The 72,089-nt window shown below is 39.5% G+C and overlaps 3 protein-coding genes across 3 annotated transcripts; 2 read left to right on the top strand and 1 right to left on the bottom strand.

Annotated features, from left to right (window-relative positions):
- Positions 1 to 36,186: 36,186 nt before the first annotated feature.
- Positions 36,187 to 59,205, top strand: LOC115965136. Its single transcript, XM_031084327.1, has 7 exons — positions 36,187 to 36,542; positions 36,747 to 36,987; positions 37,099 to 39,263; positions 39,410 to 39,782; positions 39,830 to 40,273; positions 57,207 to 57,464; positions 58,897 to 59,205. The coding sequence occupies exons 1-7, from the start codon at positions 36,187 to 36,189 to the stop codon at positions 59,203 to 59,205; spliced, it is 4,146 nt and encodes a 1,381-aa protein (XP_030940187.1).
- A 4,507-nt stretch (positions 59,206 to 63,712) lies between these two features.
- On the bottom strand, positions 63,713 to 64,048 carry LOC115965135. Its single transcript, XM_031084326.1, has one exon. It carries the CDS (start codon positions 64,046 to 64,048, stop codon positions 63,713 to 63,715), a length of 336 nt encoding a protein of 111 aa, XP_030940186.1.
- A 4,261-nt stretch (positions 64,049 to 68,309) lies between these two features.
- LOC115965134 lies at positions 68,310 to 69,383 on the top strand. The gene has a single exon (XM_031084325.1). It carries the CDS (start codon positions 68,310 to 68,312, stop codon positions 69,381 to 69,383), a length of 1,074 nt encoding a protein of 357 aa, XP_030940185.1.
- Positions 69,384 to 72,089: the final 2,706 nt, after the last annotated feature.

Raw genomic sequence — 72,089 nt, 5'->3', positions numbered from 1 at the left:
TTAGTTCCTTCATAGGTTGTCTGAAGGATGGTCCATGCTTCCTTCATAGTTTCAGTAGAGGATATCTTCTTGAACTCCTCATTCGTGATTGCACTGAATAAAGCATTCAATGCCTTGCTGGTGAAGTTAGCTGCTTTGATCTTAGCATCATTCCAATTAGCCAGCGCTTCTTTCGGCTTAGTCCAACCTATCTCCATAACTTGCCACACTTTTTCATCTAATGACTACAAGAAAGTTCTCATGCGTACTTTCCAATATGCATAGTTAGTGCCATCAAATAAAGGAGGTATAATTAGCAATTGTCCTCTATCCATGACAACAAGGGTCAATGGATCACACAGCAAAGATTAACCCTAATTAGAGTGTGCCTACTCTGATACCACTTGATAGGCCAAGAATGTATTGACCCCTTATGATAAATTAACCAATTAATTAGCCAAGTTAATTTATTAATTCAATTAACATGCAATGGGCGTGGTAAATCCCCAACTAAGTTAAATGCAGTGGAAAATAAAGTTGATACGGTGATTTGTTTATAAATAGGGAAAACCTTTAAGGCAAAAACCCCACCAGGTGATTTTAAGGTCATCACTCCCAATAATCCACTATTATCACAACAAGTGGTTACAAGTAAAGGAATCCCAGTACCTTATACCAACCTACAGTTGAACCCTTATCCCAATACACAATTAGACTTGTTCAGTAGTGACAATCTCTCATATTCAATGCACAGCTTCCAGTACGTGACTAACCAATCGATGCACGGATCCAAGTATGTGACTAACACACCAACTTGAGAAGGATGTTGGCTACAAAGTTCTTCAGTTCATCAACACAATGAAGATCATGAAACTCCTTTTTTACAAAACCCTATGGCATACAAACACAGTAACTTATCAAGAGAAAGATGAATTAGGGCATATGTCTCTGGTCACAATATGCTTGAACAAAACCTTTGCATTAAGTTTCATCATCTGAGAAGGCCCTTAAAATAATTCTTATATATGTTTAGGGTTGTGAGAAAAGAAAGCCTAAACATATACACATGGATATTAGTAAAATCAGGTCTGAAAAACTAATTTTTGCAAATCTCGATAGATAAGGTATCTGTCAAGCAGCTGTCAAGCATCGAGCTAAAACTGCCTTTTAAACCTCGATAGATGCAATCTGTCAAACTAGTTGTGGAGCTAGCTGTCGAGCTTTAAAATACAACACTTCTTCACTTGTTTCTTGGACAGATTTGCATGGCTTCAATACTTGGACTTGAACTCATGTTCCTTGAAGTATTAAACATATCCTAGATCTACCCAATTACAAGTAAAGTGTATTTTGTCAAAGGATTAGCCAATTCTAAATGACATATGTTCTTAACATGATCCACATATGTCCTAACACAATAAATAATAATTTTTCTTTTATGACAAGGAGAATCTTTGTCTTCCATACCAAGGAAAAATATTTCCTTCTATGCCATGGAAACCCAAACCAAAACTAATTAGGAATTTGAGGCAATATTCAACATATTCAATTCAGGCATTTTTTTTTCCATTTTTGTTAACACATTATCATTAAGTATGTAATTTACTAATGAAAAAAGCTTTTTTGAAAAAACCTTTCTCACATAAAAAATATATAAAATATGTTTATTGATTTTACAAATTTTTAGGTGAGAAAATTATTTTTTAACAATAATGGACGAAAAGACCTGAATTGAATAAATTTGAAACTTAGAGTACTCTATTGAACGAAAGTAAGGTTAGAAGACTGAAATGAATTTCAACCAAACTTATAAGGTGCTGTACGTGCAAGTTAGATTTGTAAAACTCATGTGGAAAGTGTGTGAGTTATCTAACAGTACATTTCGATGAAAAAGCTTAGAACAATAAAAATGGAAGCTTTAACACTGTGATTTCAAGAGAAAAAGAAAGTAAAGAAAGGAAAGTAAAGATGACAATGTGATGCATGTGGAAAAACCCTTTGGAAGGGAGAAAAAACCATGGGTGAGCAAGATCAATATCCCTTGCTCTGTCAAGCTTTGTATTATGTAAAAATGGAGGTTTCCCTTTGTAAGGTTTAATTTATTCAATCATTTGTTGGCTTTATTTTGTGCCAAATTTGCTTGTAATTTAGCAAATAGATACCCTATATTTAGGTGGGAATTATGTAAGGGTAGTGTGTGAGAGAGTGTAAAGAAATCTCAAGAGTGTGCAATTCAAGGGAGTCTCACAACTGGATCTCGTGACTGGCAAGTTGCCAGAATGGCATACGTGTGAAGCATGCAAGGGGAGCTAAAGGGTCACATCAGCTGGAGCACTACAGGACAAAACTTCCAGTCTAGCTAGGCAGTTAGCTCGCTACTCATTCTAGTTGTGAGCCTAAGTCGTCAGAATGCCCTGTTTGATGAAAACTGTCTTTTCGCATTCCTTACACACCCTACAATAAGTACCCTCATACCTATGAAATGTAGAGAACTTCCAGAGAGAATTTTGAGGGAGAAACCCTAGAGAAAAACAAGATTGACTCATCCACAATCCTCATTCTTTGATTCTCCAAATTCCTCTGCTCTCACCCTCTCCATTGACATATCCTTGAGAGGTATATTAGCCAAATCCTTATCTCACCATACCCATATCTGTGAGGAGGTATTTTGGTACTTAGGAAGCAGTTTAGAAGGAACCAATTCATTTTGGTTGATACAATAGGTGATTGTGGGATCCAGTAAGCTAGAGAAGACAAGGTTCGGCGTAACCCTGTTGGAACAAAAAGCTTGGAGGGCTTAGGTGCACTGGATAGATTAGGCTTGAAGGGTCTTCTGCTATTCATGTATCCCAACTTTATTCTCTAGTGGATTATTAACCGCTTGGAGGGCGACGAAGAGGTTTTTCGCCGAGTACTTTAGTTTCCTTTTCAATAACACATCGTCGTGTTATCTTTGTGTTTGCTTCTCTCTTCCCTTAATCTTTACCTTTTAATTACTGTCGTGGTTGTGATTAATTTTAGTTTAGATTGTTTTACCAATTCTGTTTTAGCTTATATTCATATTTCACACATATATTGTTTGATTATAAGCTTGTGTTGGTAATTTGTAAATTCGGGCTCTAAACATTCATTAGTGTTTTACAAACTGTTTGAACATTCACCCTTGTACAGTGGTGATGTTCTCACTAAAGGAAGAACCTTTTCTCTACCTCCCTTCCTTACAAACTCTCTACCATTTTCTATATATGTTCTCCCCTGGTTCTTACCCTAATGTTCTAGCAACATGTTCCTCTTATAGTCCAAAGAATGTTATAGAGTACAAGACAGGTGTCACATTATGATTCCCCCATTTGAACCCTAATATAGCTATTGTACAATGTAGTGGCGGGAGGAGAGAATAAGGGCACGTCGAGGTTAGTATAGCAGCGTGGAAGGTGACCCTACCACTATGTGGGGAGCAAACTTTGGACAAGGAAAGGGACATCAGGGGATTTGAGAGCAATGAACATGTCCCCAACAATGGTCCAGCACAAGCACAGCAAATGGGAGGGAAGGATTTCAAACCTCTGACCAAAGGGGATCACTATCTTCCTTTTGTGAGTACTAGGTGTCCATGTTAGGTGCAAATCTCACTTCCCCCAAGGTGATCACGCCATTGGCACGGACTAGAAACCCCCTTATCCCATCCGACTTTCCTTTTCCTTGCTCACAGCCATTCCATGTGTAGGGTCCGGATCCAACGATGTCAACATTCCCTCATGCCTTGGATGGTGTACTGTACAGGTGCAATTTGCATTTTATCATAATTTTTACAAGTTTTCACATTAAGAGGGATGGAAGTGTGGATGCCTAAAAATATAAAAAAAAATATTTCCAGGTATGGTTGCACATTGGGTCCTTAGCGACGTGAATCTTGTGTGCTTGTGTCTCTAAAGTGGGGTGTGTGTATATGAGTACCTTTTTCTTATTTTTATTTTACGAGTCGCCTTCAACTATTGGTTTTGTATTAGGTGTGATTGGTCATGTAGAGGTCTAATTCATTTTAGGTTACCTAACTAACTAAACCAAATTTTAAGGGTTTATTAATTAAGGAAAACCAAAAAGTCTCAAACCAAAGATCATGGACTCGAAAGTTTGGTTGCATGTGGGGAAGGTGTTAGGCACCCCACAACGCCTATTTGAAAATAGTACCTCGTTTTAATTTATTTCAAATATTATATTTTTGTAAATAAATAGTATACTTGGCATTTTGATTTTTTGAAAAGATTTTTGCAAACAATACACACACACATATACATGTGAGTGAATGTTTACCATATAGCTAACATGTGAACATTAACTCTAATGAATATTTACAATCAAAACATGTGAGGTATATACATAGGTAGCATGTGAGGGAACATTCAAAAATAATCATGTGAGTAGAATATTTAATTTATAGACAGCATGCGAATAGTAATTACTTTAAGTAAACAAACTACAACATGAAAAAAATAAAAAATAAAAAAAGGAGGGAGTTGGACGAGTAGGACCTTGGTGTCATTTACAATTTTCTCATTTTTATCAGGCAAAAAAGATGACAAATAAAATGCATTAGTGCCATAGAAAATGGTAGGGATAATGTAAGCTTGATGGGAGTTCAAGGACTCAAGGGAATGAGCCATGAACACAAATCATTAGCTACAACTATTCTAAGAAAAGCATAAAATTAGAATGCATGAAGAAATATTTACAACGCTTATTTTTATTGCTTTGAAGAAGCACATTTTTAAAGAAAAGTTTTTATTGAGAAGTTTTGAGGAAAATATAAATAAATAAAACCTTTTTTTTTAAAAGGAATTCCAACGTGATAAAAAGAAATTAAAAATTTTCTTTTTTATATAGACAAAAAAAAAAAAAAGTTATGAAACATTCTTTTTGAAAACATTTTTCCAATGTGGTAAAAACACATTTCCCTTTTTTTCTTGGCAAAAATATGGATTTCTTTGGGAAAGAAGAGAAAGAAAAACATTTTTTTGTTTGAACACATCAATTTCAGATTTAAAAAAAAAAAAAAAAAAAAACACTCTTTGCAAAAAGGGGTTTTTTAGGAAAGCATTTAAAAAAGAGGGAAAAATGCCCATACACCCCCTAAACTTTCAACTACTAGTCAAAAGACCCCCTTAACTTTTTTATTGGCTAATTTACTCCTTAAACTATTCAAAACTGCCAAATCAATACTTCAGTTAGTCTCATGTTAAAACACTAATGGAATAAGCATGTGCGACTCACGTGACTTTTAATTCTCAAACTTTAATCACCCAAAAGTCCAAAACCCAGCAGAAAGAGGAGGGAAGAGAAACAGGTTCGGCAGTGAAAGAGCTCAGGCAGTCAGTTCAGAGCCACTGTGATCTTTCCCTTGCCGTCTCGCCGCCCTTGTCCCGGCGGTGCCTTGGTGGTTCCGCCGCACCGTTCTACGTTGGTATGTCTTTTTTTTTTTTTTTCCTTTCATTCGTTCCCTGAGTTTAAATCCACAGTGAACTTCTTTTTTTTTTTTAATCTACATGTACAAATTTCTATAATAGAAATTATTGGTTTGGTTTAATTTTTGGGTTGGGTCTCTGTGAGTTTGGTTTGGTGTTGTACCACCTGGTATGTTTGTTTTTCACCTCTTACGTATTGCTATTTAAATCCACAAAGAACTTGTTTTCTATTTCCATGTGAGAATTTCTATAGTAAGAATTATTTGTTTGTTTTAATTTTTGGGTTGGGTCTCTGTGAAATTCTTGTTTTTTTTATTATTATTTTTTTTTTTATCTCCATGTGTTGTTCACTGGATGTTTGATTAAATGCCTGAGAGACATATAGCTACTGCTCTAATGGTTTAAACAATGAATCCTGAAATTGACTGCATGCATCAATGAAGATACAAATTGCAGATATCTTTTTTATGTTTTCAAAAAAAGATATACGTGGATTTCCAAGATCTCCAATGCACACAAACTTTGTATTACATATAATTCAGGTTGAAACCTTACCTATCAAAAAAAAAAAGAAAAATGCTTGTTGAAGTCTTGAAATAGTCGTCAACCACTTTATGCAACTATACATTAGCATGGTGGATGGAGGACTTCAAAATTAGTGTCATAATGTCATTAGCAAAGCTTGTGTTGACCTGTATTAACTGTTTGGAACTGCGGTGAACTAAAGTTTATTATAAATTCTGTGATTTTTTTTTTCCACTTTTCATCAAGTTAAGTGGATGGTGGAGGATTAGGAGATTTTTATATATGATATTTAATGTGGAAAACATAAATAGACATATAGCATTTGAAAAAGATATACAAAGTTTGTCTCTGAAATTGGCTGCCCTGTTTGTGGCTTTTCTGAGTGCAGTAATGCAGATTCCACTGCTAGCTTTCTTAACTTCAGCAATTGAGCCATTGACATGCCCATCTTATGTTCATTGCCTTTTCATTGCCTCTGCTAGTAAACATTCCCCACTCTTGCTGAGCCTAGGACAATTCTTTTTGGGCTAGTTGCCTTTAAGAGTGGATTTTAAAGCGATTCATTGTCATTTAGTGGAGAGTGCATACATAACCAAGCAATGACATTAAGAGGACAATTCATTTTGGGGCAGCTGTCTTTTTTGTATTTTAGAAACTTTGGGGCAGCAGCTGTCTTTAATTCAGCATTTTGTGGGTCATGCTAAGCCACCACCATGGAAACTAGTATCATCGATCATGTGCATAATCCATTTATAAATGGTGAACAATGATATTGATTAGCAGCAACCATGCATATTGTAATATTTTGAATTATGTGAATTGAATTAGCAGCAATCATGCACATGTGCATGTGCAAATTGTTATATTTTTTTTCCCACTATTCTCTCTCTCTCTCTATATATATAAATATATATATATATATATATATTTTTTTTTTTAAATTTTGTTTTCTCTAGCTCTTCTATTAACGTTCTTGTTAACTTTGTATTGTAGCCATGGATGAATGTCCACTGTCACTCCCTGGAAATTCACATTCTATGCCAAATGTACAAGCCCCTCAATCCCAATATGATTCTATTGAGGCTGATGGCCAATCTGAAATTGTTAATGTTCCAATTGATGTGGAGGATGACGAAGATTACAACTTGAGTGATTTTTCTGAATCTGATGATGATATAAATGAAGATTTTGGTATGGAGGATGATGAAATCAATAGAGCAATTGGGGGCAAGCAGCTTGAGGGAGTTTGGAATGGTGAAGGAGACTCAGATCATGGGGATAGTGATGAGTTAAGGAGTGCAGAAGGGTCATCTGATGATGAAGGGAATTCAAGGCCTAGGTTCCCTGAGTTTAACCAGCGCATTGGCATGGAGAATGTACAACTAATGAAGGATCAACAATTTGCATCACATGTAGTCTTCAAGGAGGCACTAAAGGAGTGGTGTATTAAAGAAAAACATGATTTTGAGTATAAGCACAATGATAAGTGGAGAGTGACAGCTGTATGTAAAAAAAAATGTGGTTGGAAGATACATGCATCCCAAACACAAATGGGAGATGCCTTTCAAATCAAAAGTTTTAAGAGCATACATACGTGTGGCAAGGATCATAAGAATAGTAAGATTTCTTCAAGGTGGCTAGCCAATAAATATTTGCCATTCTTTAGAGATGATCATACTTGGACAGCAAATGCATTGAAGGGTGCAGTGTTTAGGGACCATGAAGTTGATGTGACTTTGGACCAATGTTACAAGGCTAAGAGAATGGCCTTCAAGATGATACATGGTGCTGAGGAGAAGCAGTATGAGAGACTTTGGGACTATGCAGCTGCTATTAGGAAGTGGAATGTGGGTATTGATTCTATTGAATATCAATAACAAAATCAACATGTTCAATCGTGCGTGAAGAGAAGATTAAAAGGGCGTTTGTGGGCATGACGAGGGAGCAAAGGTTGCAATATACATTTTTGTAATAGCATAATAGTGTTTAATGTAAACGATGCAGATCAATATTTGATCACACCAGTTATTTGTATTTATATGAACTATAAAATCAAAGGATATTTGGCTCCAAAAAGTTCCAAAAGCTCTTTTTTAAAGGAAAATACAAATTTGAGCATGGCAACAGATAATTACTAAACTTGAGAAAATATACTACCATTAATTTCATAAGTTGAACATTACATAGTTGTGAACATTTTTATATTACATTACATCTAATTTTCACATATAGATACATTACATTACAAATCCTTTTTTTTAGTATTCCTACATATTTAGTCACTGCAAATAAAGATGACTTTAAACGTTAACACTTGGACCCCATACAAAAGGCTATCGCAATCCCACTATTGATTTAAGAAACCACTAATAATCACCAAAGCCACTTAGGGATTCTCTTATGCATTGCAGCTTCATTCTTCAGCCTTCCATTAGTGTCCAATAGTCTAGTAATTACACTTTTTTCTCATTGGTGCAAATTCAATGTCATGCCTCTCAAAGTAGTTACATACATTACATTCTTCAATCTTCAATCTGATCACCTAAGACAACTGCGTTCCCTGCAACAAACAGTTTTTAAAATCATAAGAACCCCAAGATACATAAACCAATCATTTTTTATATTACATTCTACTACAAGTATATACTACCAAATGTCAAGTTTGAATGAAATTTTAACGCAACTCATTTATAAGCTATGTGCACCTAAACTGACCGTTACCCTTCATCAGAAAATGATTAATAAAACTAGACAGGAAAAGGTTATAGATAAGAGGTGTGTCACTGGCCACTTTCCCTGTAGGTTTGTATCATGAGAATTTAACCAAACCAACACAATTCTAATGTAAAGAACGCTGATTCAAACAGTATCAAAAACACAAAATGCAATTAAGGTAGACAAAGCTTTTTGTACCATAGAAGGAGTTAGACCCGTGAAAAAATATCAAATACTAAGGCCCATCGATTGGAAATTAATTTATAATATATAATCCTATATATATATAGAAAAATAAAAATAAAAAGTCAGTTTAATAGTAAACCTTCTCATTATGTCAGCTGCTGCGATCATATCTTATGATGGGGAGATAACTAGTCCAAAACTAACTTGGCTCTTTCAAAATTAACTGTGATACTGCACATCTAGATTAACACTTCTGTGCTGCTATGGTGATAAGAGATGGGAGGGACATGTAGGTGTCAATGTTTACTAGCAGAGACAATGAACATAAGATGGGCATGTCAATGACTCAATTGCTGAAGTTAAGAAAGCTAGCAGTGGAATCTGCATTGCTGCACTCAGCAAAGCCACAAACAGAGCAGCCAATTTCAGAGACAAACTTTGTATATCTTTTTCAAATGCTATATGTCTATTTATGTTTTCCTCATTAAATATCATATATAAAAATCTCCTAATCCTCCACCATCCACTTAACTTGATGAAAAGTGGAAAAAAAAAATCACAGAATTTATAAAGAAAACTCAATTTTTTATTTGAAAGACTTTATTGTTTAAAGAAAGAGGATGGAAAGGATTTTGAAAAGCATTTCCTTATAGTAGTGTATAAAGAAGTTGTTTTACCTAAGCAATTTTATTTTATGGCAACATTATAAATGAAAAAAGTAAAGAGACAACAATAATAAAGTGCAGAAAAATAAATTGCATGTAAAGTGCAGAAATTTAAATGGTATTAAAAGTAAAGTGCTAAAATTTAAATGGCATAAAAGTAAAGAGCTGAAATATTGTAAAGGTTGATTAAGAAAGTTTTTATGCCTCTCTTAAATAGATTTTAATCTCTTTCAAGCCTTATGGGTGCTTCATCATAAAGAAATGGGAGTTCTAAGCCATCAATCATTCTTTTGAGACATACCCATATTGTGCTTTGTTTGAGGGATGACATAAAAGTAAAGGGGGAAGGGATTTATTGAAAATAAAATGGATGACATAAATGTAAAGGGGAATGGATTACTTGAAAATAAAGTGGATGACATAAATGTAAAGTAAGGAAAATAAAAACCCTAGATGCCTAGGTGGGATGGGATTTCTTCCCCCTAAGGGTACTTCTCATACAAATCCTAGGAGATGGTCCAATACCCATCTAGGGAAACAACACAATATCACAAACAAGCAATAGTAATATGAATATAAAGATAAAGAGAGATATATACATAACAACATAGGAATTTAAAGCAAATATGAATAATAGACAAGATATAGAAAATTATTTTATATATGGAAAGATGATGTTTACATGAGAGAAAGAAATAAATGGGATGGGTGTAGTTGTGGAAAAATTACCCCATCCCTACAAGCTTACACACAAAATTACAAGTAAAAACGGAAGAGGCTTTTTTGTGGTGGATTTCCTAGAGAGAGTGAGAGGAGAGAGAAAGTTTTTCAAAATTTCTAAGGCTTTTTACCAGAATTTTCTCACTCTTTTTCTATTTTTCTCCCTATTTTTCTTCACTTTTCTTTATATTTTTTTACAAAAGTGAGGGGGTATTTATAAGGGATGAGGCCAAAAAATGGGAGGCTAGTAGCTAGCAAGGTGTAACATGTTACACCTATCTAGCCTCTCACCTTTGCCACCTCATCGGCCCATTTTTTTCTTTTTCCCATTTTATGGCCTGATCTTTGCGCAGCTATTTAGAGGCTTTTTTAAGCTTTTTTTTCTTCAAACTTTTTATGCCTGAAAGCTCGGGATGTCTAGTTTCCAATGTCCTAATCTTGCCTGATTTGAAGCTACAGTTGTCAAGATATTGTGCTCGGAAGGAAGGTAGAGTAGTGCTGAAAAATTCTGTGACGATTTTCCTTAAAAAAGTTGTATCTTCCAATCCGGGGTAGATATCATCAAGCCATGTTTATTAGAAGTATCCAAGACCTTTTCCTTCAAGATGGTCCAACCAGATTACTTCAGTTCTTGCCCAATCGGTACAATTTATTGCATGAAGTCAGGAAAAAAACTACATGTTTTTCCTATAAAAAAATGAGGATTTTATTAGGGTTTTTTCCAGAATTTTCTCACTCGTTTTCTATTTTTCTCCCTATATTTCTTCACTTTTCTTTATATTTTTTACAAAAATGAGGGGTTATTTATAAGGGATGAAGCAAAAAAATGGGAGGCTAGCTAGGTTAACATGTTAGACCTAGCTAGCCTTTCACTTTTGCCACCTCATAGGCCTTTTCTTTTCTTTTCTTTTTTTGTCTTTTTCTCATTTTCTGGTCTGATCTTTGTGCAGCTGTTTAGAGGCATTTTTGGACAGCTCTAGATATCTAGTTTCCAATAGTCCTAACCTTGCTTGATTTGGAGCTATGGTCATCAAGATATTGCAGTAGGAAGGAAGGTGATGCAATGCTGAAAAATTCTGTGACGATTTTCCTTAAAAAATTTGTTTCTTCCAATCCGGGGTAGATATCTTCGAGCCCTTTTTATGAGAAGTGTCCAAGACCTTGTTCTTCAAGATGGTCTAGCTAGATTGCTTCAGTTCTTGACCAATCAGTATAATTTATTGCACAAAGTCGGGCAAAAAAATACTTGTTTTTCTTGGAAAAAAAAAGAAAAGAAAAAGGAAAAAAGTGAGGATTTAATTAGGGTTTTTGGTATTTTGGTGATATCTCATCCGTTTTAACTTTGATTTTGACCTGTAAACTATCATTTCGAAAGGAAAAATATGCCCTACGAGACAGTCCAAAATTCAACGTGATCGGATGGTTGAATCTAAAAGTCAACTTTTCAACCATACCTAATTAGGATTTTGGCCTTAATTGCTATAAAAAGAGTTTTTTAAATGTTGTCACCATTTGATCCAACATCCAATCATGTTATATTTATTTTTTACCCTTTTTGGCTTTGAAATTTGTAATTTTGCACCCTTTTTGAATTTTTTTATTATTTTTTGTTTTTGTTTTGATGCATGAATCAAGACCGAACAAAATACAGTATCGACAAAAAGCCTTGAATGTGCTTGGGTTGCCAATGTGTTATTATTTAACGGTTGTGTAGCCAATTTCACTAATAGAGAAGCTGTCGGTGCAAATGACATTTAGCTTTTAGGGATAAAATCCAAAGAGAATAAATTCAACAAAGACATGGTGCAACCATAGGTGTTTACACCCTCTAATAAAGTGATGCCACATCAAATTTTTTTAAATGATTTCACATAAAAGTGTATTGACTAACACACATTATCATAGTCCCCTATAATGTATTCAAATATTAATAAATAAATAAATAAATAAATAAAAAAAAAAAAAACAAACAAACAAAAATAACTCCGTGCGTAAATGGGCAGCCGGTTCTACAAGACTAAAAGACAAGTGGGATCATTATCGTTGATGGTAGCAAAGTTGAATCAAATCTCAGAATCAAAAAAACATAAATAAATTCTCACACTTACACATGAAAGAAATGGAATTTACACAGTTGAACTTTAGCATAAAAAAATGTCAATACCCAGCTAAAATATCAGCTTCTAAAGGAAAGTCTTGAAGTCGGTGGTGGCACGACTAGAATCTAGCACTATATCTCATTCTTCAATGTCAAATAAGAACATAAATTTCGTGGACTTCTTTTCTTTATGGTGAATCAATGGGCGTGCAATATTTCTATTGACTTACTTAGCAGATCTAGTAGTCACTACTCACAATCTCCTAATTTGAAAGCCTCCCCGATGGAAATTCTACATTCCGGCAACGTCATTGTGGACACAAGGAGGGAGTCGGCACCTAGTTTTTACAATGGTTTAGGAACCATATATATAGCGTCCACTTGAGGAATGATCTTTTGATCTTACTACTAGAGATATGGGTTTGGAGTTAAGATACGGCCTTAGGAAGGTGTTAGGCACCCAAAACCGTCAAACCCTAAGGTTGGCTTCCCATTATTGTGTCTTATGTCTTAGCCCTATTAAAGGCACACTCAATATTGTTATTCTAACTCTCACACACACTATCATTCATCTAACAATCAACATGGCATCAAACATCCCTAACCATACATCTATCATGGCATACCCTAGCATTCATCTATCATGACATCTCACATCATCCTAACATTCATCTATCATACTTCATCACATCACAAATCCTATCATCATACATCTAAACATGCTTCATCATAAACTCTATCATCATATCACATCACATCTATCCAAGGCAGAAACATGTGAGTATTAAGATCAAAGGTAGAAGCAAAGTCAATCAAAACATGTCATCTTCCAAGGCAACAAGATCACAATTATATCATTAAACCTAACCATGCATGCACATTGTGAATGCATGACTTATCTTTTACTTACTTTGCAGCAACTCAGCACCTATGACATCATGCATGAGCATGTGAATGCATGTTCATAGCGTTAAAACAATAAAACCCTAATTCTAACATGTGAAAGCAAACAAGCAATTAAACATGTGAAACAGAAACTTTGAAAGAATAAAAATATGGAAAAGGGGCTAAACAGAAGTATACATGTAAAAGAAGAAGCAAAAACAGATAAATAAAAATGAGGGTATTTGAGTAAGTTCATACGCACACATGAACAACCTTGCATGTGCATAATCAACCCTACCTGCATAGGCAAGATTATGCGCACATGGGTTTTTGCCCAAAAACCCTAGAAAAACAACAGATACAATAGAATTTCAAAATGAGAAATCTAACATCCTAACATGTTTTTAAAACATACCACTATCTAAACCTAAGCTAGATAAACATATTAAAGCATATTATCACAAGAAACTAAGGCAAACAAAAAGATTAAAGAGTAGAAAGGAAAGGAAAAGAAAAAGAAAAGTTTGAAACTAATACCTCAAACAAAAGCTCTCCAAACTTGATTTTTGACCGTTCCCCTTAGTCAAATCTATTCACAATTCAATAAAGGAGTGATTAGTAATCTTAAAGTCGAAGATCAAGGCTAGAAAAGGCCCTAATCAAAAAGAAAATTGACTTGAGGATGTTTTGTGAAAAAATCCCTCTTTGATTCACTATTTCTAGTGAATATTAATGTTTTCCCGAGGGATTTTTTGTGTGTTTTTGAAAGTATACCATGTAAGGCTACTTATAGTGTGAAAATAAGGGGTTGGAACAACTTCTAGACGATGTGGGATTCATTCCAAACCTCAAAATTAATGCAGAAAACTTGTCTTGTGCAGTTTCTAAAATTCGCTATTCATGTGCATGCAAAAAGTTGCGTGCACAAGATCTGAACTGTGTGCTCAGGCCAATTCTTGCGTGTGCATAACGAGGGTTTCCTTGGCCTTATTTTTCCAAAAATAGATTTATTTGCTTATTAAAAGTTATATTTTTAATTTTAACATTTCTCAACAACATTGGGGAATAGGGGCCCGAGTTGTAAGGGGTACAAAATGCAGTATCTATAGTCGAAGATGCTTTTAGGTACAGCGGATTCATGGCAGCCCAACAGCTTCTGGCTACAAGAAGGATATAGGGTTTTATTTTTTTATTTACTGGTTATTTAATTAGATCAAAGTGTTTGAGAATTTGATTGTGTGTGGTTGTATTTAGATTCTCATTTTTAAAAGTCTAATGTGGCAAACTAGTATTGGAGTGGGAAAATAAGGGTTTTACACCATGACCTTATCAAATTTGAACTCAAATCCAAAACCTAAAACTTCAATGTAAAATGTAAGGACTCCCAAACTTTATGGATGTATTTTGCACTTGAACCAAAATTTAATTTGAATTTCAAAAAATTGGTTTGTTACTTGTCAATAGTAACATTTACGCACTCCATTTAAATTTCAAACGCTTTTCCAGTTAAAAAACACAGCTATCGAGCCCTTAACAACGTTTATTTGTTTTTTCATACTTGTGTTTGAAAAGACGAAAGAAGTTTCATTTGAAAAGAAGAAGAAGAATTAGAAGTGAAAAGCTTTACACAATTGAAGGCTTTGCATAGCCTCATGCTATTGTGTTTAAAGTATAGGAACCAAAGGAACTTAAGGTGCACGAAGGCAGGTTTTGACGGCGCTAGAGAAATTTTAACGACTAAGATGGTGGATTGGAGATCTTTGATTCAAGAGCAAAGAGCTCATTTTATATCGATTTTTTTCACCTTCTCTTTCCTTCCGACCCTTCCATGGTACTTGTTGTGATTTTTAGAAAAGAAGAAGAAGAGGAGATTGAAGAGAAAGAAGAAGAAGACGTAATTGGAGAGGAATTAGCTTTGCCGTCATTGGTAAAGTAAGTGAGGCCATGGAATGGAAGGATGAGAATTGAGAAGAATTGCATGTAAGACTCCGATTGTACATAATTATAAGGAATTAAGAATAAAGGCCTGTTTGGTTGGAGAGGTGGAAAAGTGGAAGGAAAAAAAAAGTGAAGATGGTGGAAAAGTGGGAGGATAGAAAATATTTGAGTTTTCTCTCGTGGTGTTTGGTTGGAATGATGGAAACAGGGATGAAGGCATATATTGACTAGGGGGGCAATGCCCCCGCCCCCACCCCCCCCTCCCCCCCGCCCCCTCCAATTTTTTATTAATATATAGACACACACACACACACACACACACACACACACACACACTAATTTTAGTAATTTTGTTCAATAAAATTACATTTTTCCCCCCTTAACAATATTTTAGACACTCGATTTTGCACCCATGATTTTGTTGGGGTTTATGCCCTAAAATCCAATTTGTTGGCATGTCATTAATAATTCAATTGTTTGATTATATGAGACTATTTATAAATGAACTAATGGGACATTATCATAGTCCATGAGATGCATTGTATGTGAAAATAAATCACAAGTTCCTTGTAAACTCAAAATATAGTTCGTAGTCGGTGATGAAATTGGGCGTTTCATCTGCGAAGACTATAACACATCAACTAAGATGGTTTGTCTTGATCATGGAAGTGGAGACTTCTAGTTGATGTGTTGATGTGTCTTAAGGGTTAAGGCATATTGAACTGGACCGCTATGAGATTAATTATTCAATCAACAACTGTCACCTGAATAATTAATCTCACCACTTCTAATTTCATAGATTCTTAATCCTAAGAGGGTAGTGAACCCGATCATGAAATGTAGGTTACTTTGATATATCAGGAGCGAGATCTAATACTCACGGTCAAAACCCCAGTATGTTGAGTTTTGTGTTGAGGGAACACATATTCTCAAGATGGAATCCATAATCTCTTTCCATAGAGACACGAAGTATCCCTTTGAGATAAGTTTAATGGGAATTGGTTATTCAGGGCGCCCACTTTAGTAAGGAGTTACTAAAGCTTATATTTATTGAAATTGGATTTCAATAAATGTGAATAACTAAAAGATTAAACCAAGTACTCAAGGATAAAATAGTTGTTTACAAAGTGATAGTTCTTTATGACTTTGTTCACTATGGATATTTCATGGAGGGGTCATATGATATCATTAGAGTCTTGGGATATAATTTATTAATAAGGCCTAGAATGCAATTATATTTATATAATGGTATTAAATATAATTAATGGTAACTTTGGACTTGTCAAGAGTTGACAGAAAAGCCCAAGGCCCATTGGAGCTAGAGTCTTATTTGTTCCCTTAGGTCCCATCTTAAGCCATAAACTAAAGTCCAATTAGGTAGGCCCAAAATGCTAACCCAATTAGATAATCAGTTTTTATTTAATAAGAGTTATTAAATAAAGTAACTACCAAGGTAGTTAGAATTTACGTATGATGAAAAGAAAAGAAAACAGTTTTTCTCTACAATGAGAAGAAAAAATTTCTTTTAGAATCAACATACAAAAAGACTGATTGAGAGACCACACTTCTTGGGCATCATGTGGAATTGAGATGAAGATTAACGGTATTCTCAAGTCTTGGTTTTGAATTTCACTGCATCAAGGTACGCTTTCTATTCTTTGTTCTAGAATTCAAGGTTACATGTTATCTCTCATGAAAGAAGTAGATTTGTGTTTGTTTCTTCCGCTATGTGTTTTGTATGAGATGCAAAACTAGATTTTCCAACAGATTTAATCAAGGAGAATGACTGGAATGATCATTCATGTACCCTAAAAATCATGATTGCATTACATACATCGATTTATTCTTGCATTACATGCATCAATTCATTCATTGCATCTCATAAAAATGATCTTGAGGTTCTAACGGTCGCAACGGTGTGTCCGTTTTCCAAATCGGACAATTGGATCGAAAGATATTGCATGATCAAGTTTGCGCGATTAACATGCATTGTGTCTATGTAGAGTCGACCACACACAATTAACTTAAATTAATTCTGATTGGTTAAACAATTAAAATTAATTAAATAATTTTGAGATTGGTTGACAATTAAGTCTAAAGTAGGATTGCTTGCATAGGAATAAAAGGGATGATTGGATAACAATAAAATTGTGGATAATCTGAACTTTATCAAGATTTATTTTAGGGTATTTATCTACAAGATAATTGTTCCTAAAAAAGCCTGAATTATCCAGAAAAGAGATAAAAATCTTAGAATACGGATGGGAAACACGTCTAGGTGGAAGGACCGGATCAAAAAAACCTAAAAAGGGAGTCCAAAATGCATACTAACACAAAAGTACGTTCGGCACCCAAGAGTACCATTTGGCACTTTTGGAGTGCCGAAAGGCACTTTAAAAGTGCCAAATGGCACCCTTTTGGGCTTTGGCCCTAGTCTCTTTGGGTGCCGATAAGGCACATCCTTTTCGACCTTTTCGCAAAAGCACAAGTCTCGATTCGCATTCTAAATGTCTGAGCTATTTTTTAGATTTTTCCAGCCTCTATAAATAAAGACTGGGTCTCATAATTCAACACACTTTTTGACGCTCTAAAAGGCACACTCTTTTAGGCTCTCAAATTGCTCATATTTGCTATCCCCTCTCTAATATTTTCTATTGAAAATTAGGGTCTTTAGGTTTCAAATATAATTGAATAAATTTATTTGAACCCTAAAACATCCTCTCAAGAACAAGAAGTGCTCCATGCAAGAGGTTGTTTTCAATCACCCTTTCCTTTTCTCCATGTATTTCTCTTATAATGATGTATGCATTTTCTTTTTAGTATCTACAATATAAATTGTCAATTATTGTCTTGTTAAAGCATGATCTTGATTTTTTTTTACAATTGTTGTGGTCTCTTTCTTAATTTCAATAATCTGCATATAACCAATTCTTTTTCTTAAAATAAAAACAGATCTACATCTTCCTTAGATGTAGATCTGAATTTTTCTTCAAATAAAACGGATTTGCATCTTCCTTAGATGTAGATTGAAATTTTTTTCAAATCAAAAACTGATTTGTATCTTCCTCAGATACAGATCTGATTTTTTTAACAAATGCAGATTTTGAAACAAAGAAAAAGATTATGCATGATTGTGTTTATGGTTGTTTGTTTTGTTTGGTTCATATAGTGTAAATTTATGTTATGAGTGAAATTCTCTTCATAAAAAGTCTTTTCCATATTTTTTTGAACATATAGAAACAGATTTGATTTTTCTGTATCAAAAACTATTTTTTTTATCATTACAAAACAGATCTGATCTTTTACAAAGTTAAAACCATTTTTTTAAAATTCTCGAAAACAAATCTGATTTTTTTTACAAACCAAAATCTTTTTTTTTTTTTTTTTTATCACCAAAACATATCTGAATTCTTCTCCAAAAACCATTTTTTTTTTTTATTATTACAAAACAAATCTGGTATTTTTAATGAATCAAATCAAATTTTTTTTCATCACTAAAACAGATCTAATTCTTTTTAAAAGAAGAGGATGAATTCATAAATAAACTTATGTGATTTAATTTTTGTTTCAGATGTTCAACATATCATTCATAGCATGCATAAAAAGGGTACATAGGTCATAAGAGTCTAGAAAACCAGACTCTGTCTGGGCGGAATGGGTGCCTAACACCTTCCCATTCCGTAACCTAGCCTCCAAATTTAGGTTTCTGGATAAGTAGATCTAAGCCTAGTCTTTATTTTATTTTTGGTACAATGTACCTATGACAAAAAGCCATGTATTTTTGGTAGATTGTAACTAGGACCCAAAGCCATGTAATTTTTTGCTTTTCAAACATGTATTTTATTTTATTCAATCAATGAGATGAAACAATTTAGGCATGTAAAGTTTTATTTAGTTTTTCTTTTCTTTTTATATAAAAAATAAGCGGTGACTCCACATCACTTACCCAAAAAGAGAGATGCCCTAAAAAGTACCCAAATCTCTTTTTTGAGAGGCACCACTGATTTTGGCGGTCTCTCACAGTGGTGACTCCGCTAGGGATGTTGAGGGCTAAGCTTTGTATTAGACTTAAGTGACCAAATGTGTACCCCTAATTTGCATGGTCTTGCCTGACATTGTTGTTTGTTTGTTAGTTTATGTTTGATAAGATGTATATGATATTTTGTTATGTGTATTGTTTGTTAAAAGATTTCCCTAACTGTCATAGTGTGTGCCATCCAAACAAAATGTATGCACCCCTTTCAACAATTTGTGGTGGTAGTAACCATGGATCACTGGTCTTCATTAGATTCGGGTACCCAGCGAGGAACTCACCAACTCATAGCCTAAAGTCATTGGATCATTTCCTGTTGACTGTAAAGGAAAAACCATGCCATTCAAACCAACACAATGTTCATTACATTACAAGTTGGGAGGTGTAACGTCCTAGCTATGGGAAACAATGAAACAACAAACCCACCCTACAACATAATGACTTAGAACCTACCCTTAGGTCAGCCCCAGTTAAAATTGCATTGCATGTTATGTGTGTTTGTTTTGGTTGATCGATTGATGTGTATGGGGTCTTAGTTTTGATTAACCTGACCAGGCCTGTCATTAGGGGAGAATTTGGTCAAGAAGGAAGGCTGCAAAAAGAACCTAAGTCTGACATTCAAGCCAATAGCTCTAGTTCCAAGCTCGTCACTCCCATTACAATATTGAATCCTTCAAGCATAGAAGAGACTTCGTTGCTGCAACATCACAACCCCATCTTCAACCTACAAGACAATTCAAGCTATAAGAAGTCTGAAGCTCCCAACACTATGGTAGAAGAAGGAAAACACCCATAGAGCTACTCAACACCATGGTAGCTAGTCAGATCCAGCTGAGGGAAGACATGAACTGTAAGGTGTAACAATTTCAGAATCTGAAGAGTAATCAAGAGGAGGACAAGACAGATCATGATCTGCCAGCCATAGAAAGTGAGAAGAAGATCAACGAGAGAATGAATGAAATGGAGGAGATGATTAGAAGATCCCGTAAGATGGAGGACCTTATGGACTATGATTCCCTCTCACTTTTCCATAATATGAGACTACCACCCAAGTTCAAGATGCCAACCTTGGACAAGTTTGACGGGATAGGTTGCCCAAAGTCCCATCTGACAATGCATATGAAGCCTATGTAGCCCTTAGGCACGACTGAAGAAGTATTGGCTCAGATGTTCCAAAATACATTGACTAGAGCCGCTCTTAGGTGGTTCCTCAATCTGGATGATGCAAGAGCAAGAAGTTGGGAGGACATCTATCGAGAGTTTCACAAGCAATACAAGTACAATATAGAAGTGGACATTACAAGGAGAGGTCTCGAGACCACCAAGCAAGAGCTGAAAGAATCCTTCTCTACTTTCATTACCAAGTGGAGAGCCAAGGCAACTCAGATGATGAATAGGCTGAGTGAGGAAGAACAGTTAGCCATGGTTGTAAAGAATTTATTACCTGTATACCACAAGTACATGTTTGCACAATATTTTCCTAATTTTAAAGCTTTGATTGCTGCTGGAACCCAAATTGAGGATGTAATAAACAATGGCACTATAAAGAATGATGACCCACCAAGGTTTAAAAGGAATGTAGGACCTAATTCTAAGGCTGCAAAAATTTCCAACATCCATTAAAATGATCCTTATCAATTGATTGCGCCCATTACACCTGTGCAAGTACCACAAGGGCCTAGACCTATGAGGGAATTTCATGAATTGTATATGCCTATATGCCGATTGTTTGACAAACTAAAAGCAAAAGGGTTATTGAAACCCTTAGACCCAAGACCAATTCCAAACCCCTTGCCCTCAAGGTTTAATATGAATAAGAGATATGCTTATCACCAAGGCTCTGGCCATGATACTGACTATTGTTTTTGCCTTTGTCATGCAATTCAAGACCTAATGGATAACAAGGTGATTGCATCGCCTACAAGGCCTAGCATCACCAACAATCCCTTGCCCAATCATAATTCTGGGAAAGGACTAAGGATTAATTGCTTGATGACTGAAGGGGAAAGTAAGGAAGACCCGTCCAACCTGATCTATGACCTACCTGAATGCTTTATGATGACATGGGAAGAATTAATGGATAAAACATCTACTACCAACACAGGAAATGACATATGGAATGAGGAAGTACCAAAACCCGAGAGCTATCCAATATCCACAAACGGGGGGAGACACTTCAAACCCCAAGGAAACGTCCAAACACCCACACATGGGGGGAGACATTTCGAACCCCGATCAAATTATCCAATAGCCACAAATGGGGGGAGACACTTCGAACCCCAATCAAATTATCTAACATCTACAAATGGGGGGAGACACTTCAAACCCCAAGACACCAATCCCAATGACCCAACAAAAATCGCCCACATCACAAGGGAGGAGACACTTCAAACCCCCACATTTGTAGACTGACAACTTGGTAGAAGCCCTGAATAGATCTACCCAACAAACACCTACCGAAGAAGATGAGGTCCTCAAGCAACTATAGAAGACACAAGCCAACATATCCTTATGGGGTTTACTCATGGCCTTATACAAACACCGCCAAAATCTAGTAGACCTTCTCAACCAAATCCAAGTCCCTACAACCACAACCTCCCAGGATCTGAATGTTATGATTGGGTCCATAAATAGGGAACTTACAATTTCCTATTCTGATTAGGATCTGACCAAGAAAAGGAAGCACCACAACGGCCTATTGCATATTACTGTAGTTGCCATGGGGAAGAGGATATCGATGGTTTTGATAGATGATGGAAGTGCTCTGAATATGTGTCCTTTAAAGACTACTAGCTGCTTGGGTCTAAATATTGAAGACTTCGTGCCTACTAATCAACATGTAAGGGCATACAACAACAGTAGAAGAGAGGTTTTAGGAACCGTGACAATAGAGCTCACCATCGGACCGATGGTCAAAAAGGTGGATTTTCAAGTCCCTAATATAGCCTCATGCTTTAATATGCTCCTTGGGCAACCATGGATCCATTACACAGAGGCCGTACCTTCTTCTCTATATCAAAAGGTTCAGTTTCCACATGAAGGAGCTATTGTGACCATATATACGGATACTCTGACTGTGCCTAAGCCTATTTACAGTATTGATTCTAAGAAAGAGCCATTGACCTTAGATGGCTTTGAGATTGAGAGGCCTAGCTTTGAAAAGAGAGAAGAAGAAGTTGAGATGATCCCAATGGACTTTGCTCCTTATGGTAACAATAATGTGTTAGCAATGATGAGGAGAATGAACTACCTTCCGAGGATGAATTTGAGGAGAATTGTGAGAAAGCCAACTGTTCAGGTCCTAATGATTCCTACTGCCACACCACCTTTTGGGCTAAGCTACAAGCCCACTGATGATGATTTGTTAAAGATGGAAGTGAGAAAGATGGCTCAAGCCAAAGCCAAAGCAAAAGGACTTCCTCGTCCTCCAGAACCTCTGAAACCCAATTGATGTAAATAACACCCCCTTTCCTCCTTTTACCAGTGCCTTAGGTCGTTTTTGTCCTGAGGGTATGTCTTTCTTCCTTTCTTTTATTTAATTTATTCAACTCTTTCTCATCTAACCGTCTTTTATATTGGTGCAGCTATTACTTGTCCACACTTTGACAACTTTTACTTGGAGCGCATTGATAGAGCTCGTGCTTACCCTGAGAGGTCCTTCCATCGTTTGGTAACCCTCAGTCATCTAGCTTTTTGGGGACTTGGTCCTGAGCCTACTACAAAAAACCTTGCCCACAAGGAAACCACTCGTCGAAGTAAGCATCGTCCAACCTTCTTTTCTTTTTATTTTTTTTATTATTTTTTTTATTTTTTTATTTTTTATGTTACTAACTCTATCTTCTTCATTATAGGGTTAGCCACTATGAAGAAAAACAAGGGGAAAGCTGTTACCAGTGGCACCGAGGGTGAAGAGGACATCCAGGTCCAAGACAATGCAACTCCCTTGGTCGTCCAGAAGCCTATCGTCTAGGCTGGGAAAAGGAAGGGCATTTCTAGCTCTGTTGACCTTTGTGACCTTCCAAGTCATCGAGGTTCAAAGAAGCAAAAGTCTGGCAAGACTCCTCTTCCCAAGTTTTAGAAATTCCCTTCCACGACAGTAGACTAAGATGACTCAGTAGTGAACTTGGTGCCCGCCTAGACTATCCCATTCGTCCAGCCTAAGAACCTTCCTCCTCCTGCATCCAAAGCTCCTCAGAGGACTCATCCTTCAGAACAAACCAAGAGTCCTCCCAACTTGGTACTAGATGAGGGTTATGCTTGGAGGATGTTCAAGGGACTCATCACTAACAATGAGGTGAATGCATGCTATAATATGTCAGTGAAGGACTTTAAGCATTCTGCCATCCATGAACTACTCAAGGTATGTAGTTTTTACTATCCCTATTTTATTTTATAGGAAATTTAAGGAAAATTTCTAACTCTCCTTCGTCCATCTATTTTTCAGGCCATGTCAAAGTTTTATACTATGTCCACCCAAGCCAAGGAGCTATGTGATGAGGCTAAGGCTGCCAACGAGAAGAGTAAAAAGCTGAACAACAAAGTTATTTTGAAGAAGGGGGAAGTGATCAGGCTGACTAAGGAGCTTACTTATCTACAAGGGATTGAGAGAAAGTTAAAGGATGAGGTGGAAGAACTCAAGGCAAACTCCATTAAGAAGGATACCCGTATCAGTCACCTTGTGGTGAAGGTTCAAGGGTTCACCTCATCTATGGAAAAGGCTTAGAAGGAAGCCATTGCAACCTTCATGAAGTCAAACGAGTTCAAGATACGTCTGGATCGTCATTATTCTGCTAGCTATAAGGACTTCCGTTCTGATGCCAAGGAGGCCTACCCTGAAATGGACTTTTACTCCTTCAAGACTCCCAATGCATTAGAGAGTTTTCTACCTCAGACAAGCATAAAGTATGTTAACATCATGGACGATGCTTCTATTAAACCTACTCAGGACGCCACTGATGCCAACAAGAACGACCCAAAGTCTAGGGGCAATGCCCCCATCCCAATAAATTTATTTCTCTTTTTAAGAAAATTTATTTTATTTTATAGCTTGTTGGAAGTGCCCGTTGTTTTAGCCTTCATTGGCTTTGAATGACTCAAGGGTTTTTCGATGACAGTCGTCTACCCCTTTTTTATGTTTTATGAATGAATATTTACTTTCATTTTCATTCTTCATTTAGTGTTGAACATGCTATATGCTTTTTGTACGAACGAGTTTTTCCTATTTATATTGTCCATGTTATTTCTATGGTTTTAAGTGTGGTCCGTCCACTTATGAAGACCTTTTATCTTGTCCTGACTGTATGAACGAATTTCCTTTGTTTACATCATCCATGTTAGGATAAATTTTTCATGCTCAACACTTCTACCATTCTTTATGTTCTACAAGTATAACTCATCTATGAATGGTATTTCTTTTGCTAGCTTTATTGTCTATAAATTTGACTTATAGCTTGCATTATCCCTCGTCCATAGGTTGCACGGTCCTTTATTTGTCTTTGGGGAAGACATTTCCAGCATTTACTCGTCCAAGGATTGGACTGTTTAGCTTGTCAAATTCATAAATGGATTTTAAGTAGGCACTTCTAGGTCCATGGGTGGACAGGAGTAGCTGAAAAGGCCCCCTCGATCCTTCCTACCCCGTAACTTCCATGAAATGAGGGGTATAGCGATTAAGTACCCTAGGACAGGAACCACCTACCAGTTAAGCCTTTGCATACAGTTGGCCTAGTTATGTCAAACCCGTGAGGACTAGATCAAGCCAAAGCCCATCAAGACTAGGAAAAGCCTAAAAAGTGAACATCCAAACCTAGGAAAGGATACCCTTCTAGGGCTAGAGGTCAGGGGAAAGTTTCTTGTAACAGGTGCACCCTTTCTACTTGCGCTAAAGAAATTGTGCTCTACTCCAGGTTCCTTCTATCCTGCATACACAGTATCCATGATTAAACCCCTAGGAGAAGCAACCCCGTTGCTTATACATATTAGATCATACCCTATCCCTAAGGGTTTACAAACCTACAAGGGCACTCATGCATACACTAATTGGTTCCGTCACCTAATTGTGAAAAGATAAAATTTGTGGCAAGTAACCAAAACTCCATCCAAGGGGGAGGTGCTACCAGAAAACTGTCAAGATATCATGAGTCCAAGAATTTTCACAAGGAAGATCCAAAAAAGGGTTGCTAGGAGACCAAGCTCCTCCAAGAGATACAAAGGTCCAAGAGATCTATGCTGTCCAAATTGTGAAGATGTCAAGATTGCCAAAGGTCCTAGATGTCCAGAACCCAAGAGCTCCTTCAAGAGATCCAAAGGTCTAAGAGATCCACGCTATCCAAGAGCTTCCTCGAGAAGTTCACGTTGTCAGAGGCCGAGTTTTTTCCCTCACAGTCACATTTCTTGTATTGTAAAAGGCCCATTATTGGAGCCACTGAACCAAGCATTGTAAAAGAAAAGTTTGTACAAACATGTAATCAAAGGAAGGGTCCTTCCCGCATTGTTGAACATATCATGAAAGTTTCGGTTACTTGCTAGTCTTGTGCATTAATCTTGCATCATAGTAGAAATTCACCATGATAAATACCTGATCAAGGGTGCAAAGCCAATTTTTTCTGAAAATGGTAGGTGCATGTTAAATACCAAGAGCATAAACTAACTTGATTTTGGTGTTGTGTTTCCATTTTGTTAAATGCACCCCATTTCTTTCACTTCTCACTTTCTCAGGATCAAAAGATTGCTAAAAAGAAACAGTCTATGCTATCGCCACACCGTGATCCCATTATCACTAGGTCTCACAAGAGAGAGATATCTACTAGTGGTACTTCTCCCCATGAGGAAACTGTTCAGGAGGTTGCTCTTCTAAAAGAGCAAGTGTTAGAATTGATGCGCATGGTGCAACAACTAGTTGTAGGAGGAGGACTAAAGTCTTCTGGTCATAATCAAGGGGGTCCCTAAACTAATAATGAAAATCAGTCTTCACCAGTATAGGAACGAGGTCACTATGTACCGCCCCAGCGCAATGACCAGGAAATAAATCTTTCTAAGGATAAGAACCCCGAATCTGGGATTGGCCAAGTCAAGAGACAAGTGGAAACTCTAGCCGAGAAGCTTCGCATCATTGAAGGCTCCAGCATCCATGAAAGCGTTGATCTAGACAGTCTGACCAACTTCCCTTAGGTCATTATGCCTCCCAAGTTCAAGGCACCAGAGTTTGTCAAGTACGATGGTACTGGAGATCCATGCGCCCACTTGCGCATGTTCTGTAGGAAGATGGCTCCTTATGGGGATAATCACCTTCTACTCTGCCAGATTTTCCCTGATAGCTTGACCAGCCCCGCAGTAATATGGTACATGAGACTGCAAAAAGACCACCGACTGGAGGGAGATGGCCAATTACTTTTTGGAATACTACAAGTTCAACACCGAGATAGCTCTTAACCGCATAGTTCTTATGAGGATAGAAAAGAAGAATGGGGAATCTTTCCGAGAGTATGCCCAAAGGCGGCGTGAGCTAGCCGCACAAGTGCAACCTCCCATGATGGAAAATGAGATGATCAAATGGTTCATTGACAACCTCAAGCCTCCTTACTATAAGAAGATGATCAACGCCCAAGTCACTCATTTTGCTAGCCAGATTCTTATTGGGGTGCGTATCGATGAGGGTATTAAGACCAAGAAGATCGTTGACCTGACTATCCTCTATTCTCTGATGGAACAACAACTCAAGGGAAGTGACACCAAGGTCGAAGAAGGAGATGTTCATATGGTGGCTGAGGATAGGGGGTACAATTGGCTAAGTCGTTACCCATCCGAAAGGCCAAAGGAAATTCACATCTCATGGGGAATCTAGGGAAGAAGCCAAAGAAGTCCCACCACTTCCCCATGTCAGTTACCGAGTTATATTCCTCTCCTTTAAATGCCGGCTTAATCACTCTAGTCGTCCCTAAGCCGGTCACCAATCTTCCATAAGGTTACGACCCCTCAAAGACTTGTAAGTTTCACTATGATGCTCCAAGGCATTCAACATAAGAATGTCGCCTATTAAGGCATAAGATCCAAAGCCTGATTCATAGCGGTGCCTTATTATTCAAGGATGCTATGTAGCCCAAAGTTGCCACCACCACGACCTTTGATGCTCATGGCGAGGAGTGAATGCAATAATAAGAAAGGAGGATGATTGTCCTGATCTAGAAGATCTACATAGGTACCTGGATGACCTTTTTGTGGCTCTAGTGGATCTAGGGTACATACGCCCAAAGGAATTGAAAAAGCAAGTAAATATGGGTGAGACTTGTAAATACCATTCAGGAGCACGGGGACACTCGTTAGGAGATTATGACAAGTTCAACAAGGAGCTCCAATGCCTAATTGATGTAGGAATTATTTAGTGGGGAAAATTAGAAGAAGTTGAGTCTTGTATGGCCTCTGACGGGTAGCTTACACTTGCTGGGTTGAATTCAAGGATTGAGCATTTGGAAAATCAGCAGGATAGACTTCTTCACCTTGTGCATCGACTGATTGACCTTTGCATTGACACCTCAATGAGTGACTTGACCTGTGGAGTTGATGTTGTGGATGCCCTAGCATCTATAGGACATGCCAATGAAAGATCATATGTTGGAAAGAGATCTAAGGGGTCTTAAAGGCAAAAGAGTCACATGGCTCCCACAATCTGAACCCCTCAAGGAATGAGCCAACCAAGGCAAAGTCAATCCAAGCAAAATGATGTCGCTCCTACAAGGCAAATGGTACCAGCCCGACAAGTCCAAGAGGCACTAGAAAAGTTTCCTCCCCTTGCTATGCCGATTTCACAATTATATCATATATTGTTGAAAGAACACCTAGTGGCCCTAATTTTGCTGAGACGTATAATCAATTCCCCTCCAGGTGAGTTTGGCTCGTTCAAGACATGTGAGCACCACTTTGGTTGCCCAGGACATAGCCTAGAAGAGCGTAAGCCCCTTAGAGGACGATTCAAGGCCTGATCGACAATAACATCATTCAATTTGAAAATGGCACACTCACCGATTCATCTCCAACGAGTTGTAAGGGTCTGGTTAATGTGTTGATCAAGAACAGAGGACAAGAGGGCTCATTCATTACAGGCCTCCCTACGGCTCCATATCCTCATGGAGTATCATATCCTTCTCTATTACTGAACAAAGGCAATCCAGGGAGCGACATTTCCCAATCAAGTGGTACAACTGCCTTCGACCTTTTGTCAGTCCCGTTATCCATGCTATTACCAATACTGTTAGGTAGAATTGGTGGCATCTGAGATCTAACCAAAACTTTCATCAGAGACTTACAATTCTGAAAATCATTGCGACTATCATAGAGCGATGGTTGGCCACTGCACTGACATGTGCGAGCCACTCAAACAGAAGGTTCAAGGTCTTATCAAAGGTAGGTTGTTAGAGCCTGAAGTGCATATGTCCACATCAACTGGAGAACTAGATATTGAGACGGTCCTTACAAGGAAATCAAGGTCTAGAATTGATCCTTAAAAGCTTGAGCTTATACACTCGAGCAGTTGGACAATCGAGCCACATTTCATAAGAGCACACCCAACTTAAGGCAACGCCAAGTTGGCCATATGCTGTGGAAGAAGTCCCCAACACCAAACATCATCTCACTATCTTTATGTTTTTGTTATTCTTGTATTTCCTGTTTCCTTTATGTCATTACGTTTGAGCATGAGACAATTTTAATTCAGTTTGTAATTAAGCTTTGAGACTCTTCCTGAGCCCTAAGCACACTACCTGAGTGCCATGCGCGATGATGATCCTTTTTATTAGTATAATATTTTGTTCTATTAGGGCTTGTTTTTCTTGGACGGTTTCTAACCTCCCCTCTTTGTTTCCATGGTTGACTCAATAGGGTAAAATATGGAAAGTCCCAACATTTCTACACGAGCGTTACCAAAATCTTAAGGACATGATCCAAATTTAATCCCAAGCACAAAATAATGAACGAACGACAGCTTCAAGATTCCAATCTTGGTGGGAGACTCATGGATTTAGCTATTCTCATTATGATACTGAGGCAGATTTTTAGTGGTCACATTCCTATAAGACCACTAAAAATCCAACTTGTGCAACCTCCACATTATCCATGAAGGCTAGCTACCACAAGCCTAGAAGCAGAATTTTGCCAAAAATCAGAGTTGATCCGTATAGTTGGCAAGATCCTTTGTCAAAGTATCTCAAAAGGGTGAAGAGAACCCCACATCTCTCAAGCAAGATCAATTGGCTCAAGTTTCATTAGCATCAGCTTGCCTCAGTAGGCTTTTCCTTTGAGTCTTCCCCTCAGAAAAGTCTTCTTTTTACCTTCGGGTTGTCTAGGTCTTTCCTTCGGGTATTCCCCTAAGACAAAATCTTCAAGTTCCCTTCAAGAAAAAAGTCATCTTGCCTTCGGGTAGTCTAGGTGTTTCCCTTGGGTATCCCCTATGACAAAATCTTCTTTCCCCTTTTTTGGGTAGATTAGGGAGTTCCATCAGATTCCCCTCAGAAAAAGATCTTCCTTTCTCTGGGTCTTTCTAAACAAAATCCTCTATTTCTCCAAATATTCTAAGATGTCTTTAGGTATATTGATATGTTAATCCTTACACCCTTCAACTGAAAATCTCACCAAGTTGTTAAATCGATTAAGAGACCATGGAAAACGTCACACTGAGGCAAACTTTTTAGCACGGTCTCCCCTTTTCCACCTTACAGAATGGACTTCTTTTCAATAGCCTCAACAGCATCTTGAATTTTAGCGAGGACCACAGTCGCAATTTCTTTGCAAGGCCATCAGAAGATCCTTTTGCTTGCTCAAAGTATTCCTTGGAAGCCCGACTTCCGCGTTGACAATACAGAAAGACGAACCAAGCCTACATTCAAGGGGAATCATGAACTATCTCCAATTTTATCAAATCTTGCCATGAGCAAAGCATTCATTTAACTCGGACCATTTCCTTCTTAGGATCATTCCAACGGTATCAGGACTACCTCAGTCATGGTTATTCACTTGACAAATCTCAAATCCATGAGAAATCAGCTCTAACTACTTCAGCAGTACAACGTCAGAACTTGCTTATAGTAAGTGCCCACATGTGAGCCATGGAGGAAGAGTAAAGGGATTAAATTTGGTCGAATAAGAGCCAAAATGCTTCCAATTTTATCGGGTTTGTCATAGCCTGGACATGTCACTAGCTCCCTTCAATCAATTTCCTTTTCAGGGACATGCTTTAATCAAGCCAAAGAGACGTCATTCACATCTCATTCTTCAAAGAATATTGACGACCAGACATCTGAGTATTTGTGATAGAACCATTCACCTGTTCAACATCTAGGCGACAGTGCCCCATCAAAATTTTAGGGAATTGCATTAACATCCCTCTTGTCATTCTCATGTTGCCCTTCTTAGATCCTTAATGTGACGTGTTTGCCTTGACATGTCATTTCACCGATTGACATGAAAATGAAGTTTGTTACTTGTGCCTTACAAGAATCTAGAAAATCTTCATCCCAAGAAGTATACCAAGCGTGGAATCAATCACCTAAGGTTTCTTTACGAAGGGAAGAGCTCCATCTCCTAAGTGGATCTTTTCGAAAGCCTTTGGATATTGGGAATGCCATCCATTTGAAACACTGGAACCCAAGTTTGGCCTTGTCACTACATCCCAAACACTGTCTCAACAAAACCTTATCTCATTCTACTTGGCTTAGGTTTGTTGCAATCTTGTACACATTTTTCAAAAAGAAAAGAGAGATTTTTCAAAATAAGATCAAAGCATAAATGTTCAAATCAAAACATCAAATCATGAAAATCTGTGTTTTAAAGCACATGCATCTTCTAAGAGTGGAAAGTCAATGCCAAAACCCCTTTTGTGGGAAAAGAGTTGTGGTTGTCGCTTAACAAGAATAAGGGGCATGTGATCCCCAAACACTCACCTCATGATATCCCATCTCAACAACTCCACATTCTTGAAACATTAACCACTTTTGCAAAATGCACATTCAATTCTAAATAATCAACCCCCCCTGGGGAGGTCCTACCCAAGATTGGTGTGGACCCTGAATCAGCGAATGACCTTATGTTCAAGTTCCATTGACCAATTGATTAGATTTGAAATAATGGAGGCATTTGTTTCAGCTATCCAAATAGTTATATCACTTGATAGCCCTTTTGAGCCAAAAAGAAAATGTTTTTTAAAACTCACCCGAATTTATAATTTGGTACATAAGCTCCTAAGGCTAAGAAGTAAGTGTTCAAGATGATGGAGAAAGGCATTCATTTCACTACCGTCCCACTTACAGAGAAATATCCCCTGCTTGCCCAGTTGAGTCTGTTGAATTCTCTTCTTGATTTAACCCAACCAAGGATTACCCCTCACACTAGGGTAGGTTAGATGGTTAGAAGGACCTTATGCTAGGTAACTTCCAATATTTGAGTCCATCAAATGAGTCTCTAATTGAAAAAAAAAAAAAAATTGAGAAAAGAGCCCAAATCGAATGATAAAAGTCATGGGCCAGTCAAGTCTAATGAAGTCCCAAGCAAAGAAAGGGCAAAAGAAAAATTCAGCCTGAAACAATCAAGAAATGCAGGCCAAAGAAAATCAAAATAAAAGCCCAAAAAAATGAAATGGGAAAAATTCAAGAGATGGACTCAAATTGAGGATATAGCTGAGCATGGAAGGCAACCAAAATGCTTTTGATGAAGTGTAATCCTTGACTTTAGAAAATATCCTCCCGTAAGCTGAGGAAACCCATATCCTTACATTACTGTCCTGAGAAAGTCCTTCCTGATTGAGAGCGACTACTTAGCCTATGGAGCTTATGCCAAATAATCACCCACATGTGAAAATTTTGAGCCTGATATCCTTCATTTCAAGCACTCAATTAACCTCAAGGCCATGTTACAACCAAATGAAAGACCTCACTGATCACTGAGGATCGGTTGGTCATGGCACATTGAACATTTGGCCAATCATCGATGATGGAATCATCCGCATATGCCAAGGCGTCATGCCTCAAAAAGGGTAGGGTCCTCTCCCAACCCACCTGAAGAGCTCAAAAAAAAAAAAAAAACAAAAAAAAAAAAAAAAAAAACAAACAAACAAACAAACAAACACATCATTCATGTTTTCCCTACATAGCTTAAAAAGGGACACCCACTCATTTGGTAAGCACAAGCACTTTGCTAAAAATCCTCGCTTGCAAGCATGTTCCCTATGCAGGGTAAATGATAGCCATCAAGCACATACACTCACAAACCATATAGGAAACATGGCCTTAATGAGCCCCTCTTATGGTACATGCATTTAAACAGATTTTCATGATCATGAATGAATTTCCAAAATTTGTGAACCTGGTTTTTAAAACCAATCGAAATAGAAGGGAAAAATGATAACCCTCAAAGATTTCAAATGAAAGGATTTCGGATCCTCCAAAATTTTCAAGTCCAAAAACAAATCCTTGAGGGTTATTCGTTTCTTCCCAAGGAATTTCCAGAAATAATGAGGTGAAGGAACTTCTCCACGCTTCGCTTCCACAGTGAAGGAACTTCTCCACGCTTCCATGGCGTAGGAATCATTATGGTGCTTGATACCCAACAGCGGATCAGTACAATCATACATGCTTCTATAGCATAGGACCCTTTCTACACTTCCACGGTGTAGGAACTTCTCCACGCTTCCACGGTGTAGGAATCATTATGGTGCTCGACACCTAACAATGGATCAGCACAATCATCCATGCTTCCACCATATAGGACCCTTTACGCACTTCCACGGTGTAGGAACTTCTCCACACTTCCACGGCGTAGGAATCATTATGGTGCTTGATACATAACAACGTATCAGCACAATCGTCCATGTTTCCACAGTATAGGACCCTTTCCACACTTTCATGGTGTAGGAACTTCTCCTTTCTTGTTCCAGGAGTCTATTATGGTGCTTGATACCCAACAATGGATTAGCACAATCATCCATGCTTCTGTGATATAAGACCCTTTCCATACTTCCACGGTGTAGGAACTTCCCCACGCTTCCATGATGCAATAATCATTATGGTGCTCAATGCTCAACAACGAATCAGCACAATCGTCCATGCTTCCATGGTATAGGACCCTTTTTGCACTTCCACGATGTAGGAACTTCTCCACGCTTCCACGGCGTAGGAATCATTATGGTGCTCGATACCCAACAACAGATCAACACAATCATCCATGCTTCCACGGTATAGGACCCTTTCCGCACTTCCACGATGTAGGAACTTCTCCACGCTTCCACAACGTAGGAATCATTATGGTGCTTGAAACCCAAAAATGAATTAGCACAATTGTCCATGCTTCCCCGGTGTAGGACCCTTTCCATGCTTCAATGGTGTAGGAACTTCTCTTCTTTTGTTCTAGGAGTCATCATGGTACTCAATACCCAACAACGAATCAACATAATCGTCCATGCATCCACGGTGTAGGACCCTTTCCACACTTCCACGGTGTAGGAACTTCTCCTTTCTTGTTCTAGGAGTCATTATGGTGCTTGAAACCCAACAACAGATCAACACAATCTTCTATACTTCCACGATGTATGACCCTTTCCACATTTCCATGGTGTAGGAACTTCTCCTCTCTTATTCAAGGAGTCTATTATGGTGTTGATATCCAGCAACGGATCAGCACAATCTTCTATGCTTCCACGGTATGGGACCCTTTCCACACTTCCATGGTGTAGTAACTTGTCCATGCTACCACAATGTGGGAACTTGTCCACGCTTCCATGGTGTGGGAACTTGTCCACGCTTCCATGGCATAGGAATCATTCATCAGGCGTGCTATTCGGATATCCTCTATCTCTGACTAATCTGATTTTGGGGTTAACTAGTGGCAGTGCCGTACATCTCACCATCCCACAATCACCAATTTCCTAAAGAATCCTAAGTTCCCCATCTCCAGGTATGTCCCTTTACTTTGCCTAGCATTTTATTTTCTGCATCCATAGTATCAAGAATTTGCATGTTTTTCTACCTAGCCCAAAAGAAAAAAAGTATAAATATATATATATATATATATATATATATATATATATATAGCATGCTTTCCCAGTTGCATTGCAACTAACATTTTTCAAAAAAAAGAAGAGAAGAAGAAAAATAGGCACTGACCTCAAGTCTAGAAAGTGTTTCAGAAGTAGCTGCAGCAGCTCGACCGCCTCATGTAAAGAACTGGTCTCGATCCATGAATAGCCTTGGCACATAATTTAGGGGCGGCAAAATGCAGAATCATGTTCTTTATTTGAAAACCTCTCATTACACTCAAGATATCAGATAAAGAAGGGGCCAACTATTGATACCGTATTTTGTCCACCCTCAATTTGCATGCCGAACCCTGAAAAACCCAAAAATATCATTTTCTCTCTATGGGGTCACAAGAACATATATAATGGCGTGGCACAACCCATTCGAGCATGGAAGCGCTCAAAATGCTTTTTTAAAGCAAAAATGAGTAAAATGCCCCTGGTTAGCCCTGGGTTAACCAAAGGTCAAATAAGATCAAAATCCTCACCAAGGAAGAAGATGATGGGATTGAACTGGGGATTAGTTGTACGAAGGCAGCCAGAGCTCTAGGGAAAAACTGTGTGGTTTTGAAAGTCCTTACCCAAAGAAGTATAAGCCTGGATGCTCTAAGGAAGAACTTGAGAATGTTGTGGAAGCCCAATAAGAGTCTTCAAATCTCTGAGATTGAAGATGAGCTCTTCATGGCGGAATTTGGGGACACGAAAGACAAACAAAGGGTACTGAATATGTGCCCCTGGAGCTTTGAAAAACAACTGGTGATTCTTCAAGAGTTCGAAGGGGAACTAGTGCCGAAGGATATTGTGATGAGGTGGTCGCCATTCTGGGTTCAGATTTTTAACCTGCCCCTAAAGAGCAGAACAAAAGAAACGGGTTGGATGATCGGAGCGAAGTTAGGGGAGGTAATGGAGGTTGATGTGCCAGATTCAGGGGTCCAATGGGGGAAGTGCCTGCGCGTAAGAGTTCGTATTGACGTCTCTAAGAGACTAGTTCGTGGGAAGAAAGTTATCATTGAGGGAGGGGAGAGCTAGTGGGTTCAATTCAAGTACAAGAGACTCCCTAATTTCTGCTATGAGTGTGGAATGTTAAACCATGCAATGAAAGAGTGCCTAGAAAAATCAATGGAGAAAAACCAACTGTCAGAGGGGTACATGCAATACAGAGCTTGGCTGAGGGGAGAACCATTAAGGCGCAATGGATGGGAGTTAAACCAAACGGGTATAGGACCAAAGGAGCCAAACTGCCGTAGTTTCGTCGTTGGTGAGCCAAAAAAGCCAGGACATCATCCCAGTGGGCCTGCAGAAGAGCAAGGTGGTGTGGTGGGTCACGTGAGCACTCCCTCAAATGCCGAGCCTAGTGACCAGATGAGAGGTGTCCCCAAGTCAGAAGTAAGTAGAGAGGCAGAGACGGACTTACACGGAAATGGTAAGGTCAATGGGTTGGTGGAAAAGTTGACAAGTAAGGAAACTCATTTGGATGATAGAGAATGGGTCTTGGCAGAGGTTCAGGCAAACCAACTCTCTGATATGCAGTGGGAAAAAGATTTGGTCCAAAAGAACGAGCCCGCTTTTGAATTTAATCTGGCGCTAAAGGTCTTGACTGAAGGAAAGGAAGAAGGCCCAAATCCTGAACTAGGCCTAGTAGCAATGTCTTACGACCCAAAGGAAGGTTGGGTGTCTAAGAAGTTCGGCCCAAACAGCAAGCACTGGAAAAGGCTTGCGAGAGAAGTGAAGGATAAAGGGCCTTGTACAAAGGAGAGTCCAGGGAGTCAGAAAAGAGAGGGCCCAATGCCCCTTCAAGAGCTTGATCCTAATGCCCTCAGTAAGAAGAAAAGGAAAGGGAAATCAAAGGTGTGAGATGTATCTGTGCAACACAAACATACGGATGGCGATGAGGCGGTGGCTGAGATGCAGCCCCGCCGAGCCCAATGAGTGTTCTCGCCTGGAACTGCCAGGGACTGGGGTTTTCCCTGGCGGTTTGTGTTCTCACTGATGAGGTGAAATCCAAAGACCCAACTCTGGTTTTCTTAGCTGAAATGAAGGCGAGTGTGAATCGGATCAAGGGGATTCAGCGAAAAACAGAGTACACTCGAGGAATAATTGTGCCTAGTGATGGTCAGAGCGGCGGGTTAGCGCTACTGTGGAGAGAAGGCACTGATGTGAGGTTCAAGAGCTACTCCAACTCCCATATCGATGTCGTAGTCCATGGGGTTGTCTCATCCGAACCATGGCGGGCGACCGGTTTTTACGGTCATCCTGAAGCTAGTAAGAGAAGTATGTCATGGTAGCTCCTTGAAGCGCTCCGTGCGCAATGCAACATGCCATGGGTGGTATTCGAGGATTTCAACGAAATCTTGCATCCGGGTGAGAAATTAGGTGGGGGGGACAGAGAAGCAAAGCAGATGGAGGCTTTTGGTGACTACCTAGATTGATGTGGGTTAGCTGATCTGGGTTTCTTGGGGCAAAATTACACTTGGTGTAACGGCAGGCATGGAGACCAAAGGACGAAATTGCGGCTGGACCGTGTGGTGGCAAATGGGGATTGGATGGAGAGGTTTGTTGATGCTAAACTTTTTCATGTCTCAATGCCCATCTCGGATCACTGCTTGCTGAGTCTAAGATTAAGCAAGGAACAAAGGCGAAAACGGGCCAAAAAGAGATTTATGTTCGAAGCCATGTGGACTAGGGATGACAAATGTAGAGACGTTGTGGAAGCGGCATGGGATCCAGTTAGAGGGGACCCAAATTTCCAGATCACTGATCGGATTAAGAGGTGCCAAGAGCAACTCCAACGATAGAATTGGAAGGAGTTTGGCAATGTGGGGCATGCTATAAAGCAGAAAAGGGAGCGGCTCCAACACCTCGAAGCCTTAAATAGCCTCCATGATAGAGCGGATGAGATTCAAAATCTGAAGAAGGAGATAAATGAAGCTCTGTCGAGGGAGGAGGTGATGTGGGCCCAGAGATCAAGGGCTTTGTGGATGAAGTGGGGTGACCGTAACACGAAATTTTTTCATGCTACCGCCAACCAAAGACGTTGGAGGAATAGCATAACGGGGCTTGTGGATTCCAATGGCATATGGCAAGAGGATCCGGGTGCAATGGAGGGTATTACCCTGGATTATTTTGAAACTATCTTCAAGTCAAATAACCCTTCAAGCTTCGATGCATGTGTTCGTACCATTACTCCTAAAGTTACTCCAGAAATGAATGCTGCTCTGTGTGCTGAGTTCTGTGCTTCTGAAGTGTGGAATGCTCTTCACCAAATGCATCCAACAAAGGCTCCAGGCCCAGATGGTATGTCCCTTATCTTTTTCCAGAAATATTGGGATGTTGTCGGTGTTAATGTGATTGACTGTGTATTGGAAATCCTCAATACTGGTGTTATGCCTTGTGGTGTGAATGAAACTTATATTTGTCTGATTCCTAAAACTAAAACCCCCCGTAAAATTTCTGAGTATAGACCTATTAGTTTGTGTAACGTTATTTACAAAATCGTATCTAAGATTCTTGCTAATCGCCTGAAAAGGATTCTTACTGAGGTCATTGATGAGTCCCAAAGTGCTTTTGTCCCGGGGCGTCTCATAACTGATAATGTGCTAGTGGCTTTCGAGACTATGCACTGCATTGATGGGAGGAAAAAAGGAAGGGAAGCTCTGATGGCCTTGAAGCTCGATATGAGCAAGGCTTATGACAGAGTGGAATGGCAATTCTTGGAGATGATAATGAGGAAGTTGGGCTTCCATAAGAAATGGATATCCCTTATGATGATGTGCATTTCTACAGTCTCTTACTCGGTTCTAATAAACGGGGAGGCAAAAGGCAAGATTATTCCATCAAGGGGGCTTAGACAGGGTGATCCAATATCTCCCTATTTATTTTTGTTGTGCACTGAGGGGTTGTTTGCCAGGTTGAAAAAGGAAGAGATTGAGGGTAACATCAGGGGGGTCTCAGTTAGGAGGGGGGCACCACAAATTTCCCATCTTTTCTTTGCCGATGACAGCATAATCTTCTGTAGAGCGACAGTGGAGGAGGGTAAAAGGGTTCTTAATGTGTTGGAAGAATATGAGGCCGAATCGGGGCAAAAGTTGAATAAGGAAAAGACCTCATTATTTTTCAGCAAAAATACAAGCCGGGATGTCCAGGCCCAAGTGAAACAGTTATTTGGGGCCCAGATTATTCAGCATCATGAAAAGTACCTTGGGCTGCCTCCGCTTGTGGGGAAAGGAAAAAGGAAGGCCTTTAGTCGTATCAAAGATCAAGTTGGAAGAAAAATAGCCGGATGGAAGGGTCGTTTGCTCTCAAATGCGGGTAGAGAGATTCTTATCAAAGTGGTAGCTCAAGCAACTCCTACCTATACCATGAGTTGCTTTAAACTACCGGACACGCTTTGTAAGGAACTTAATGCCATGATGAGCAAATTTTGGTGGGGGCAAAAAGACAAAGAAAGGAAGTTGGCATGGATTGCATGGGAAAAGCTTTGCACATCCAAAGAGGAAGGGGGTATGGGCTTCAGAGATCTCAAAGCGTTTAATCTTGCTCTACTTGCCAAGCAAGGGTGGCGAATTCAACAAAACCCAAATACCTTAGTCCACAAGGTGCTCAAAGCTAAGTACTTTGCTGATTCTACGTTCAAGGAAGCCCAATTAGGCCGTAGACCTTCATATGTGTGGCGAAGTCTAATGGCTGCAAAGGATATTGTGGTGAATGGAGCTAGATGGGTTATAGGTAATGGAGAGAATGTGAAGATATGGGAGGATAGATGGATCCCTACTCCGAATTCTTTCTTGGTGGTAAGCCTTAAAGTCCCTCTTGAATCTGAAATGGTTGCATGTCTCATTGACAAAGAGTCTAGATCTTGGGACATAGATAAGGTGAGGAGAGTTTTCTTGCCTCATGAAGCAGATGCGATTCTGGGAATGACAGTAAGCTCTCGGCCTGTTGAAGATTTTGTGATATGGGCATGGACCATAAACGGCAAATTCTCAGTGAAAAGTGCTTATAGGTAGCTCAAAAGTGGCTAAAAACGCAAAACCACAAAGCGGATAGGGGAAGTACTTCAGACAACACGCGAATGTGTGCATTATGGAGGCTGGTTTGGAGTCTAAACTGTCCAAACAAACTGAAACAGTTTATGTGGCGCTCATGTAGGAATATTCTTCCAACAAAACACCGACTAAAGTCAAGGGGTGTTGATATTGAGGTGGGGTGTGACTATTGCGGGCAATGTGAATCTGTTGAACATGTTCTATGGGGATGTAAATTTGCTGTTGATGTTTGGGGAGAATCAAGACTCAAGTTACCTCTCTTGCCTTACCCAACGGATGAGTTTTTGGAGGTTGTGTGGGAGGTTAGAAACAGAAAGCCTGAGATTGACTGGGAGCTGTTTGTGGCCACGGCATGGGGATTATGGAATCAAAGGAATATGGTCAAATTTGGGGGACAACACAAACCCGCTCATAGACTTTGCCGTGATATGGAGGAATATGTGAAGGAGTTTCGTTATGAAAATCCCCCCCCCCATGTAAGTCATCTAGACCATTTACTCCCTCTTGGAAACCACCAAAACAGGGCTGGTATAAAGCTAATGTGGACGGGGCTGTCTGTAAGGAGAGGGGCTGCTGTGGTATGGGTGTAGTGATTAGGAATGCAGAGGGGCAGCTGATGGGGGCAATGAGTAAAAGGCTGGCGCTTCCACTTAAGGCCTTGGAAACTGAAGCTATGGCAATGCAGGTAGGGATTCAATTTGCATGGGACCTGGGATTGAAGGATGTTGTGTCTGAAAGCGACTCATCGACAGTAATCTCAGCCCTCTTAAGCGATACTCCCCCACCTTGGTCGATCCAAAAGGTGATTGAAGGAACCAAGCAAGACCCCAAGTGCTTCAATAGTTGGTCTGCAATCCATGTTCACCGTAGTGGGAACGTGGCTGCCCATCTCATGGCAAAAAATGCCATTACAGTTGTAGATAGTCTTGTATGGGTTGAGGATATCCCTCCCGTTATAGCTATGCAGGTCTCAAAAGATGTATCAAGCATGAATGCTGTTTCATTCTAATGAAAATTCCAGAGTTTCTAATCAAAAAAAAAAAAAAAAAAGGATCAAAATCCTCACAAAACAACATTTTTCATGGTTCTATATCAAACCCGAGCTTCTCAAAGATTTTTAGCAACTTTGACCAAGTTTGACCCAGAATTGACTCTTAGGGGGCTCCAGAAACCCTAATTTTGATCCTGCCATCAGAATGAGTTGAAACCAATGCCATTGTGAATATAATCAAATTCTCATTCCAATGACTATTCATGGGTCAAAATCAGAATTAAAACAATTGAGATATTGAGAAAACTGTGAAAAGTGTATCAGTACCCTTCTCGAGGACATAAATTTTGATCCATCCATTGGATTTTTAATTTCTTTATCTTTCTAAAAACTATGAATCCAGAGTTTTCCAGGGACACCAAGATCGTCTCAATTAGAGTCTGGGAAGCCCTCCAACTATGCATCCAAAGTTAGAATCTGAAAAATGCATGAGGACGAAATTGCTGACGTCAACCAGGCCCAACTGGCGGCCCTTGTAAGGCCGCCACACCTTAGGAAGTGTGCCAAGGGATATAAATAGCCCCGGGCAGCCCCAAATTGGACCAAAATCGAAAAAGGGGGTTTTGGGAGCTTTTTTGGGTTTTTTTTTGGGTTTTTTTCTCTTTTTCTCTCCAAAAAACACAAAACACATCAAAACTTCTTAATTCTTCTCTCTTCTCCAAAAATAAAAGGTAGTGTTCATACCCTCCATCTTCCTCTCTTTGGTTCCATACCTTGGATTTGAGGTTTAAGGGGTATGGATGTAGCTTTTTAGCTACTATCAATACCCCTTTTTCTTTAAAGCTTCATCAAGCTTTTTATCCTTTCTTTTTGCTTGAATAACATGGTTTATTGCTTTCTTTAGCATGTTTCTTTCTTTATTTGTGCTTCTAGCTTAAATCTCCTTACTTTTTATGCTTTATGCCATCTTTTATATGTTTAAATCTACATGCTTTATGCTTTATGCCATCATTTATGCTTAGATCTACGTCCTTTCATGCTTATATGTTTAGATCTACGTGCTTAGGGTTTTTATGCCATCTTTTATGCTTAGATCTATGTTTCTACATGCTTATATGTTTAGATCTACATGATTAGGGTTTTTATGCCATGTTTCCTTGGTTTTGTCCCTCTCTTTGGCTTTGTTTGGATGTTAGGGTAAAGTGATCACATGATTGATATCATGTCTATGGTTATGCTTTGCTTGGATCTATGTGTTCGTATGCTTTTTGCCATGTTTTTTGCTTAGATCTGCATCCGTACATGCTTATATGCTTGGATTCATGTTCTACCATGTTTATATGCTGGCTTTCACATGTTCACACACACGTTTCCATTCCTATGCCTAGATCTACATTTTTACATGTTTGCGTGCTTAGATATAGGTTTTCACATGCTTGTGTGCTAGATCTGTGCTCTGCGCGAACCATACATATACATCAAGAGGGGCCTCCAATGGGCCCACACACGTAAGAGCTGTCGCCATGGCAGGTGGTCGAACAAATGCCCACAACAGCGATGGTTTTTCCGCTGCCAAAGGTCAAGGCCGGGCGTCGACATGTACACATGCTCATCCATAGCCAACATGGCTAAGTAGCATTCTCTAGCGGTTAACTGATCTCCTTGTACTTGTCCTATTCCGTACTCTGTTGGGAACTTAAGAGATAGGTGGTAGGTGGACGGTACTGCCTTCCAATTGTTTAAAGTTGGTCGTCCAATGATGGCATTGTAGGAAGATGAACAATCTACGATGAGGAAATTTACTTCTTTGGCTATCTGCTACAAATATGCTCCTATCACCACGGGTAGAGTAATAGTGTCCACTGGTTGTACTTTCATTCCTCCAAATCCTACTAAAGGTGAATTCACTAGATGAAGTTGGTCTCATCCAAGCCTTATCTTCTGGAAGCAAGATAATATAAGATATTTGTTGAACTCCCATTATCTATCAACACCCTTCTTGTCGTGTAGTCCGCAATAAGCAAAGTGATGACGATTGCATTGTCATGTGGGTGATGGACCCTTCCATCATCTTCATCTATGAAAGTAATAGCTTGCTCATCTGCCCCCTTCGTCCTAGGAACTCGTCCAGAGAGTTGGACGTTCTACACCACCTTCAAGTAGGACAACCTTGACTTAGAAGATTGCCCTGCTAAAGTTCCTCCTACAATAACACTTATTTCTCCAAGTGGGGGTCGTGATGGCTCTTCTACCTTTCCTTTTAGCTTCTTGCCCTTGTGATCTCATCTAAGAAAATCTCTCAACTTTCCTTGCCTAATGAGATTCTCTATCAGCTGCTTTAAGTCAAAACACTTGTCCGTGTCATGTCTGTGATCTCTGTGGAAGCGTCAATACTTATTCTTATTGCACTTATTGGGATCTCCCTTCATCTTCTCTGGCCACTTCAAGAATGGGTCATCCTTGATTTGCATAAGTACTTGATCAAGTGGAACATTCAAGGTCGTGTAGTGCTGACTCCTTCCTGAAGATGAAACTGCCTTCCTTTTGTCTCTATCCTTCTTCTCTCTCGTCTGGGCCTTCTTTAAACAAAGACCTTCTTTAGTAACTTACTCAACGTGTATGGAAGTTAGAAGGTTTAGACTTAACTTCCACAACTGCTATAGAAGTCAGAAGGTTCAATCTTATCTTCTACAACTACCATTAGAAGTTAAGAATTTAGTGGGAAGTTATAGCGATGAACAAGGATTCTGCTCATACTTCAAAATAGTAGAACGTGGTCCGAATTATAAGCTTTTGTACATAAATCCATTCTGAAAATTTTCTAAGTGTTGAGAGGTCATCTAGGCGCTTCCCTGATGGATGACCTCCATACCCATGAATGACCTCCTAACGGTGGACGACCTTCTTATGTTGGATTAACCTTTTTGGTCCTAAACGACTTTATGGACAAACTAGAGATAGTCTAATTTTTAATTCACCATCATGGAGTACCACATGAAATTATCTCTGACAAAGGGAAACATTTTAAAAGAGAAACAGAGAAGCTACTATGACAGTTCAACATTCAACATCACAAGTCTTCACCTTACCATCCTCAAACCAATGGAGCAGTTAAGGTTGCTAATAAAAATATAGGGCGAATCTTGAAGAAAAGCACAAAGAACTACAAGGACTGGCACCTACTGCCTAAGTCCAAACACAAGAGAGTCCTAATAAAAAGAAGCATGAACAAACAAGCACCCTTTGCCACAATTTCACAATGGGGAATATTCTCACATAGCCAAGACAAAGGGATATTGTTACTCCTCATTCTAGAAGACACTACACCTAGATGTTTCTTGAGTTCAACTGAAGTCCGAGAGTCATTGACTGGAATTCTTTCACCACCCAACCTTAGACCAGTGATAACAAAGAAATCATAAGGTGTCAACATTACCTCCCCAATGCCTGGAAAATGGAAAGTACATGTAGTGTCCGAGAAGCGCTCTGCCAAGGCAAGGAGTAACTAAAGATCTTTGTATTCATGTGTCCCTTGATTTAACAGCTTCGAAGAAAGTACCAAACCCCGTTTCATTGATGATGTTTTTGATGCTAGGAGACAATGCTACCCATGCATTTTTCAACATTTGAAGACTATCTCGACTCTTGAGGATCTGCAACACAAAAGTTTAGCTCAAAATTTCCCATGCCAATAAAAAAAAAAGAACTCACATGTCCAAAATTTTCCCATGCCAACAAAAAATCACATTTCCAAAAATTTCCCATGCCAACAAAAAAAACTCACATGTCCAAAAATTTCCCGAACCGCAACCCACATGACCAAAAATTTCTCATGCCAACGAAATTCCCACAATCAAAACCACATGACCAAAAAAATTCTCACAACCAATGCCCCACCATAACAAAAAAATCAGTGCCCCACCAAAAATTTCACCACAATCAAAATTTTTCACATGTCCATATACAACTACCAAAGTTTTCCATAACCATGCACAAAAAAATTCCTACATGTCCAAGATAGCCATAAAAAAAATTCCCACAAGTTCATGCCCATGCACAAATAAATTCACACATAGCCAAAATCATAACCACACAAATTTTCCAAGAACCAACATCACTATCCCAACAAAATCTTTCCATAAGTCAAAATTTCATACCCACAAAATTTGCCCATACCCACAAATTTATCCATGCACATACCCACAAAATTTTGCCATGTCCATAAAACAAAGTTTACACATGCCAACAAACTTTTCCCACATACATCATGAACACATTCATACAAGCTTACAACACAAATTTTTCACAATGCCAATACTCCCAAAATCCAAACCAAAATTCATCCAACAACATCACAATTTACCCACATTGTCAAAATTCCATAAGCCACCAACATTGTCCAAAATTGCACCATGATCAAAAATAACACTCCAAGAATGTCCAAATCCAATTTTCTAACATAACCAATCATACAATGCCTCAAATTGCAAACAACAAAATGACAATATCTCACCATGAAGTTTTCAATGAAACATGCAACAACATTTTTCCAAGCAAATAAACCAAAGAAAAACTCATCTTGGTGTCTACATGACAATATGGAGCACGGGTCCTAGGGTCTTGAAAAAGTCCCTCGTCATACCAATCAAATGTGAAATCATATTTCTTACCATGAAAAGCAAGAAAAAAGGATCCCTTGGAAGAAGAAGCCATCTTGATGCAAAGAAAAATGGGTTTCACCAAAAATGGGTGTGTGGCAAAAGTGCTCAAGAACACAAGAATCTAAAGAAATATTGATGGAGATGGATGAGGGAAGGTTGAGAAGTTTAGAAAAGTATTTTTTGTGAGAAGAAATGGTAAGATGAAGAAGAAAAATCAAGCGGAAGAAGAATGTGAATAGTGTTAATGGAGGGAGAGAAGTTGATGAAGAAAGAAGCAAAAAGAAGAAAAGAGACAAGGAAATGGGGGGACAAAATTTTGACCACCACCTTAATGACTCAACAAGTTGCTGAGTCAACTTAGTCAATTCCAAAAAAAAAAGTTTTTCTTTTTCTTTTTATTTCCTTTCCCCACTCCTAAAAATGACATCATAAAAAAAATAAAATAATAAAAAAAAAAAAGAAGAAGAAGAAAGAATAATAAAAAATCCAAAAATTTTCAATTCAGAATTTTCATTCCCAATTTTAAAAATTCCACATTCTCAATTCTCAATTTTTAAAACAAACCTTCAGTTTTCAAATTTTCAAGTTTTAAATTTTTCAAATTTCAAGTTTTAAATCTTTCAAAATATCAAGTCTCAAAACTTCAAGTCTTAATTTTCAAAATCCCAAGTTTCAATTTTTAAAATTTCATGTTCTAAATCTCAATTCAAAATTTCAAGGTTGCCAATTATCAAATCACACATTTCAAACTCCAAATCTCAATTCAAAATTTCAAGGTTTCAATGTTCAAATCTCAAGGTTTCAAATTCCAAGTCTCAATCCAAAAACTCAAGTCTCAAAATTCCAAAGTTTTAATGTTCAAAGTTTAAAATTCAAAATTTCCAGTTTCCAATCCCAAGGTTCAAGTTTCAAAAATAAAATCTTTTTTCAAAGAACCACCAAAAATAAATCAAGGTTTTCTTGATAAAATTCAAATCAAGAAGGGATAAATGAAAATCACACAGTTCAAAAAAGCAAAGGAACAACAAAACACTCATCAGTTAAAGTCTAATTCCAAGTTTTGACTTTTGTAGGCAACAGTCCAGATCAAAGTAGAGAAGCCCTTTGATCGACATTTCAACAGCTCATATCGAAGTTGAAAAGCCCTTTAATTGACACTCCAACAATCCGGATCAAAGTAGAGAAGCCCTTTGATCGATATTTCAACAGGTCAGATTGAAGTAGAAAAGCCCTTTGATCGACATTTCAACAATTCAGATCAAAGTAGAGAAGCCCTTTGACTGACATTTCAATAGTCCAGTTTCAAGGTTAAGAAGCCCTTTGGTTACCTTTCATCAAGATTGAGGTTGAGAAGCCCCTTGGACACAGACATCTCCGGTTTCAAGGTTGAGAAGTCCCTTGGTTACCCTTTTTCAAGGTCAAGGTTAAAAAGCCCCTTGGTCGCAGACATCTCTGGTTTCAAGGTTGAGAAGCCCCTTAGTTACCTTTCGTCAAGGTCAAGGTTGAGAAGCCCCTTGGTCGCAGACATCTCCTGTTTCAAGGTTGAGAAGCCCCTTGGTTACCTTTCATCAAGATTGAAGTTTAGAAGCCCCTTGGTCATAGACATCTCCGGTTTTAAGGTTGAGAAGCCCCTTGGCTACCTTTCATCAAGATTGAGGTTGAGAAGCCTCTTGGTCGTAGACATCTCTGGTTTTAAGGTTGAGCAGCCCCTTGGTTACCTTTCATCAAGATTGAGGTAGAGAAGCCCCTTGGTCACAGACATCTCTGGTTTTACGATTGAGAAGCCCCTTGGTTACCTTTCATCAAGATTGAGGTTGAAAAGCCTCTTGGTCATAGACATCCCTGATTTCAAGATTGAGAAGCCCCTTGGTTTCCTCAATCAAGATCAGATTCATTGGTCGTAGGAACCTACGTATCCAAGATCAATATCGTGGTCATAGACATCACCTCAATCAAGATCAAATTCATTGGTCGCAAGAACCTAACGTATCCAAGATCAATATCGTGGTCGCAGACACTTCTTTTGTCAATATCAAGTCCTTTGGTCGCAGACAATTCCATTATCAAAGTCAAGATTGATAAGTCTCTCAGTCACCTCAATTATCAAGAATCATTTCAAAGTTCATTAGCTACCAGTTTAGGTCAAGTCTTTTCATTTTTGTCTAAAGGTAAGGCACTAGTTCTATGTTCCAAAGTTTTAGGTTTGGGGGCTAGGTACTTTTTGAAAATTCAACCTCAATTAAATCATGGTCGCTAAAATCAGTGTCTTCATTGACATTCACTTTCCAAGCTCTGTCAATAGGGGGCATTTTGTAGACACTCGATTTTGTGCCCATGATTTAATCAAGGAGAATGACTGGAATGACCATTCATGTACCCTAAAAATCATGATTGCATTACATACATTGATTTGTTCTTGCATTACATGCATCAATTTTTTCTTTCAATACATGCATCAATTCATTCATTGCATATCATAAAAATGATCTTGAGGTTTTAACAGTCGCAAAGGCATGTCCGGTTTCCAAATCGGACCATTGGATCAAAAGATATTGCATGATCAAGTTTGTGCGGTCAACATAAATTGTGTCTAGGTAGAGTCGACCACACCCAATTAACTTAAATTAATTCTGATTGGTTAAACAATTAAAATTAATTAAATAATTTTGTGATTGGTTGACAATTAAGTCTAAAATAGGATTGCTTGCATAGGAATAAAAGGGATGATTGGATAATAATAAAATTGTGGATAATCTGAACTTTATCAAGATTTATTTTAGGGTATTTATCTACAAGATAATTGTTCCTAAAAAAGCTTGAATTATTCTAAAAAGAGATAAAAATCTTAGAATACAGATGGAAAACATGTCTAGGTGCAAGGACCGGATCAAAAAAACCTAAAAAGGGAGTCCAAAATGCACCCAAACACAAAAGTACGTTCGGCATCCAAGAGTACCATTCGGCACTTTTGGAGTGCCAAACGGCACTTTTTGAGTGTCGGACGGCACTTTAAAAGTACCGAATGGTACCCTTTTAGTCTTTGGCCTAAATCTCTTCAGGTGCCGATAAGGCACATCCTTTTTGACCTTTTCGCAGTAAGACGAGTCCCTATTCGCATTCTAAACATCTAAGCTATTTTTTAGAGTTTTCCAGCCTCTATAAATAGAGACTGGATCTCATCATTCAGCACACTCTTTTAGGCTCTCAAATTGCTCATATTTGCTATCCCCTCTCTAATATTTTTTGTTGAAAATTAGGGTTTTAGGTTTCAAAGATAATTGAATAAATTTCTTTGAACCCTAAAACATCCTCTCAAGAACAAGAAGTACTCCATGCAAGAGATTGTTTTCAATCACCCTTTCCTTTTCTTCATGTCTTTCTCTTATAATGATGCACGCATTTTTATTAATATCTACAATATGAATTGTTAATTATTGTCTTGTTAAAGCATGATCTTGACTTTTTTTATAATTGTTGTGGTCTCTTTCTTAATTTCAATAATATGCATATAACCAATTCTTTTTCTTAAAATAAAAACAAATCTGGATCTTCCATAGATGTAGATCTAAATTTTTCATAATTAAAAAACGAATCTGCATCTTCCTTAAATGTAGATCTGAATTTTTCTCAAATCAAAAACTGATTTGTATCTTCCTTAGATACAGATTTGGTTTTTTTTTAACATATGCAAATTTTCAAACAAAGAAAAAGATTGTGCATGATTGTGTTTATGGTTGTTTGTCTTGTTTGGTTCATATAGCATAAATTTATGTTATGAGTGAAATTCTCTTCATAAAAAATCTTTTCCATATTTTTTTGAACATATAGAAACAGATCTGATTTTTCTGTTATCAAAAACCTTTTTTTTTTTTTTTATCATCACAAAACAGATCTAATCTTTTACAAAGTTAAAACTATTTTTTTAAAATTCTCAAAAACAAATTTGATTTGTTTTTACAAACCAAAATCAATTTTTTTTTATCACCAAAACAGATCTGAATTCTTCTCTCCAAAAACCACTTTTTTTATTATTACAAAACAAATCTGGTATTTTTAATAAATCAAATCAAATTTTTTTTATCACCAAAACAAATCTGATTCTTTTTAAAAGAAGAGGATGAATTCATAAATAAACTTATGTGATTTAATTTTTGTTTCACATGTTCAACATGTCATTCATAGCATGCATAAAAAGAGTACATGGGTCACAAGAGTCTAGAAGACCAAACTCTGTCTGGGCAGAATGGGTACCTAACACCTTCCCATTCTGTAACCTAGCCTCCGAATTTAAGTCTTTGGATAAGTAGATCTAAGCCTTGTCTTTATTTTATTTTGGGTAGAATGTAACTAGGACAAAAAGCACGTATATTTGGTAGATTATAACTAGGACCCAAAACCATGTAATTTTTCATTTTTCAAACATGTATTTTATTTTATTTAATTAATGAGATGAAACAATTCACACATGTAAAGTTTTATTTAGTTTTTCTTTATATATATATATATATATATATATATAAAATAAGTGGCGACTCCACACCACTTACCCAAAAATAGAGGTGCCCTAAAAAGTACCCAAATCTCTTTTTTAGAGGCACCCCTGATTTTGGCGGTCTCTCACAAATATCATTGATTCTATTTAGAGTAATATTACAGCCACAAACTTATCTACAATATTTTTACAAACCGTTGAGGTGTAAAGTCTTATTAGTTCGCATTTGGGCCCACCACCTATATCACTTTTTTACTTATCAATAACCACTCACCATATTAGCAATTTGTAAAAGAATTTGTAGCTATAGCATTTTCCTCATTTAATGGCTATTAAAAAAATTTATAAATCTAAAACAAAATATACAAGCCCAAAAAAATCAGCGCAATAACAAAAATTACCAATAGCAAAGTTAAAAATAATTAAGCATAATTAATCAATTTTACTCAAAACAAACAACCAGCCCTTTAAAAAGTTTCAAACAAAATAATTTGTGTCACATCAAAAACTCCAAAAAAAAAAAAAAACTCAGTAACTAAGAAGGAGCAAAGCCAACGATCAGAGCTGGCCGCCTAACTTCAAGTCCTGACTCCATTCTTGGATGAAAAGGTAGAGGGATAGAAAATTTTTTATTGGTTGAGAAGATAAATAGGAGGATAGAAAATGTATTTTATATTAATTTATTTTTATGCCCTTATTACTTAATATAAAAAATAATTTTTTTGTAATCATATTAAAAAATTAAGAAATTACGTTTACATAATATATATATATATATATATATATATATTAGAGGTGAAAGCCACCATTTAATTAAAAAAAAAAAAAAAACAATTATTAAAAAAAAAAAAGAAGCTACAATTGACTTTAAAAAAATAACTAAAACCAAAACCCACTAATTTAAAAACCATATTGACAGGAAAGGAAATTTTTTATTAAAAAAAAAAAGAGCAAAAACACATTGATAGGAAAAGAACTAAAAAAAAAAAAAACAAAACAAACACGAAAAAACAACCCGCATTGTGGAAAGGGGTAGTTTTGGTGTTTTCTCAAACCCCTCTCTTCCCGCACTGTCTCTCTTAAAATCTTTTCAAATTGGAGAAATAGAATTTTGGTAAGCTTGGGTAGAAAACACCTGACCCCACCTAAATTTGCTCTCCCTCAAGGTCGGCTCCATATGCATTTCAGAGTTCACACACGCTGACTTGCCTAAAAAATATTTTTTACTTGAAAAAAAACAATATGCATAATTATTTTTAAACTAACATGCTTTGTTTAAATATTGAACACCTTGACTTGAGAATCCCAAGAATTTGGATTCTACAAAAATTGAGTAATACTGTCTACAATATTTTCAAAACAATTTAACAATAAATTTTAAGTAACAAGTCAATTTTCAATTGGATTCACCACTAACATCACTTTTTTATCTATCAATAACAATTTTTCACCTAGGATTTGTTGTGAAATTGTTGTGGGTGTACATATATCACAAAAATTACCTTGGCCTGTTGACGCCCGGCCTCGATCGGAGCAAAAAACCGCCGTCGTCGGGCCTTCGTTCGACCACCTGTCGTGGCAACGCTTCGGCATGTGCAGGGCCCGTTGGAGGCCCCGAGCTTCGAGTGCTCTCTCTCTCAGTGGATGAGGGTATTTGTCTACCTTTGGAGGTGTGGCAGGAATCTTGGCCAAGTTTTAAAGGGACTACCAAAGGTAAGTGAAGTCACCAATCATTGGGTTTTTCTAAGGTGTGATTGGTCACTAGTTTCTAGTTGATTTTATTACCAATCCTAGGCTAAGAAAAAGGGCATTTTTCCTAATCTAATGTGGATGGAAAAAAAATCTTGATTCTTGAGTTCGGAAGTTTGGTTACATGTGAGGAAGGTGTTAGGCATCCCACAACGCCTGTCCAAGGACAGTCCTTTGTTTAGATAAAACCTTAATTATCGGATATTGGCAGTGAAACACATGATTTTGGCATTAGCTTTCGGGGCTTTGCATGCATGGGGCATTGAGGTTTGGATTTTGAATGGGTGTGGTCCCAATCTATGCTTTCCTATGGCATTCAAGCAAAGTACCAGATTTCTACAACGAAAATATGGCAACATGTCACCTTACTTTCGTGGCAGAAATTTGGCATCGCTTTGCCTTAGGTGACATGAACTGTGACAATCACATCGAAAGGGGCGAGCAGGTATATATACATACATCATGCACAATGCAAGCACACAGAGCAGGAAAGTAAATGCCTACATCCCTAGAGCATGGCCCAAAATATAGGTGCAGGAAAATAAACAGGGGTCGCCATACTCTAGTGATGAGGATGAATGGTACATGGCATGATATACCTAATACAACTCATCTAAAAGAGAAAGAAGGGAGGAAGGAAAGGGGTTTAAAAGAGTACACAACCAAATGGGAGAGGCTAGACCCCTAAACCTACTAAACACAACCGCTTGGCTTATATCCACATGTTTGCATCCTGGCCCATTTTCCTTGCGCCTGGGAAACCATGGCCTAGCTACATGCACCCTTACTCCATGTGTATACATGCAAAGGCAAGAACAAGAAAGAAATAGACAAGCAATGGAAAGAAAAAGATGCAAAAAGAACGTGGAAGATGCATAAAGTAGATAAGCATGATAGACATGTCAAGCATAGCATATGGCAGGAGACATAACGAGCCACAAGATAAACAAACAAACAGGAAAGCAAGAAGGCAAACCGGCAAGTAAGCAAATAAGAAAAAAGACACACAAGCAAAAGGGCAAACAGAGGTGGTGTCCACGAGGGACAAAGGTAGATTTGGATCAAATGCCCATAACTTCATTGTGTTGAAGCAAGGATAACACACTAGCAAGCAAGACTCATGCATGAACATGTAAGCAAGCGTGTAAAAATGCATAGAAAGCCAACGGGTGGCGCAAACAAGCATGGTAAGCATAGCATCGCGCGGAGTAGAAAAGGAAGGGTACGCGCGGAGCAACCCGGCATCCAAAGATGCCTCCCCAAATGGTTACATCCAAACAAGGCCTCATGAGCGTCAGATGTAACCACACAAGCCTGCGGAGGGCGTCAAGCATGGCAAAGCCTAGAACAAGAGAGGCTAGCACAAGCATAAAGCATAGAAGCAAGCAAGCATATGATAGCTTTTGCGGAAGCAACATAAAACAAAAAATCATATTTTCATTTAAAGATCGTTGTACCACACAACCATGGATTCTAAATAGAACAAAATTGTGTACCTCTCTTAGCAACCCAAGCGTGTTGCCTCCCAAGGTATTCACGTCTCTCTCTCTATTTCTTTTGAGTTTTCAGAAGACTACAGTATCACACAGTAGTTCTGATGACCAACCACTAAATATGATATTGTAAAATCTTATTTTATAGTAGACTTCTAAAACCCTAGAGAGAGATTGGACATGGGATCCTTAGGAATCCTAATCTTCAGCCATAGGATTTTATCAATAACCTTTTGAACGTTATTGACTTATCTTGAAACACTTTCCAAAAATATTTCTTAATTTTCTCAACCATATTAAGAAAATATATGAACTTCTACATATTGCAATAATATCCATCAACACATTGCAATTGACCCCTGAAGATTAGAGAATTACAAATGAGGTCCCATTTCATACAATTTTATATCTATGTCCTTCCACCATACTATATTCCCACAAGCCACTAGGACTGGATAAATATCATTGTCATGTCCCTAGCTTATGTGACCCTTAATTACTTAATTTCATAATTTCTATTGGACTCCAAAATGTCTTTAAAAAACTCTTTAAATATATATATATATATATATATATATGTATGTATGTATACAATATTATATATATGAAAAACATTATTGAAAAATGTCACTGGCCGGTTTTGTTTTGAGTCCAACTTCAATATGAAAATCAACTGAATATACTATCTTCTTTAGAGACTGGTGGATTCATTGTTGAGCATTTATATATTTTACTCATTACACACATAACCCAACGTGTTTGTATATGGCCTTTAAAATTGGCATCACCAGTTGACATTGTCAAAGTTATGTGCATAATAAATAAATATACACAAACCCCTCATGTTTGAGGACAATAGAAAAATTGTGATAGAACAACCTTTTAATTAACAATGATCACTCCATAAGGTGTCCTTGATCGGATCCAATTTAGTGGATGTACTTGTTACATTACACTCACTTGTTTGCTTAAAGTCACTACTTCAATGATGGAGTAAATCATCCTATCATATAGCAGCACAACAAGTGTAGGCTTCAGTGGTAATATTCAATTAATATCCACAGTCTAGAACAATTTAATAATGTATGAAAAATCATTACTTCCTATCTTTGGTTCCTTAACCATTAACATGATTTTTCCTACAGAGATGACATCTCATGCCACATTTAAACAATGAAATATACCTATAAAAGTTATGAATGTGAAAATAAAATTTTATCATCAAATAAAAATGCATAGTATTGTTTTTAAGGGCACATAATTCTAACAGCATAGACATGCAAAATAGGAATGATCCAAACCCTTTGCTGTGGGCCTTGGTATATGGATGATGAAAAAGACCATAGGGTCTAGATCGAGTCCAAACCATTAGGTCAAAACACAAGAAAGAAAGACAATAGTGACAAAAGGGCTACAATAGCACATGGCATGACAAACATAACCTAGGTCTAGGCACACAAACATGGCATGGAGCGCACAAGCACATGAAAGATAGCATAAAGCATATAGAGAACATAGATCCAAGCACATAGGCGTGTGAAAACATAGATCTAGACGTATAGGCATAGATACATGCATGTAAACATGTAGAAGCCTAGCACATAAACATAGAAGAACATGGATCCAAGCATATAAGCATGTGAAGACAAGGATCTAACCATATAGCATGGAAATAAACACATAAATACATAGATCCAAGTAAGGCATAGCCAACAACATCATACAAGCATGTGAGCATGTAACCCTAATATCAACCTAGAAAAAAAAAAAGGAACAAAGCATAGGAAAACATAGCATAAAGCATAAAGCATGTAGATCTAAACATATTAGAATGTAAGGATGTATATCTAAGCAAGAAACATGGCATAAGGCATAAAAAGGAAGGAGATTTAAGCTAGAAGCACAAATAAAGCAAGAAACACGCTAAAGGAAGATATAAATCATGTTATTCAAGCAAAAAGAGCAAGGTAAATACTAGAAAAAGATTTAGAAAGTTAGGGGTGTGGATAGTAGCTAAAAATATACATCCACACCCCTAAACCCCAAATCCCAAGGTATAGTACCAAAGAAAAGAAGATTGAGTATAAGGACAATACCTTGCCTTTTTAGTGAAGAAAAGAATCAAGAGGTTTTTAATGTGTTTTTTGTGTGTTTTTTTTGTTTGAAAGAGAGGAGAAATGTGTATAAGATGTAAAGGCAGAGAGCAGGCAGCCAAGAAGTCCCTTTTCTTTTTTGGTCTGGAGGTGCTCGTGGCCTTTTTATAGCCCAGCACGCTTTACGAGGTGACGGCCCTTCAAGGGCCACCACCTATGAAGTTCCTTGGATGGGTTTGATCTTGACACCCCTATAAAGATCTTAACTTCCAATTTCTAAAAAGGTATGGGACTTGAAAATCCAACAGTCGGATCAAAAGTTATGACTCCTAGAATTTAGCGGTGCATCAATCGGTGCGTTATCCTGATTTTCGTGATAACTCAGCCGTTCTGACTCCAATTTTGACCCATGAATAGTCGTTGGAATGAGAATTTGATAATCTTCGTAATACTGTTGGTTCCAACCTGCTTTGACGGCCGGATCAAAATTAGGGTTTTTGGGGCCATTCAAGGTCAACTTCGGGTCAAACATGGCCAAAGTTGCCAAAAATCTCCGAGAAGCTTGGGTTTGGTTTAAAACTATGAAAAGTGTTATTTTGTGATGGTTTTAACCTCGTTTGACCTTCGTTCAACCCTAGGTTGGCCAAGGGCATTTTGGTCATTTTAGCCGAAAAAGGCACTTTGGGTGCTCCGGTGTCCGAATGGGTTGCGCTGCGTCATTTAGGATGTTCTCGTGGCCCCCATAGAGAGAAAATAACATTTTTGGATTTTCCGGGGTCTAGCACGCAAATCAAGGGCGGACAAGTTACAGTATCAACATGGCCCCCCAAACATAATCCTTTAACCTTTTAAACAAAAATTAAAAAATAAAACACCAATAAAAATATTAATAATTAGTCTAAATAACAACAAAAATATCCAAACAACAACAAAATTTAAAGTACTCGTAAGTGTACGAACCATACCGCAGTATAGTTTGACAATAACAAGGTCAAACCCACAGGGACTTGAATAAACATAAGAAAATTAATCAAATCTTAACCAAATTAATCCTAAACTAATTTAATAAAAATTGGTTGTTTGCAATTAAATATACTAAGCAAATAATTAAACTAAGCAAAGATATAATATAAAGTAGTAAAGAGATGTAAATAATCTAGAGAAAGGAATTAAGATTTTGGAATCCGCCTTGTTAATTCATATCAGCATATATTTATAATCATTAATTTTTCCCAACCACTACATGATAATCTAGAAATCAATCTTGATACCATGGAAAATATTATCATTAAAACTTCTATTGAAATATCTAAAGCATGTTCTTCTTCACTTCTTAAGTATAAAATCAAATCATCAATTGTATCCGTTGACAAACAAATCACAAGAGATATCCAATTTTATAATCAACAAATAATAAACCAAGCATTCAATTAATTAAGATAAATCATAAATCATGAGAAAAATATGATTGAACACATATTTAGAATCTCATCTTAGTCAATTGATATGAAGCAAGAACAATTTAAATCATTAAAGAACAAATATTGTCGGAAAAATATTGTTCGAAGGTCAAGTTAAAACTATTCTCACAACTCTAGAGTGCTAGAGTGGGGTAAATTATGTATACCTGTTTTGTGAAGGTCTTTGGGTTTTTATAGTAGTGTAGAATTAGACTCCTACGTTTGCGCAACAAGTCTTTTCCAAATAGGGAAAATCCTCATTAATGGGCGTATCTTCCAGAATCCTCTTTGTGTTAGAATTCTACTCATGATGGGATTCTGCAAGCTAGGGTCAATCGTGAGACGCAAGTCGTTTCCATTTAAGATTCCTTGAAGACCACATAATGACCAAATTAGCGCCACGTGGCCCATTGGTCCGTCCACTTACCTTGATCTATCAGGCCCATACAAATGGACCTGTCATCCATAACTTTAATCCGTCATCTTCACTATTCTTCCTCTTTAGTTTCCCCCTCACCCCATGAGTCCGTACTCTTTAAGCGGTTGGACACGCGGGGTGACGGTTTAATTTTGAACTTTTTACGAATGCCCCCTAGTCTGGACAAGCTGGCCTAGGGTAATTAATGATGGACGCGTGGTGCTTGCTGAATGGTTGATCACGGGAATCGAAACGCCTCTTCGTCTTCCATGCTGTTCTCCCTATATAAACTAAGATTTCTTCTGTTCATTACTTTACTTTCTTCTGAAAATCAAGATCAGAACGCACCCGTCATTCTTGTCAGAAGCCTGTACCGTTCAACCATTGCATTCGTCAAAATTACTTGTCATCAATTGAATCCGTCTTGGTAAGCATCTTATCCCTTTTACTTCAAGTTTTTATGCATTTACACTTTTCTGAGACACTTACATGTCTGTAAACCTTTATAGTATTATCAGTCTTAGGCTTTATCGTTACGTGTAGGTCATCTCTAGTGCGTCACGTAACCAGTCGTTTGTCCGCGATGGAGCAGGCTACGATGAAGTGTACCCGTCAGATCACAAAGACCATGACAGTCCCAGTGAGAGGAGTTTGTCTACTTCCTCTTCAATGGATGAGGATTCAGAGATGGAGAAATCAAATGTTGACTCTAGTGACGGTCTGATGGATGTTGATCCTCCGATCCAATCCGTCATAAGACCTAATGGGCTTAGAGAGTTCATCCTTCTACCCTTATGGACGGTCAACGACTTTAATTCCAAAATCAAAGAAACACACTTTAAAACACTTAGGGATAAGTTCAAAATACCCGACAACATACCTATGCGTCTACCCTACAAAACTGAGAAGTGTTACAACTTTGCGCTATGTCTGACAGGGCACGGAGGTTGACGGTGGAAGAATTTTTCCACTGTTACCGTCCTACCGAGATTACCCAGTCCAAGGGCATGTACAACTTTGCGCCCAGGGGTTCGTTATTAAGGCTTATTTGTGAGAATCCTGATCCCAACAAAGATTGGAAGAGTCGTTATTTCTTTTTTTAGGGTGACAAGTGGATGTGTCACCCTAGTGACACTGAATTCATGCTCGTTGACAAAACATGGGGCATAATGCCACCGTCGGGTATGCATCAGTCAGAAAACATTTGTTTATATTTTAATTGTTCTTCAATGCATAACCATCTGTCTTTCTACGTAGCTCGGGATCGTCCTCCAGTCACACTTGAGCAATTCAGCTTCTTGGAGAACATTTTTAACAAAACCAAGTTTGAGGAGAGGATGTGGGCCAAATTGGTCAATCTAAACACGTTGCATTGGTATTGTGACGGACCAGAGCCGGCCAAAGCCACCCTTCGAAACGAGGCCCAAGTCCGAGCACGTAAGTTCGTCACCTTCAGCTTTTTTGTTATGCTTATTTAATCTTCAACGTTCGTCCTTTATTTTTTGTAGAAATGGATGCCGCTAAGAGAAGGGCTTATATCAAGCAACAAGCTGCTATGCAAAAACAATAGGGGGGGTAGACCGAGAAAGGATCAGGTTCAGCCAACCCATCTTCCAAAAGGAAAATAGAAAAGACTGACGGTCAGCCCCTGAAGAAGCCCAAAGTTGTTCCTGAACCCGTCTTAGGGTTAAAAGCTAAGGGGAAGAAGACGGTTTCAAAACCCGTTCACAGCAAGAGAAAAAGGCTTATGACGGGTTCTATTCCTTCGGCTCAAAAACCACCCGTCCTTCTCAGTGAGGACTCAAAGTATGCGTTAGAGCAGCTTTCGTCCATCAAACGGTTGATGATTATGAAGACTTAAGCAACCACGCAACCGAGGCCATGGGGGAGACAGGTCTTTTCTACATCGCTTAGGTAACTTCGCAACCGTCTGCATTTCTTCCCGTCAACATATCTAGCCACTAACTTCCTCCATTTTTAGGCCATGTTAATGTTGAAAGGGTTGATAGGCCATTGCCTTAACCATGAGACAACTTTAGACCGTCTATGAGCAAAGGCAACTCTGACGGAGGAAGAGCTTAACGAATTGAAGTCTTGGAAGGTGGTCCAGGAGAAAAAAACTTTCTTTGTCAGAGGAAGTTAGAGGTGAGCTTGAAAAGTAGACGGAGCTGTTAAAGAAAGCCCTGGTAGATAAGGATAAGGAAATTAAAGATGCCAATGACCGGCTCCACAGGCAAAAGAGGAAGCGATACGTGAGTATCGTGATTTTGATGTCGTTCTGGCAAAGCTGGGAGGTTCTTTTGCTAAAGGCTTTAATGATTATCTTCGTCAGGTTAAGGCTTCTTATCCGGACCTAGACTTATCGAGTGTTAACATTGATGCTCCAGCCCCTACCTCCGTTCAACCTGTCCTATCTGAGAGTACGGACAAGTTATTTGCTGATGTTGCTCCTGGCAGTGGAGAGAAAGCTCAAGTTGAGGACACTGCCCGTCACCCTATTGTGCAAGAGGAGAATGAGCAGAATTCCCTCGTTCAGCAGTAGCTTTTTATTTTTTGTAAACATCCTTGTAGAACAATGTTAACTATTCTATCCGTCATATGTATACATTTCCCTTTAAGGGCTTTTATTTATTTTTACTTGCTTATTATTTTGCTTGCAAGCTTGTTTCGTAACTTTTTGCAATGAGTCCATCCTGTTTGATCCATCTATGTTTATTTAGGCCTTTGAACTCATTTTGTGGATGACGGCTTTGAACCCATCTGCTTTAGGCTTTTAAGGCTGTTCATAATGTTAATGACTCGGTTTACTTTTAGACAGACCCGTCCATTCTCATTTCATAAAATGACACATCCGTCTTAATGAAGCCGTCCACTTTATAGGCTTTATGGAGTTTTTATCCTTATAAGGTGGCCCAATCATTTCACGGACTTAACAGGGTTTCCATCCTTTTTTGGATGGAACGTCCACTTTCTGGATTTCATAAGTTTCCATCCTCTTTGGATGGGCCGTCCACTTTGTGGACCTTGGTAAGGTTCCCGCCCTCCTTGGATGGTCTGTCCATTCTATGGACTTAGTGAGTTTCCATCCTTATTGGATAAACCGTCCACATTGTGGACTTTGATAATGTGTCTGTCCTTCTTGGATGGACCGTCCACTTTGTGGATTTTGATAATGTATTCATCCTTCTTGTATGGACCGTCCACTCTGTGGATTGTAAGCTTCCATCCTTATTAGATAAACCGTCCACATTGTGGACTTTGATAATGTTTTTGTCCTTCTTGGATGGACCATCCAGTCTGTGGACTTCGTAAGTTTCCATCCTTCTTGGACGATCCGTCCACTCTATGGACTCAGTTAAATTTCCATCCTTATTAGACGAACCATCCATTTAATGGACTTAATAAAATTTTTGTAGAAGACACATTAGTCATATCTGAATATTTCTCTTATTATTAAACCAAAGGTAGTTCTCAAAAGAAAAAATAATCTTAAAAACAATGCTTAAAAGCGAAAATAAACTGTCTATGTAGCTAAAACTAGGAAACCAAAGAATGTTGCAAAACTTGAATAAAATGAAGGTCCATCGGGTGTTGCTTTCCATGTCGTAATCTTTACTGGTAGTACTTTCGTAAATGCTCAGCGTTCCATGGATGTTGCAGTTGTCGTCCATCTAATGTCTCCAAATGGTAGGTTCTTTTCCTTTGCCATGATGTAACTCTGTAGAGTCCCTCCCAGTTGGGGCCGAGCTTTCCTTGGGCAGGATCCTTGGCCGCCCCCATTACCTTCCTCAAGACTAGGTCTCCAACCTGGAAGTCTCTGTGCCTGACTTTGAAATTGTAGTTCTTTGCCATAAGGTTCTAGTATCGTGCCAACCTTTGCTCTGCTGTTACCCGCACTTTATCCACCAGGTCTAGTTGTAAGCGAAGGGCTTCATCATTCTTACTTTCGTCGTAGTTGTCCACCCGGTAGCTTGTGAGCCCTACTTCTGCCGGGATGACTGCATCGCTCCCGTATGCTAGTCGAAATGGCGTCTCCCCTATAAGTGTCCTTACTGTTGTCTGGTATGCCCACAAAACACTAGGTAGTTCCTCCAGCCATATGCCCTTTGCCCCCTCAAGCCAAGTCTTGATGATTTTGAGCAAGGATCGGTTTGTAACTTCAACCTGTCCATTGGCTTGCAGATGAGCAAGTGACGAGTAGTGGTTCTTAATCCCCAGCTCCAAGCAGAAATCCCGGAATGTGTTGTTGTCGAACTGCTTTCCGTTGTCAAAGACAAGCACCCTGGGTATCCCATACCTACAAATGATGTTCCTTCAGACAAAAATTCAGATGTTCTTCTCTGTGATTGTGGCTAGGGCTTCTACTTCCACCCATTTAGTGAAGTAGTTAATGCCAACTACTAGGAACTTTAGCTGCCTGACCGCAATTGGGAAGGGACTCATGATGTCTAATCCCCATTGAGCGAACGGCCACGGGGCTAACATAGGCATGAGTTCTTCCGGAGGCTGTTTGATGATGTTACCGAATCTCTGGCACTTGCCGCAGGCTTTGACATAAGTCTGCGCATCCTGCTGAATAGTAGGCCAGTAGTATCCCGCGCGAATCAACTTGTTCACCAGCGATCGTGCACCAGAGTGATTCCCGTAGATCCCCTCGTGGACTTCTCTCATAACGTAGTCTGCCTCCTCAGGTCCCAAACACCTTAGGTACGGATGGGAGAAACCTCTTTTGTATAGGACTTCTTTTATCAGAACAAAACGCGATGCTCAGACCTTCAATTTTCTAGCGGCGTCCTTCCCGTTCAGTAGCATGACGTCCCTTAGGTAGGAAACTAATGGCGTGGTCCAGTTGTTTTCGCTACCAATCTCCTGCACACTAGTTACTTCATCTATGAGTGGAGAATTTTGAACGAAGGATAGTACCTAATCAGGGACGATTATGTATTCTACTGAGGCGGCCTTTGCTAGGCGGTCAGCATATTCATTCTTTTCCCTCAGGATTTGGACGAATTTGATTTGGAGACTGTCGATTCGACTCTTCACTTCCTCAAGGTACTTCTTCATTCTTCCGTTCTTTCATTCATAATCACCATTAATCTGACTAGTGACGACCTGGGAGTCGCAGTATACGACCATGTTCTCAGCTTCTGTCGCTCTTGCAAGGTCCAATCCTGCTACTAAAGCCTCGTATTCTGCTTCATTGTTAGTCGTAGGAAAGTCCAGGCGGATCATGCACTCGATCTTATCTCCTTCTAGGGTGCGGAGTACAGACTGGCGCCTCCGGCTTGCCTATTTGATGATCCGTCTATATGGACACTCCATTATGGAACTATTTCTACCCTCTTGCCTTCCATGAGTGTGAATTCGGCGATGAAGTCAGCTACCACCTGCCCCTTTATAGCAGTACACGGACGGTATCGTATATTGAATTTGCTCAGCTCAACTACCCATAATGCCATCCGTCCTGCAGCTTTGGGACTACTCATGGCTATTCTCAAAGGCTTATCTGTCAAGACAACAATAGTATGGGCTTGGAAATATGGCTTGAGTTTCCGTGCCGCGAACGCTAGCTTCTCCATCGGAGGATATCTTTCTTCTGCCTCGAAAGCCTCGGCTTGTAAAGTAAACCGGTTTCTGTAGCCCATCTTCTTTTTTTATCAAAGCGGTGCTAACCGCGGCTTGTGAGACGGCTAAGTACAGGTAGAGTTCTTCCCCCGGTTTGGATGGACTGAGTAAGGGAGGAGCCCAGAGATACAACTTAAGATTCTCGAACGCTTGCTAGCATTCATCTGTCCATTCAAACGATCTCTTCAACACGTGGGAGAAAGGTAGGCATTTATTTGTCGCCCTTAAGACGAACCTGTTCAATGCTGCTATCTTGCCGTTCAGGCTCTACACCTTCTTAACTGTCTTCGATGGGGCTAAATCCATTATAGCTTGTACTCTCTAGGTTGACTTCGATTCCCCTTTGGGATACCATGAATCCCAAGAATTTCCCCACTGTAACCACGAATACACATTTGCTTGGATTCAACTTCATGTTGTACGCCCGAAGAGTGTCGATGGCCTTTTGGAGGTCATTCAAGTGTTCATCTTCTCGTAAGCTTTTCACTAGCATATCGTCTACATAAACTTCAATATTCCTCCCGATTTGTCGTGTAAACATCTTGTTCATCAATCTTTGCTACATCGCCCTGGCGTTCTTGAGCCCAAATTGCATCACTTTGTAGCAGAAGAGTCCTTGGCTTGTAACAAGGAAGTCTTTTCTTGATCAGCCTCATCCATTCTGATCTGGTTGTATCCAGAAAATGCGTCCATGAAGCTCAGTAGCTGGTGTCTCGCAGTCAAGTCTACCAAGGTATCTATTCGTGGAAGAGGGTAACTGTCCTTGGAGCAAACTCTATTGAGGTCCGTGAAGTCTACGCATATCCTCCACTTTCCATTGACCTTTTTTACCATAACCATGTTAACCAACCAGTCTGGGTAATATACTTCTCGAATGAAATCTGCTTCTAACAACTTTCGAACCTCTTCTGCTATCGCTTTGTTCGCTCTTGAGCGAACACTCGCTTCTTCTGTCTAACGGGAGAGGATGAGGGTGACACGTTCAATCTGTGAACTATGATTGAAGAGTCAATCCCTGGCATGTCCTCGTGACTCCAGGCGAACACATCCTGATTCTCTTTTAGAAACGTCGTGAGCTCGTGACAAACTGACTGACTCACCAACGTACCCACCCTAGTCATCTGGTCAGGTTTGAAATTGTCGAGTGTTACTTCCTCCAGTTCTTCCACAAGCTCTGCCATTTGTCATTCTTCTATCTACATGGTTTGTTAGTGGTCATCCATTTCTAGCATTGTAACGTAGCATTCACGCGCTGCTACCTGATCACATCTCACTTCTCCTACCCCATACTCAGTGGGGAACTTGATCATCAGGTGGTAGGTTAATGTTATAGCCTTCCATGAATTCAAAGTAGGGTGTCCCAGTATGGCATTGTATGCAGATGAGCAATCGACGACCAGTAAGGTTACGTCCCTCGTGATCTGCTAAAGGTAATCTCCGACTGTCACCAATAGGGTGACCGCACCTAGTGGGTACACCTGTGTTCCTCCAAATCCTATGAGCGGGGCATTGGTTGGGATCAATCGTTCCTTCTCTATTCTCATTTGTTGGAAGGCCGGATAGTACAAAATATCAGCGAAGCTTCCATTGTCTACCAGCACCCTGTAGGTATTGTAGTCACCTACCCATATATTGACTACGAGTTCATCATCGTGTGGGTGGTAGAGACGTCGGGCATCTTCCTCTGTGAACCCAATGACGGGATTGTTAACTAGTGCCAACTTTGGGGCATACCCTGTTAGTTGAATATTCTGAACCATCTGTAAGTATGCCTTTCATGCCTTCTTAAAGGAACTAGAAATGCTGCCCCCTATGATCATCCTTATATCTCCCATGGGTGGCCTGGGTCACTCGTTCTCTCTTCGGACTGGTGCACCCGGGTTTTGCTCCGTTCCTTCCTTGCCTACGAATTTCTACAGCTTTCCTTGACGAATGAGGGCTTCTATCTGTTGCTTCAAGTCATAGCAATCAAACGTATCGTGGTCGTGGTCTTGGTGGAAACGACAATACTTATCCCTGGGGCTCTTGCTGGGATCACCCTTCAATTTTTCGGGGAAAGTTAATGCTCCTTCATCTTTTATCTGCATCAAAACTTGATCAATCGGGGTATTCAGGAGAGTGAAGTTTGTAAACCTCCCCGTCAGGGGCCTGGATCGTAGATCCTCTCTCTTATCTCCTGTTCTAGCCATCTTCCTACCCCTATCCTACCGGGCTTCCTCCTGCCTCTCTCTCTTCTTAGGTTTTTCTTCGCATGCCAGCAGTACATCTTCAGCATTCATGTACTTGATGGCCTTGTAAAGCACATCTGACATGGTTTTCGGGTCATTCTTGTATAAGGAGAATAAAAATTTACCCTTTCGTAATCTGTTCATGAAAGCTGCTACGAGGATCTTGTCATTGGCTTCGTCAATCGAAAGTGCTTCTTTATTAAAACGGGTTATGTAGGACCTCAACGTCTCATCCTCCCGCTACTTAATATTCATCAGGCATGTAGTAGACTTCTTATACCTATGTCCCCCGATGAAGTGCAATGCGAATTGGGCGCTCGACTCTTTGAAGGAACTAATGGAGTTGGGCGTCAGCTTGCTGAACCATATCCTTGCGGGGTCCCTCAACGTGGTGGGGAAGGCCCTACACATAATCTCGTTCGGTATCCCCTGAAGGTGCATCAGGGTCTTGAAAGACTCTAAGTGATCCAGCGGGTCCTTGTTTCCATCGTAGTTTTCCACTTGCAGCATTCGAAACTTTGGAGGAAGGGGAAAAGAGTTAACGGTCATGGTGAATGGTGAATCTGTTCTGTGGACCAGATCGTCGAGATCATTGGAAACTCTTCCTTTCAGCGTGTTCATCATGCATTCCATCCGTTCTTTCATCATCTGCTTCTCCTCGACAATGTGGGGTGGGGCAGTATCAGTAATGGATGGACGACTCATGTCTTGTCTATTCGGTCTACTCGGGGTGTTACTACCCTCCGACCCCTCCTGGTTCCTCCGGTCAGCACTGGTACCTTCTTGATCTTCCTCTTGGGTTCCCATCGTCGTGTTCTTCTATCGCAATTGTTCCTCTAGGGTTTGGTTTTGTCTGGTGAGGCGTTCCACTGCTGCTGTGAAGGTTTGGACCTATCTCTCCAGGGCAGTAGGTTGTGGCTCGTCTCCCTGAATGTTGTTGGTGGTTGCCATCAAGCGAGTAAATACCATGCAACTCTTCATCAGAAAAGCATTTGTATGGCTTACAAGTCATTGTCTTTCCCACAGACGGCACCAACTGATGATGTCGAAAAATTACCAGTGAGCCACACAGTCCTCGCACACTCAAAGTAAGACCTACACAACAAAAAGAGAAAACCTAGCAGAGAGCATCGGTGTAGTGCCTACCAAATACCCTCCGAAGGTCAAGTTAGAACTATTCTCATAATTCTAGAGTGGTAGAGAGGGGTAAATTATGCGTACTTGTTTTGTGAGGGTCTTTGGGTTTTTATAGTAGTATAGAATTAGACTCCTATGATTGCGCAACAAGTCTTTTCCATATAGGGAAAATCCTCATTAATGGGCGTATCTTCTAGAATCCTCTTTGTGTTAGAATTCTACTCATGATGGGATTCTGCAAGCTAGGGTTAATCGTGAGACGCAAGTCGTTTCCATTTAAGATTCCTTGGAGACCACATAATGACCAAATTAGTGCCACGTGGCCCATTGGTCCGTCCACCCCGGCCCAATCGTACCGGATCCATCCACTTACCTTAATCTGTCAGGCCCATATAAATGGACCCGTCATCCATAACTCTAATCCGTCATCTTCACTATTCTTCCTCTTCATGACCAAAACATGAATGTTCACTACACTAAAAACCTTTCACAGAAAAATTTTGACAGCATATATTTCGATTAGGAGGTAACTACATAATATTGACTTTAAAGACTTCTTGCAGATGCATTGTTAAAAAGTCATGCTCTTATTGTGTTGAATGATTCATATCGAGTGTCACTCCTTAGATATAGAAGAAACTAAATGGGTAGCATAGATGATCAAATTCTTAATTATAAAAAATTTACTTTTTCAAATTTTCAATTGTCCTGGCATCCCTAGAAATTGCTACAGATGCAAATCATTAGCCATGAATTTTGTTATTTATAATTTCTTTAATGAGATTGGTTCTTTAATCTTAGTCTTTTTGGATTATACTCACTTCGATTACATGTGATAAGGGTAAAATTGTGAATGTGAATATTCATGAATATAGTATCATGAAGCGACGTTCAAAATAGACCCGTCGGCCTCACTTGTCATAAATGGAAAGCTGACACTACTAAGCTGAAGGGAGTAGGCGAAGCTGACGACCCTAAAGAGGCTGACGACCTCGACGAGGGAGTTGGCGAAGCTGACGACCCCGACGAGGGGGTAGGCGAAGCTGACGACCCTGACGAGGCTGACGACCTCGACGAGGGAGTAGGCGAAACTGACGACCCCGACGAGGGGGTAGGCGAAGCTGACGACCCTGACGAAGCTGACGACCCTAACAAGGGAGTAGACGAAGCTGACGACCCTAACGAGGCTAACGACCCCGATAAGGGAGTAGGCGAAGCTGACGACCCTAACGAGGCTGACGACCTCGACGAGGGAGTTGGCGAAGCTGACGACCCCGACGAGGGGGTAGGCGAAGCTGACGACCCTGACGAGGCTGACGACCTCGACGAGGGAGTAGGCGAAGCTGACAACCCCGACGAGGGGGTAGGCGAAGCTGACGACCCAGACGAAGCTGACGACCCTAACGAGGCTGAAGAGAGTAAGCTGAAGATAGTAAGCTGAAGGCAGTAAGCTGAAGGCAGTAAGCTGAAGGCAGTAAGCTGAAGACCATAAGCTGAAGAGAGTAAGCTGAAGGCAGTAAGCTGAAGAGAGTAGGCTGAAGAGAGTAAGTTGAAGATAGTAAGCTGAAGGCAGTAAGCTGAAGACCATAAGCTGAAGAGAGTAAGCTGAAGGCAGTAAGCTGAAGGCAGTAAGATGAAGCTGAAGAGAGTAAGCTGAAGATAGTAAGCTGAAGGCAGTAAGCTGAAGGCTGTAAGCTGAAGAGGGTAAACTGAAGAGAGTAAGCTGAAGGCAGTAAGCTGAAGGCAGTAAGCTGAAGAGAGTAGGCTGAAGAGAGTAAGCTGAAGGCAGTAAGCTGAAGACCATAAGCTGAAGAGAGTAAGCTGAAGGCAGTAAGCTGAAGGCAGTAAGCTGAAGAGAGTAGGCTGAAGAGAGTAAGCTGAAGATAGTAGGCTGAAGGCAGTAAGCTGAAGACCATAAGCTGAAGAGAGTAAGCTGAAGGCAGTAAGCTGAAGGCAGTAAGATGAAGCTGAAGAGAGTAAGCTGAAAATAGTAAGCTGAAGGCTGTAAGCTGAAGAGGGTAAACTGAAGAGAGTAAGCTGAAGGCAGTAAGCTGAAGGCAGTAAGCTGAAGAGAGTAGGCTGAAGAGAGTAAGCTGAAGATAGTAAGCTGAAGGCAGTAAGCTGAAGGCCATAAACTGAAGAGAGTAAGCTGAAGGCAGTAAGCTGAAGGGGATGCACAAAGCTGACGGTCCCGACATAACCTTGACTTGGCTTCCACGCATGGGTATATAAGAAAATACCTTGCACATCACGTTCAGTGTTAAACTCCTACAAGGAAAGGATTCCGCAAAATACGCTTATAAAGACTCCTATAAGGAAAAGACTTCTACAGTAAGAAAAAGAGGCCAATCCTCTACTACTATAAAAGCCTCAATATCCTCACTAACTAAGGTATGCATAATTTACCCTCTCTAACATTCTAGAGCAGTGAGAATAGTTCTGACTTGACCTTCGGAGGGTATTTGGCCGGCACCACACCGGTGCTCTCTGCGAGGTCTTCTCTTTTTGTGTTGTGCAGGCATTGTTTCGAGCACGTGAGTGTCGTGTAGCTCACTGACGATTTTTCAGTATCATCAGTTGGCGCCGTCTGTGGGAACGAAGCATACTTTAGCCTATCGCTTCCCAGACAAAGAGTTGCATGATACTTACTCACTCGATGGCAACTACCAACAACGTTCAGGGAGACGAGCTGCGACCCACTACCCTGGAGAGGCAGGTCCAAACCCTTATGACAACATTGGAACGTCTCACCAAACAGAATCAGGACCTTGAAGAACTGCTACGGCAAAAGAACGCCGCTATGGGTACCCAAGGGGAAAATCAAGAAGGTACCAGTGCCGAGCGAAGAGACCAAGAGGGGCCGGAAGGTAGTAATGCCCCAAGCAGACCCAAGCGACAAGATATAAGCTGTCCATCCGTCACTGATATGGCTCAACTCCACATTGTCGCGGAGATGCAGGCGATGAAGGAACAGATGAATGTCATGATGAACGCCCTCAAAGGACGGGTGTCCAGCGACCTTGATGATTTGGTCCACCAAACCGACTCGCCGTTCACCGCGTCCGTCAACTCCTTCCCCCTTCCACCAAAGTTTCGTATGCCGCAAGTGGAAAACTACGACGGAAACAAAGACCCTCTAGATCATTTGGAGTCCTTCAAGACCTTGATGCACCTTCAGGGGGTACCCGACGAGATCATATGCAGAGCTTTCCCCACCACGCTGAAGGGTCCCGCAAGGATATGGTTTAGCAGGCTGACGCCTAACTCCATCAGTACTTTCAAGGAGCTAAGCGCCCAGTTTGCTTCGCACTTCATTGGAGGACACAGGTATAAGAAGTCTACAGCATGCTTGATAAGCATCAAGCAGCGGGAAGATGAGACGCTAAGGTCTTACATAACACGCTTTAACAAAGAGGCGCTTTCAATTGATGAAGCTAACGACAAGATACTTGTAGCCGCTTTCACAAATGGACTGCGGAAGGGTAAGTTCCTATTTTCACTATATAAGAATGACCCGAAGACTATGTCGGACGTGCTTTACAGGGCAACCAAGTACATGAATGCTGAGGACGCGCTTCTGGCTCGAGAGAAGAGAGAAAGGCAAGAGGATACGCGACAGGACAGAGGGCAGAAGATGGCAAGAACTGGAGACGCTGAACGGACAGAAGCTACACCACCCGTGGAACACCAAGCACCTACGGAAGTACTACCAGTAAAAAGGATGGCATGAAGAGTAGCACCCCTTTATTTCTAGTTTACCTTAGTGAATTTTAGCTATACTCCTCAGTTTTTCTATTTACTTTAGTTTTTGCTACAATAACTCTTTTTAAAGCCCAAAGGGCAGGTCTTCGTTTTCTTTTTAAGAACTACTTTTTCTATGAATGCATGGTTTATTTTAATAAGAGGAGTTTATTCACGCATGGCCAAAGTCGCCTACGGGTGGACGGTCACTACGCTAAGTTACCTACGGGTAGACACATGGCCAAAGTCGTCTACGGGTGGACGGTCACTACGCTAAGTTACCTACGGGTAGACGCATGGCCAACGCCTACGAATGGACGGTCACTACGCTAAGTTACCTACGGGTAGACGTATGGCCAAAGTCACCTACGGGTGGACGGTCACTACGCTAAGTCACCTACGGGTAGACACGTGACCGAAGTTGACTATGGGTGGATGATCACCATACTAAGTCGCCTACAAGTAGACGACCAAAAAGGTAACGAGGCTCCAAAATTTAGTCACCTCAATTAGTCCACGACCCCAAGTGGACAACTCACAAGGTGACGAGGTACCAACACTTAGTCACCTCAACAAGTCCACAAAGTGGAGGAATCCAAGTCTACAAAATAGACGACCCTAATATGCAGTCCATTAAGTGGACAACCTCATCTCAAGAGGATGAAATATTATCAAGTCCATAAAATGGACAAGCTTATTAAGTCCACAAGATGGACGATTTCATCCTAGGAGGATGAAAAAATTATGAAGTCCATAAAATGGACACAAAGTGGACAAACATGTCTTATTAAGTCCACAAGCTGGACGACCTTATTAAGTCCACAAGCTGGACGACCCTACTAAATCCACAAAGCAGACGACATTGCTAAGTCCAAAGTGGACGACCCAATCCTAAGAGAATGAAAAATTATTAAGTCCACAAGTGGACGAGTTTATCATTAAGCCTACAGATTGGACGAGTCACTTAGTAATACCCACGAAATGGACGATTGCGCCAAGTCCCCAAAGCGGACGAGCCCATAAAGTTGACGAGTTCGTCCACTAAAGGATATGACTAAGACGATGGTTTTAACATAAAAGACAACGAGATGAACAAGTCTACTAAAGAGACGAGTTGGAATTATCCAAATGAAAAGAACTTAAACTCCATGAACCTGTCAGTTTAAGCTGACGAGATCATGGAGTGGGGGGCAGCTGATAAGGGTAAAATTGTGAATGTGAATATTCATGAATATAGTATCATGAAGCGACGTTCAAAATAGACCCGTCGGCCTCACTTGTCATAAATGGAAAGCTGACACTACTAAGCTGAAGGGAGTAGGCGAAGCTGACGACCCTAACGAGGCTGACGACCTCGACGAGGGAGTTGGCGAAGCTGACGACCCCGACGAGGGGGTAGGCGAAGCTGACGACCCTGACGAGGCTGACGACCTCGACGAGGGAGTAGGCGAAGCTGACGACCCCGACGAGGGGGTAGGCGAAGTTGACGACCCTGACGAGGCTGACGACCTCGACGAGGGAGTAGGCGAAGCTGACAACCCTAACGAGCTAACGACCCCGATAAGGGAGTAGGCGAAGCTGACGACCCTAACGAGGCTGACGACCTCGACGAGGGAGTTGGCGAAGCTGACGACCCCGACGAGGGGGTAGGCGAAGCTGACGACCCTGACGAGGCTGACGACCTCGACGAGGGAGTAGGCGAAGCTGACAACCCCGACGAGGGGGTAGGCGAAGCTGACGACCCAGACGAAGCTGACGACCCTAACGAGGCTGAAGAGAGTAAGCTGAAGATAGTAAGCTGAAGGCAGTAAGCTGAAGGCAGTAAGCTGAAGGCAGTAAGCTGAAGACCATAAGCTGAAGAGAGTAAGCTGAAGGCAGTAAGCTGAAGAGAGTAGGCTGAAGAGAGTAAGTTGAAGATAGTAAGCTGAAGGCAGTAAGCTGAAGACCATAAGCTGAAGAGAGTAAGCTGAAGGCAGTAAGCTGAAGGCAGTAAGATGAAGCTGAAGAGAGTAAGCTGAAGATAGTAAGCTGAAGGCAGTAAGCTGAAGGCTGTAAGCTGAAGAGGGTAAACTGAAGAGAGTAAGCTGAAGGCAGTAAGCTGAAGGCAGTAAGCTGAAGAGAGTAGGCTGAAGAGAGTAAGCTGAAGGCAGTAAGCTGAAGACCATAAGCTGAAGAGAGTAAGCTGAAGGCAGTAAGCTGAAGGCAGTAAGCTGAAGAGAGTAGGCTGAAGAGAGTAAGCTGAAGATAGTAGGCTGAAGGCAGTAAGCTGAAGACCATAAGCTGAAGAGAGTAAGCTGAAGGCAGTAAGCTGAAGGCAGTAAGATGAAGCTGAAGAGAGTAAGCTGAAAATAGTAAGCTGAAGGCTGTAAGCTGAAGAGGGTAAACTGAAGAGAGTAAGCTGAAGGCAGTAAGCTGAAGGCAGTAAGCTGAAGAGAGTAGGCTGAAGAGAGTAAGCTGAAGATAGTAAGCTGAAGGCAGTAAGCTGAAGGCCATAAACTGAAGAGAGTAAGCTGAAGGCAGTAAGCTGAAGGGGATGCACAAAGCTGACGGTCCCGACATAACCTTGACTTGGCTTCCACGCATGGGTATATAAGAAAATACCTTGCACATCACGTTCAGTGTTAAACTCCTACAAGGAAAGGATTCCGCAAAATACGCTTATAAAGACTCCTATAAGGAAAAGACTTCTACAGTA

Source organism: Quercus lobata, chromosome 10 (assembly GCF_001633185.2).
Source record: "Quercus lobata isolate SW786 chromosome 10, ValleyOak3.0 Primary Assembly, whole genome shotgun sequence".
Taxonomy (NCBI): domain Eukaryota; kingdom Viridiplantae; phylum Streptophyta; class Magnoliopsida; order Fagales; family Fagaceae; genus Quercus; species Quercus lobata.
This window is presented reverse-complemented; position numbering and strand designations above follow the sequence as displayed.

Coding starts and splice junctions, on each gene's coding strand:
- LOC115965135 (XM_031084326.1), bottom strand. CDS start 64,048: ATGGTTCAGAATATTCAACTAACAGGGTATGCCCCAAAGTTGGCACTA.
- LOC115965134 (XM_031084325.1), top strand. CDS start 68,310: ATGGCAACTACCAACAACGTTCAGGGAGACGAGCTGCGACCCACTACC.
- LOC115965136 (XM_031084327.1), top strand. CDS start 36,187: ATGAGTGTTCTCGCCTGGAACTGCCAGGGACTGGGGTTTTCCCTGGCG. Junction 36,988..37,098: donor TGGAAGCGGCATGGGATCCA/GTTAGAGGGGAC, acceptor GCTATAAAGCAG/AAAAGGGAGCGGCTCCAACA. Junction 39,783..39,829: donor ATGAAAATCCCCCCCCCCAT/GTAAGTCATCTA, acceptor CCACCAAAACAG/GGCTGGTATAAAGCTAATGT.